The 65,026-nt window shown below is 42.4% G+C and overlaps 1 protein-coding gene across 4 annotated transcripts; it reads right to left on the bottom strand.

The window, feature by feature from the left end:
* Positions 1-6,394: 6,394 nt before the first annotated feature.
* Positions 6,395-44,873, bottom strand: LOC135514891 (paired box protein Pax-3-like). Of its 4 annotated transcripts, none has more exons than XM_064938578.1 (9): positions 44,495-44,873; positions 43,608-43,843; positions 43,058-43,187; positions 42,487-42,633; positions 24,859-25,058; positions 20,967-21,132; positions 20,593-20,816; positions 9,119-9,391; positions 6,395-7,908 (listed from the first exon to the last, which is right to left on the bottom strand). In XM_064938578.1, exons 1-9 carry the CDS (start codon positions 44,577-44,579, stop codon positions 7,891-7,893), a joined length of 1,479 nt encoding a protein of 492 aa, XP_064794650.1. In that variant the 5' UTR covers positions 44,580-44,873; the 3' UTR covers positions 6,395-7,890. The 4 variants fall into 4 exon arrangements, with proteins under 4 accessions (XP_064794650.1, XP_064794658.1, XP_064794668.1 ...); XM_064938586.1 differs by having other exon boundaries at positions 20,593-20,813; XM_064938596.1 differs by having other exon boundaries at positions 43,058-43,184.
* Between the last annotated feature and the right edge of the window lie 20,153 nt (positions 44,874-65,026).

Here is a 65,026-nt window from a genome sequence, read left to right as displayed (position 1 = left end):
ACTAGAACTAAGGGGCCTAGCCTGAACCATGAAGAACAACTCCAGACCATTATTCCTCCTCCACCAAACATTACAGTTGGGACTATGCTGTCGTGGCAGGTAGCTTCCTCCTAGGAAGCGGGATTCAGGAAGCGTGATTCATCACTCCAGATGACTCGTTTCCATGGCGGCAAGTTTTACACCACTCCAGCCGATGCTTGGCATTGCGCATGGTGATCTTAGGCTGATGTGCAGCTGCTCGGCCATGGAAACACTTTTTATGAAGCTCCTTTCGAACAGTTATTCTGCGCACGTTGCTTCCAGAGGCATTGGAACTCAGTAGTGAGTGTTGCAACAGAGCAGACCACTTTTACATGCTTCAGCACTCATCGGTACCATTCTGTGAGCTTGTGTGGCCTACCACTTCGCAGCTGAGCCGTTGTTGCTCCTAGACATTTCCTCTTCACAATAGCAGTACTTACAGTTGACGGGGCAGCTCTAGCAGGGCACAAATCTGACTAAGTGACTTGTTGGAAAGGTGGCATCCTATGACGGTGCCACGTTGAAAGTCACTGAGCTCTTCAGCAAGGCCCTTCTACTGCCAATGTTTGTCTATGGAGATTGCATGGCTGTGTGCTCATTCATTCATATTTCTATATACAGTACTGTTGAATTAGATCTTTAGAAAAAGGAAAGGCACTGTGATACAATATATTTTTGTATCTGTGCTTAAAATATTAACTTTCTTTAAAACCTCTAGGGCTCTATTTTAGCAAACGTAACACTAAGCGCAGTCGGTAACATAAATCTAAGCGCAGTCGGTAGCGCTATAGGTTCAGCAGTGTGTCAGAAATATCTTTGCTATTTTCACGATCACAATTATTGGCACACTTGCTGGTGTTGGCACGAAAAGGCTACGTTTTGATGAATTAACAAGTTGTGGGTGTGTGGAGGCTTGGCCCCACATTAGTCAATCAGAACGTGCTCCATGGTGAAATATGTGGTTGCTTCAACTTGTGTATTTACGGTCTTATATGTACTGCCTTGGAATCAATTCCAATGCCAATGTTAGTCCGTTTTAGTTTGTGAAATGGCTTACAGAAATGAAATTCCAAAATGTAGACCTATCTTTGCTAAACACGTTAACGTGAACCCATTTGCTCTCCACATTGGTCCAAATAGTTGCATGACTTCAATAGCATTCACACTGATATAGGGGCTAGACATACTGTAAATTGCATTATGGCTGAGCATGTACATGCAAAACATTGTCAATAAGCAAGATTCAATTAGTTATTGATAAGGCCTAAAATGAGAACAAATAATTTGTTACGATTGGTTGTAATACAATTAAACGGAAAACAAGCAATTTTTACAGGTTACAGATAACTTCTAAATACGAGATTCACTTGTATTCGCCAACGTAGCCAACATCATGGAGGGGGGTTAGCGGGGGGGGGTTACGCAGGTCCAAATCTGAATTTGCATGGCTAAAATAATGTGGGCCTGCCTACAATGCAAAGATTAAAAGGGAATGTCGGCTCACTGTTTTACTCCTCTCAAACGTAATATTTTAATATAGCTTTCGTGATTAAGATTCATTTCCAAGCAGTCTCAGGAGCCAAACCCTTTATCGGCTGTATTGACTACTTCACGGTTGCATTGGGCAGACAAAAAAAGCCTTTTTTTGAGAGGATCAAATAAAAGAAAATGGGGAAGAAAACATGTTTTTATGTTTCTAAATACGAAATTTATAGGCACATTAGGCTACCCTTGTTCCACGCGCATATGGGCGGTCTGCGTCACAGCTGGATAGGCTGCGTCTCCGCTGTCAAAATTCATGCCATAATCAACTGTGACACTGCTAAAACTAGCTTTTAGTTGGTCTTAAATATCCCTATCAGCGCTGCCTGAAATTAGCACTTTCGATCATGTTTTTAATGGCACACCTCAAATATTTCCAACCCGCCCTTCTGACCAAAATCAAGCTGATATAAGACAGGTAAATTGTTAGGTCTGGAAATGCTAGTGCGCCAGTTTTGGCAAGAGGAAATGGCAAACTAACGTGGGTTTGACACTGACGCTGCCTTAACGCCAGCCGAAAATAGAACCCTTAGAGGCAGAGCATTCTACAATGACATGGCTCTATACATAACTGAGCAACGCATTGAATCTGTTTTTGGTTTGGGTACCGTTAAGAAACCCGGGGTGGCGTGTCTGGTGGGGTATGTATGTTCGTTTGGAGTGTAATTCAAATAGATTACACAAGTGCTTAGGCATTTTCTACACACAACTGTTTCTTAAAAAGGCTAGAAGAGAAGTAGTCAATTTCTCCATAAACGTGAACCATGAAAGACTATCATGCATGTTTATGATGTTAGTTCTGTGTGTATAGTTCAGGGCAAGGTGTGCTGCTTTGTTTTTAGCCAGCTGCAGCTTTGCTAGCTCTTCTTTGTGGCACCTGACCATGTTACCGGACATTAATCAAGATGGGATGATATCAGAGCCTGAACAACTAGTACAGTTGATCTTTGTGTCAAAAACTCAGAACATCTTTTTATAACTTTATTGCTCATTATTGTGCAATAACACAAACAAACCTCTTGTTGACTAAAACACCCCACTCAGAACAGGTTCTCTGCCCATGCATGTTTTCATAATTGTTAAGTTTATATGTCAAATGTAATGATTTGTCTCTTTACATACACACATGTTATCAAAGACACAAACACACACACTATCCATTCCACTGGGCCATGTAAGTGTCTCTTACGTTCTGTGGCATGTGGCGTGTGCCATGTATAAGGCCCTTCTGGAATTGATCCTGATTGGACCTCACACGAGGAGATTCCGGCCTTCCGATGACCCACACTTTGAGATGTCCCCCCCCCCATCACAGGCAGCCCTCTTCTGCATCCCCCACCCCTGATCCCCTCCTGCTTCCAGTGTCTCATTTTAAAATGTTGAGGAGGGGGAACAAAATTAAAGAAATTGTAGCTGAAGGTTTCACAAAATCACTAGCAGGTCCGCGAAAGGTCCATATTGAAGTTTTCCTGGATTTTCCGACTGTCAAAACATCTCTCTGCAGCACTGCCTCACGGCCAGCCAGCCCGCCAGACAACCCAACCCCAGGGCTCAGAGTTTCCTCTCCTTTACTCTACTCTTCAAAGTTAAATCTACTCTTTGTCGTTCAAATTCAAGTCCAAATCGTCTGTGTTCAATTTCTCCTTCCCTCCTCCTCCTTCGCCCATGAACTCTATGTAAGGGTCCTCCTTTTGTGCACTGTTGACAAAGCTCTTGAACAGGGGCATAGCCAGGAAGGAGTAGAAACCAATGACAAAGTGGATATAGAAGTATGCGTTGTTGCAGGACGTCCTGGGGTCCTCAGCCATCGGGGTTGGGGTTGGGGTTGTGATGGGCATGGGCATGGGCATGGGCATGGGCATGGAGGATGATGGGGTGGTGGTGGTGTTGAGATTGTGGTGGACACGGTTGCAACCATTGGATTCCAGTTCTTCTAGGATGATCTTCCTGCATTGGGAGAGTGGTGCAAGAAGCAGGGTTTGGTTCATGGCGAAAGAGATGAGAGGGAAATAGAGATGTAGGGAAATAGAGATGTAGGGAAATAGAGATGTAGGGAAATAGAGATGAGAGGGAAATAGAGATGTAGGGAAATAGAGATGTAGGGAAATAGAGATGAGAGGGAAATAGAGATGAGAGGGAAATAGAGATGTAGGGAAATAGAGATGTAGGGAAATAGAGATGAGAGGGAAATAGAGATGTAGGGAAATAGAAATGAGAGGGAAATAGAGATGTAGAGAAATAGAGATGAGAGGGAAATAGAAATGAGAGGGAAATAGAGATGTAGGGAAATAGAGATGAGAGGGAAATAGAGATGTAGGGAAATAGAGATGAGAGGGAAATAGAGATGTAGGGAAATAGAGATGAGAGGGAAATAGAGATGTAGGGAGAGGATAAAATAAAAATGGTATCAAAAGTATCCAATGGTGGAATGAGAGACGATGAAGAAAGAGACCTAGAGAGAGGAAGACTTTGGAGGAGGACGTGCAGAGGGAAACTAAGAGAAGGGGTAAATGGAGAGATAGAGGGTGAAGTGACGACACTGAACTGCATTGGGAAAGGAATGTTGGTCCTAACCTGGCAGCTCTCTGACACTGGATTTAGAGGCATTGCTGAGATTAATTTCACTTACCAGCCTTACCAGTAAAAGACCATGGCAGCTACAGGGCAAAGTTCCTCCAGGCAAAATATCAGAGAGAGTTCAGTCTATCAGTTATGATATAAATATGGTTGAAATGTCATACTGATAAATGTCACTAGGCTAAAATAGCATATACACACCATGCAGAAAAGTCATGCCAGATCAATGTATCCTTTTTAACTTTTTGCCTTCAATCATAGCTTTGCTTTACCCAAAACATTGATCAAAGCTTATTTTTCTCTTTCTCCCTCTTCCCGCTCTATCTTTCTCTAAAATCAACGATTATTCTCTCCTCCCTCCCTTTCTATCTCCCTCCCTCTCTTCTGAAACACCTCCTCCACTTCCTTCACTTTCTATTGGAGGGCCGGGAGGCTGCAGGAGACTGGCGTTGTTGTCAGCTCCGGTCAAGTACTCTACACATTTCAAAGAGTGTTGGGGTCAGGGGTTAAGTTGTCTCCAGTGTGTGGCTGCTTGAGTGACACTCTGCTTCAGAGGAGGCCTTTGGCTCCTACTTCCATTGTGTTCAACAAGTTAAGCACTTGTAAAAAGAGTTTGCAGAAGGACTAAGAAAACATTGAAATGGTATCTCGCCTTGATCTCTCAACGTTAACGCTCGAGCTTGGACACACAAGTAAACATTAACACGCAACCATACACACTATTGAAAATAAACACACAATGTAGGAAAACATGCACACACACAGGAAGATGTATGAACTTATACATGGACACACACACACACCATATAAAATGATTGACACTGCCAGCTGCATACACCTGATCCCTGGATCCCCCCTTCAGAGAGAGAGAAAGAAAGAACGAAAGAAGATGAGAAGAATGAGAGTGATAAAAACACCGATATCCATAACTTGTGAAGTGTCAGACAACTGGCTGAGTGTTTTTCTTTCTGCCAGGGCGCTGGGATCGGAACGTTTTGCCCTCTGAACCCCATGTGTGCCCCAAATGGTGCCCTATGTCCTAGATAGTGCACTACTTTTGACCAGAGACCCTTTTAGTGCACAATCTAGGGAATAGGGTGCCATTTGGGACGTGACGCAGTCTGAACCCCAGTCTGAATCCTAGAGAGACAGTGGCAGTGACTGATGTCCCAGTGTGTCTGTGGTGTTGTGTTTAGATCGTTTACAGGGTGCTCTGTTTTACTCATTACGGGTGTGAAGGGTCCCCCGGGGAGGAGGAATTTGTCCGAAAGCTGTGTTTATGAAAGGGAATATATTTATGAATGAGTCAATGTGCCTTTAAAGTGTTAGGGAGCCACTGTGCTGCAGGGAGAGAGAACATGAGTGGATGAGAGGCACCGACCGACTCTCCGTCATCAGTCATGGAGAATGCTTGTTCTTAGACCACAATAAAAGCATGTTCTAGGCTCAATTCGCTTTTGTGTGTGTGTGTGTGTGTGTGTGTGTGTGTGTGTGTGTGTGTGTGTGTGTGTGTGTGTGTGTGTGTGTGTGTGTGTGTGTGTGTGTGTGTGTGTGTGTGTGTGTGTGTGTGTGTGTGTGTGTGTATAGGAATGGGGTGAGTGGGTGGCAGATTGTTCCACTTATTTTTCTTGGAAAACAAAACATATCTTATTGCAGGAAAAACTGTAGTTTCCAATATGGATACTTGAAATATGAATGAAAGAGTGGAAGTCCTGAATGAAAAACTCAATTCTGAATTTCGGTAAAGAAAGGCAGTGGATGGTCACTTGGGACATTGCCATCTTGTCTTGTCTGAGTCAATGCTCTGTTGGCTTGAGTTCCCTTTGTTTAATACAGTTACAGTATCTCCGTGTTTCTTAACCTTGGTCCTGGGGACCTAAAGGGCTGATTGAAATGATCAACTCATCATCAAGCTTTGATGATTTGAATCAGGTGTGTAGTGCGAGGGCAAAAACAGAAATGTGAACCACTTTGGGTCCCTGGGACCAGGATTAAAGAACGACGCAGAGTATCTAAATCAGATGTACCTAATGTAGAGGTCCTGAATGGGCAAGTAATCTGTTCTCAGTAATCTCATCAATGATATTTACCCAAATTCAGAACTAGTTCATATCTTATCATAACTCGTAGTTAGCTAATATCTGTACTAACATTTTTCAGTACATAATCAAAATTGTAAAGCCCATAGACCGTATGGTAAAGACAGACACATATTGGTTTGAAATAAATGAAAACACTTCAGCCTGTACACATTTTTATATATTTTATTATAAATAGTAAATAGTGCTGCATTTGACACGAGACATATTAAAACACAAATCATCTTATGCAGTCATAAATGAAAATGATATATGTATACAAAAGAAACAAGGCAGAAAAATAAAGGTTTGAATTCCACACAACTGAATGCTATGATCAGGGATACTAACAGAGAAGAGTTGGACTGAATAAATACTAAATGAATGAGAGTGGTATGTTTTACCAGGTCCAATTTACACTTGATTGGACTGTGACTGGTAGCCTTGGCCTGTATTCACAAAGTGTATCGGAGTAGGAATGCTGTTTTGCCATTTTGATCATAACTAATATGATTATATGGACAGGAGGGACCTGATCCTAGATCAGTACTCCTACTCTGAGATACTTTCTGAATATAGGCCCTTGTCCTACTCTGATTTCTTCTCAAATCTCCCATTGAAATCAATGCAAGGTTTATGCAAAAGTCCAAGCTACCTGTACGTGCACAGATCTTGTGTTAGGATAATTCTCGCTTCAAAGTGATCCGTGCAACCCAGCTACCATTGTTTTTGCTCAAAACAATATGGATTACAAAAAGGATGTAGTCAGTTAATTGAGGAGATTGTTATACAGGGATGTGTCAATTCATTTCATCTGAGGTTTGAATGTATTGCACTTCTTTGGGTTGCAGCAGCTTCCATCTACTACAGTATATTTCTCTCGCTATCATCCTAGTTGGGTGAAAGACTGTCCAGACCTTCACTGTCCAGACCTACAGTACATATGCTTAGAGTCCTTTTTACAAATCAAATTGATGGCAGTTTTTCTTCTCCTGATAGAACACATTTAATTTCCCCAAATCATATCAAATAATACAAAGTCTCAGCACGCAGTATTTCCCACAGACATTGTGAGTGCCTTTACATAGAGCATTGTGGCTGAGTGAGCGGTGTGCCTATTGCAGGTCCATACATCATCCTTATGCCTCGGGATTGTGCCCTAAAACCTTATTTTCCTCCCTTCATCACAATATACCCTGAAAGCACATCCATGGAAGGAAAACTGTTTACCCAGTCCTCTCCCACTCTCTGCCACTTATTACAAATCAAAGGCAGAGTGTTGAATGAGTGAATGTGTTTTTTTGTTGGGGTTTAATTCACTCCTTTTTTTATCCTCTTCTTCTCCTTCTCTCCATTTATTTTTCTCGTCAAGCATGGAGAGCGAGGCGTGCTTGGTTTTCGGAGCATGAAGTGAAGCGCGAGCGGGGCGAGTGCCAGGTAACTAGAGAGGGCTTCCCCTTTGGTCCTGATTATCCCATTGAGTCAACCCTCCCCCTCACATCCCCGAATCCCCAAAACAACCCCCTTCCCTCCATCTCTCTGGGTTGTCCCTTCTCCTCGGGGGCTGGGTGGGGAGAAGGCAGAGGGGGGAAGAAGAGAAGAAAGGGGAGTGCTCCAGAGTTGACTGTCGGGTTGACCAGAGATCTCATCCACTCCTGGCCATGGTGGGGCTTCAGATAATGAAAGGCACCTGAGAGAAAAGGAGAGAGAGAGGGGAAGGGTTGGAGCTGTTCTCCATTGGGTTTCATGTCACTCTCTACCTCCTGTGTCAGGGAAACATCATGCCTGATGAGTAAGGAGGTAAATAGTGGGTGAGAGGGATGAGAGCAGTGAGAGGTGGAGAGAAGGGAGGGGTTGAGGGAGTTAAAGAGAGGCAAGGAGTGTGAGGCAGATCTGGGGCTTTTCCCTGTGGCTGGGCTGTACTGTACTGTACTGTACTGTACTGCCCTTGCTGCGTTGGTCCTGGCTATGGCTCTGCTCCAGTGATCAACAACAACTCAGACTGCATCTGACCTGCACAGAAACACATGGTTCTAATCCCCGCCTGCCAGAGGCCATTTCGCTCCCCGTTAAAATGGCCCCCCCTCAAACCCACCACCCCTCTCTTACCAACCCCCTACCCCTACCCCTGCGAGCTGCCTGCACACAGGTCCCGAGCCAAATTAATGACATCAAGATGCCGCCACTGATGGGCCAGTATACACTACTCAACATGTGGCAGTGTACCTCACCCCCACCCCACTAACTCTACTACTCCCCCCCCCCCCCGCCTGTCAAACAAGTTTTGGGGAAGCCGCCCACTTGATTTGGGGAGGTATCTTTGTTACCCAGGGGTCATTACATGGCTAGGTGAGTGAGCGGAGGGTTTGGTGGTCCAGCTCATCACACGGGTCGTGGAAGGTCACAGGCTGATGGTTATGGGGGAGGCCCCATCGACATACCTCTATATCGGGCCACGTGGATATACGGCGTGGGTAAGTGCTTGAAGGTAATAGTAATGTAAACCGAAGTGCCCTCTGGACTACTAGCCGTGCTTCTGACATACATGTAATGTCACAGCCTGATTTGAGAGCGTGATTCAAGAGGCTCACTCATCATGTTGCCCTTTGCAATTAACGTGGGTTATGATTCTGAAAATCTAAACCTTGAGTATGGTCTTTAATCATAGGAGACTATATACCGGTATATAGAAATGAATGGAGTTAGTATACCTCTAATGCTAATCTAATGTGTCTTTTATACAGGCATTTAAGCAGAATTTTCTTTTCAGAATAACTTACAATCAATTGCATTCAAATACAAAAGGGATAAAAATAACTAATACACAAATACCTTTAAAAAAACATTACCAACAACCACATGACTAGAATATCATTGCACATAAAACTCCCATGACCCACCTTGCTCTGTCCATACTGTCCGTACTGGTATGAGGGGTGGTGGTCCATAGCGTAGGCTGGGGAACTGTAGGTGGGCGGGCAGTACGACTGGGAGTTGGGCAGGGTGGGCATGCTGGTCAGGCCTGGCAGACCCTCCAGGCCCCGCTGGGAGCCGTGGCAGCTGGCCGCCATACCACCCCCGGGCTCCATCCCACCAGTCAGGGGAGAGAGGGCAAAGTCACTCTGGTGACTAGGCTGGTGGGGCACTCCTCCCGGATTCAACAGCCCCATCACCTGGAGAGACAGAGGAGAGAGGTGGATTGTGGTGGGATACAGTGGAATAGAGTAGAGTATCGTAGAATGTGGTAGACATGAAGAATAGAGAAGGATAACATTTAACAGAATACTTTTTCTCATACAGGTTATGCAAGTTTCATTTGTTCACAAAACAAATGAATAGATACAGTTGAAGTTGGAAGTTTACATACACCTTAGCCAAATACATTTAAACTCAGTTCTTCACAATTGCTGACATTTAATCTTAGTAAAAATTCCCTGTCTTAGGTCAGTTAGGATCACCAGTTTATTTTAAGAATGTGAAATGTCAGAATAATTGTAGAGAGAATTATTTATTTCAGCTTTTATTTCTTTCATCACATTCCCAGTGGGTCAGAAGTTTACAAACACTCAATTAGTATTTGGTAGCATTGTCTTTAAATTGCTTAACTTGGGTCAAACGTTTTGGGTAGCCTTGCACAAGCTTCCCACAATAAGTTGGGTGAATTTTGGCCCATTCCTCCTGACAGAGCTGGTGTAACGGAGTCAGGTTTGTAGGCCTCCTAGCTCGCACACGCATTTTCAGTTCTGCCCACACATTTTCTATAGGACTGAGGTCAGGGCTTTGTGTTGGCTACTCCAATACCTTGACTTTGTTGTTCTTAAGCCATTTTGCCACAATTTTGGAAGTATACTTGGGGTCTTTGTCCATTTGGAAGACCACTTGCGACCAAGCTTTAACTTCCTGACTGATGTCTTGAGATGTTGCTTCAATGTATCCACATAATTTTCCATCCTCCTGATGACATCTATTTTGTGAAGTGCACCAGTCCCTCCTGCAGCAAAGCACCCCCACAACATGATGCTGATGCTACCACCCCCGTGCTTCACGGTTGGGATGGTGTTCTTCGGCTTGCAAGCCTCCCCCTTTTTCCTCCAAACATAACGATGGTCATTATGGCCAAACAGTTCTATTTTTGTTTAATCAGAACAGAGGACATTTCTCCAAAAAGTACAATCTTTGTCCCCATGTTCAGTTACAAACCGTAGTCTGTCTTTTTTTAATGGCGGTTTTGGAGCAGTGGCTTCTTCCTTGCTGAGCGGCCTTTCAGGTTATGTCGACATAGGACTCGTTTTACTGTGGATATAGATACTTTTGTACCTGTTTCCTCCAACATCTTCACAAGGTCCTTTGCTGTTGTTCTGGAATTGATTTGCACTTTTCACGCCAAAGGACGTGCATCTCTAGGAGACAGAACACGTCTCCTTCCTGAGCGGTATGACGGCTGCGTGGTCCCATGGTGTTTATACTTGCATACTATTGTTTGTACAGATGAACGTGGTACCTTCAGGCATTTGGAAATGGCTCCGAAGGATGAATCAGACTTGTGGAGGTCTACAAATGTTTTTCTGAGGTCTTGGCTGATTTCTTTTGATTTCCCCATGATGTCAAGCAAAGAGGCACTGAGTTTGAAGGTAGGCCTTGAAATACATCCACAGGTACATCTCCAATTCACTCAAATAATGTCAATTAGCCTATCAGAAGCATCTGAAGCCATGACATCATTTTCTGGAATTTTCCAAGCTGCTTAAAGGCACAGTCAACTTAGTGTATGTAAACTTCTGACCCACTGGAATTGTGATACAGTGAATTATAAGCAAAATAATCTGTCTGTAAACAATTGTTGGAAAAATGACTTGTGTTATGCACAAAGTAGATTTGCCAAAACTATAGTTTGTTAACAAGAAATTTGTGGAGTGGTTGAAAAACGAGTTTCAATGACTCCAACCTAAGTGTATGTAAACTTCCGACTTCAACTGTAAGTACAGCCCTTACATGGCTTAATCCATGAAGACAAACGTACAAATAGCACGTACTGTATCTTTTGCACATGTAACACATGCTTTTGCTCATGCAACATTATTTTTCACACATAACATACTTTTGCATAGCTCATGCATTGATGTCAAAAGGACATATGCATGAAAGTTCAATTTGAGCGATCATATCACGAGTTGGGGTATGTACAGAGTCACACAGTACATATTAGGAATGCTGACTGTGTCAAAGAGGACGAGAGGAGGGTTCAAGATGGAGGAAGAACAACAGGGTTTGACTGGTGAATCTATTACAGCAGTAAAGTTGTGTTACTAATCCTCACCGGGCCTAAAAAAAAGATGTCAGTTCGCATCAGAGAAAATGTCTTTCAACTCAGTCTCGGGAAACATTAGATGGATTTTCCAGGAATATATTTGTGAGGACACATTGAATTTCTGACATTCTTTGAAGGCTGTTAGAAAATACCTTAGGGTCCTGTAACAAACGGTACATCCGACTACCCATAAAAAATTAAATAATCTATACAAAAATCACGCAACGTCTTTATGAGTCTTCAACTTGACATGTATGCCTCCTCTTCATTGACAGACAACTGTAACCCTGTTGATTCTTACTGACCATGACTATGTAACTTGGTTCTGTTATATTATACAAAGTTTCTAGAATAACCTCTCATCTCCTTCTTTCCTTTCCTCTCCTCTCCTTCTTTCCTTTCCTCTCCTCTCCTTCTTTACTCCTCTCCTCTCCTTCTTTACTCCTCTCCTCTCCTTCTTTACTCCTCTCCTCTCCTTCTTTACTCCTCTCCTCTCCTTCTTTCCTTTCCTCTCCTCTCCTCTCCATCTTTCCTTTCCTCTCTTCTCCTTCTTTACTCCTCTCCTCTCCTTCTTTCCTTTCCTCTCTTCTCCTTCTTTACTCCTCTCCTCTCCTTCTTTCCTTTCCTCTCTTCTCCTTCTTTACTCCTCTCCTCTCCTTCTTTCCTCTCCTCTCCTTCTTTACTCCTCTCCTTCTTTCCTTTCCTCTCCTCTCCTTCTTTACTCCTCTCCTCTCCTCCTTTCCTTTCCTCTCCTCTCCTTCTTTACTCCTCTCCTCTCCCCCTTTCCTTTCCTCTCCTCTCCTGGTTGTGACCATATGAGACACATTAAACTGTGTTCACCCAGACACATGGTTCCTGTTACATCATTTCCTAAGTGACCGACGGACGGGGGAGCCCGCATCGGTTCGGGACCGCACAGTTCTGGTCCACTACACCACTAAATAGCATTTTCAGAATTACTCTGTGGAGTTTTTACTGTATCCTATGGAATGGAATCGAAAAGGTTGTTCATGGAGGTTATTTACTATGCTAAATTTACATTTTTCATGAAACATGTTATATTTTATAAACATTGTAAAAAGACATTCACAATTCAAAACCTATAAATAACTTGTTAATTAATTTTGTCGTCAGTCTACTAGATAAAGCAGATGGTGTGTTTAACATGATAAAGTTTATGAATGACCGTTTATGTGTTTGGACAGTATACTAAAAGAGAAAAACAGACGTGAATCCTTCCTTTTCTCCCTCTCCCTCTCTCCCTTCCACCCCCACCCACTCCGTCTTCTCCCTCCTTCCCTTTCTCTCCCTCTCCCTCTCTCCCTTCCACCCCCACCCACTCCGTCTTCTCCCTCCTTCCCTTTCTCTCCCTCTCCCTCTCTCCCTTCCACCCCCACCCACTCCGTCTTCTCCCTCCTTCCCTTTCTCTCCCTCTCCCTCTCTCCCTTCCACCCCCACCCACTCCGTCTTCTCCCTCCTTCCCTTTCTCTCCCTCTCCCTCTCTCCCTTCCACCCCCACCCACTCCGTCTTCTCCCTCCTTCCCTTTCTCTCCCTCTCCCTCTCTCCCTTCCACCCCCACCCACTCCGTCTTCTCCCTCCTTCCCTTTCTCTCCCTCTCCCTCTCTCCCTTCCACCCCCACCCACTCCGTCTTCTCCCTCCTTCCCTTTCTCTCCCTCTCCCTCTCTCCCTTCCACCCCCACCCACTCCGTCTTCTCCCTCCTTCCCTTTCTCTCCCTCTCCCTCTCTCCCTTCCACCCCCACCCACTCCGTCTTCTCCCTCCTTCCCTTTCTCTCTCTCCAGCTTTCTCATTTGATGCCCAAATTCACTGTGTCCTTATGGGGCCTACATGGAAAGGCCACAGGGTACGTGGGAACAAGGAGTATGATTCTTCAACACATTTCCAATAAGTAAGTGTGTGTGTGTGTGTGTGTGTGTGTGTGTGTGTGTGTGTGTGTGTGTGTGTGTGTGTGTGTGTGTGTGTGTGTGTGTGTGTGTGTGTGTGTGTGTGTGTGTGTGTGTGTGTGTGTGTGTGTGAAGCACTTTCTATTAGGGGTTAAGAGGTCTCCTTGGTGATACATTGTGAACAGCTGCATGAGAGTTTGTGTGTGACGAGATATCGCCAAAACCAAGGGGAAAATAGGTGGAGTTAGTGACCGTTAGAAACATACAGCAAGAGAGAGAGGGAGAAAGAGTGAGAGATAGACAGAGAGAAAGTAGATATAAACAGGCACGAGAGTGACAAGGGTAGACAAGATCATGAAAGAGTGACATATATAGAGAGAGAGAGCGAAAGTGAGACAATACTGTGTGAAATAAAACGAAAGAGACACTTTAAAAAGAGGCAGAGAAAATGGCAGAATGCTGAACTAATGGTGAATAATTGAAGGATAATCGTGTTGCTTCCCCACCTGGCAGCCACACGCACACACACACACGCACACACACACACACACACACACACACACACACACACACACACACACACACACACACACACACACACACACACACATATGCCCGGACAGCCACACACACACACACACACGCACACACACACACGCACACACACACACATATGCCCGGACAGCCACACACACACACACAATATCTGTCTGAGAGTATGTAATTTACAGGAGCTCTGTCAGAGGAATCTAACCTTACGCGTCTCAGGAACATGCTGATGTGTGACTGACTACAAATGGGAAACACATGGAGGTCAACACATCCCATTCATCTTACAGTGTGTGTGTGTGTGTGTGTGTGTGTGTGTGCGTGCGTGCGTGCTTGCGTGTGTGTTTGCCTGTGCATGCCCATGCATCTGTGTATGTTTGAGTATATGTGTGGGTTGAAGGTGGGGAAATATATGGAAATTATTTTTTTCTGAATGGAAAACCCAAATGTTGGCATGTTCACAGGGAAAAGTGTAGATAATACGTATAGATCCTTATTACATGTGGACGTTGTACTGCCGTCATGGCGAGAGCATTTAACCCATATTTCCTCCGATTTGAGGTCAGATATGGGATTAGAGGAGAGATAACTGTATACAATCCAATTGATATGGTTATCTGATTTTAAAAAAACCTGTGTGCATGTGTGTGTTTACATGCATGCCTGTGTGTTTCTGAGACTGTTTGCGCCATGCGCACTAGGGCCGACCCCATTTCGTCGACTGGTCGATTGTTTGGTCAATAGGCTGTTTTTCGACCAAGATTTTTTTTAGTCAAGCAGTGACAAATGATATATTAAAACAATTACGGCACACAAGACACCTGTTTGATTCACTCCTGTCTGAGGGGACTAACCCATTGGGGAGGCCGCGGGGATGGCACTCCAGTAACACCAGTAGTACATTTACCAATAATTACCATCATTTCTCATCTACAATGTTTGTTTGTTACGGTCCTTTCTGTTAATGCATTCAATATATTATTATTACAGTCTTACCGATGTCATTGTAGAAGTGGACACGTTGTTTGCCGAGCGCACAACTTGGGCTACAAGTTTGGGTTCATTTCATTTCATTCCATTCCAGTTGTCAATTTAGTCATTGTCTTTTGTTTGGAGCACTCCTGTCAATGTTGAGTAAGGACACGCACCTGATTACGCACAGAAGTAGGCCTAGGCTACCTGGCCTGCATGACAAATGTAGGCCTATAAATGTGCCCATTTGGGGATCTGATACTATTTCTGATTGGCTTAACTCACCATCACTGTGGAGCTTCTCAAAGTAGGAGACAAAGAGAGGGAGAGAGACAGAGGTAGAGAAAAGAGAGTGGAGAGATAGACAGATCGAGAGAGGGGGAGAGAGAGAAAGTAGAGATAAACAAGCATGAGAGTGACAAAGGGAGACAGAAGAGAATGAAAGAATTACATATTGACAGAGAGAGAAAGAGAGAGAGAGAAAGAAAGAGAGAGAGAGAGAGAGAGAGAGAGAGAGAGAGATATATAGTAGTTGATACGTTCCTTGCAGACAGGCCATGTACAGCCAATGTGATTCATAGGATATTTATTTTTATCAATGTTTTTATTTGTATATTTACATATTGGCAGCGGCAATTTAAATATACATAACCAGTCAAAAGTTTGGACACACCTACTCCTTCCTTTTTTTTTTACTATTTTCTACATTGTAGAATAATAGTGAAGACATCGTCAAAACTATGAAATAACACATACAGAATCATGTAGTAGCCGAAAAAGTGTTAAACAAATCAAAATATATTTTACAATTGAGATTCTTCAAAGTAGTCGCCCTTTGCCTTGATGACAGTTTTGCACACTCTTGGTATTGCGAAGGTCAACTTCAGGATGGGGGTCAGGAGCAGGTTTTTCTTTCCGGTTAGGCTATATTTATCTCTTGCTCCCTCTTTAGTAATTTGTGTGTCTTCATTTTTAATTGCAGTGCTTAAAGCATCAGACCAGGTCAGTAGCCCGCATATAGTTGATTTTACTCAAACATATATGGAAAAATACACATACATTTTTTTTGTCAAATCGGGTGGCTAAGATATTTTTTGTTAGGGAAAGTCCTAATGTGTCTCAGACTATGTTTGCCCGTACGTTCACGTTCACGAGGTCCATAAGTATTTGGACAGTGAAACATTTTGTTGTTTTGGTTCTGTACTCCAGCACTTTAAAAATTATTCAATGACTTTGAGGTTAATTTGCAGACTGTCAACTTTAATTTGAGGGTATCTTCATCCATATTGGGTTAACCATTTAGAAATTGTAGCACTTTTTTACATACAGTGGGGCAAAAAAGTATTTAGTCAGCCACCAATTGTGCAAGTTCTCCCATTTAAAAAGATGAGAGAGGCCTGTAATTTTCATCCTAGGTACACTTCAACTATGACAGACAAAATGAGAAAAAAAATCCAGAAAATCACATTGTAGGATTTTTAATAAATTTATTTGCAAATTATGGTAGAAAATAAGTATTTGGTCACCTAGAAACAAGCAAGATTTCTGGCTCTCACAGACCTGTAACTTCTTCTTTAAGAGGCTCCTCTGTCCTCCACTTGTTACCTGTATTAATGGCACCTGTTTGAACTTGTTATCAGTATAAAAGACACCTGTCCACAACCTCAAACAGTCACACTCCAAACGCAATTATGGCCAAGGCCAAAGAGATGTCAAAGGACACCAGAAACAAAATTGTAGACCAGCACCAGGCTGGGAAGACTGAATCTGCAATAGGTAAGCAGCTTGGTTTGAAGAAATCAACTGTGGGAACCACTATTAGGAAATGGAAGACATACAAGACCACTGATAATCTCCCTCGATCTGGGGCTCCACGCAAGATCTCACCCCGTGGGGTCAAAATGATCACAAGAACAGTGAGCAAAAATCCCAGAACCACACGGGGCGAACCTAGTGAATGACCTGCAGAGAGCTGGGACCAAAGTAACAAAGCCTACCATCAGTAACACACTACGCCGCCAGGGACTCAAATCCTGCAGTGCCAGACGTGTCCCCCTGCTTAAGCCAGTACATGTCCAGGCCCGTCTGAAGTTTGCTAGAGAGCATTTGGATGATCCAGAAGAAGATTGGGAGACTGTCATATGGTCAGATGAAACCAAAATATAACTTTTTGGTAAAAACTCAACTCTTCGTGTTTGGAGGACAAAGAATGCTGAGTTGCATCCAAAGAACACCATACCTACTGTGAAGCATGGGGGTGGAAACATCATGCTTTGGGGCTGTTTTTCTGCAAAGGGACCAGGACGACTGATCCGTGTAAAGGAAAGAATGAATGGGGCCATGTATCGTGAGATTTTGAGTGAAAACCTCCTTCCATCAGCAAGGGCATTGAAGGTGAAATGAGGCTGGGTCTTTCAGCATGACAATGATCCCAAACACACCGCCCGGGCAACGATGGAGTGGCTTCTTAAGAAGCATTTCAAGGTCCTGGAGTGCTCGAGCCAGTCTCCAGATCTCAACCCCATAGAAAATCTTTGGAGGGAGTTGAAAGTCCATGTTGCCCAGCAACAGCCCCAAAACATCACTGCTCTAGAGGAGATCTGCATGGAGGAATGGGCCAAAATACCAGCAACAGTGTGTGAAAACCTTGTGAAGACTTACAGAAAACGTTTGACCTCTGTCTTTGCCAACAAAGTTTATATAACAAAGTATTGAGATAAACTTTTGTGATTGACCAAATACTTATTTTCCACCATAATTTGCAAATAAATTCATAAAAAATCCTACAATGTGATTTTCTATATTTTTTTTCTTATTTTGTCTGTCATAGTTGAAGTGTACCTACAGGCCTCTCTCATCTTTTCAAGTGGGAGAACTTGCACAATTGGTTGCTGACTAAATACTTTTTTGCCCCATTGTAGCCCCCCATTTTAGGGGACCAAAAGCAAAAGGATAAATTCACTTATATGTGTATTATAGTAGTAAAAAGTTAAGTATTTGGTCCCATATTCATAGCCGCAATGAGCTACATCAAGCTTGTGGCTCTACACATTTGTTGGATGCATTTGCTGTTTGTTTTGGTTGTGTTTCAGATTATTTTGTGCCCAATATAGATGAATGGTAAATCATGTACTGTGTCATTTTGGAGTCACTTTTATAGTAAATAAGAATAGAATATGTTTCTAAACACGTCTACATTCATGTGGATGCTACCATGATAACAGGTAATCCTGAATGAATCGGGAATAAAGGTGAGTGAGAAAGTTAGTGGCATAAACATCATGATATTTATATATTTATATTTGTGCATCGGTAACTTTCTCGCCCGTCATTATTCACGATTCATTCATGGTCCATTCATCATCCTTAATCATGGTAGCATCCACATTCATGTAGAAGTGTTCACCCGATATGGATGAAAATACCTTCAAATTAAAGCCGACAGTCTACCTTTTCACCTCACAGTCATTGTATCTTTTCAAATCCAAAGTGCTGGAGGACAGAGGCAAAACAACAACACGTGTCATTGTCCCATTACATTTGGAGCTCACTGTATGTGTGTCTAAGCCAGCGTGTGTATTCCTCCAGCCTTTCTCCTCTGTGATTGAAGCCCATGGCGGTTCCTGGGGGTGTCTCTGTTTCTCGGTGGTTCTGGAGATTAAGCCTCATCGGGGTGCAAAGCCTGGCCGCCTGCTGCACTGGTGAGAACAGATTCCTCTGGTATGCCCCGGATCAGCTAGCCAGAAGTCTGAGACCCCACACCCCAGGGAGATATCCCACAGTACACTGAGGCAGGCTAGACTGGTCACCGGAACCTTCATGTTTTACTACCAACCGAAGCACTACCACTCAGAGCATAGGCCGAACTACTCATAAAATAGGGCTAACTCGGAGTGATGATGTATTCCTACACCATATAACCAAAGGGTAACCATTCACAGAACTACAAAAAAAAACATTCATTGTTTTTTCATGGACTAAAACCTCAAATAACTTCCAAACGCACCAAGAAGTGTCATTCAGCACTGTTTAACGATCAGACAGCCCAAAAGAACGATATACTGTAACAACCCACTGGGCAAAAACTGGTTGAATCAACTAGGTTTCCACGTCATTTCAAACCAAAAATTCTGTCATTATGTTGAATCAACATGGAAACCTGATTTGATTTGAAAAATATAATCAACGTAAAGGAAACGTAATGTTTGTTTTTTTACCCAACCAATTATTTGGTTGATTTCCCGTTGAATTGACATTAGTTGACAACCCAACCAAATGTAAATCCAAAACTTAGACGTTGAACTGACGTCTGTGCTCAGTGGTAATCCACAGTATTGAGGATTTTCTGTGTAGACATTGCAGAGTTTAAATAGCTTTGTGTGTGCGTTTATTTGGTATGTCTAATTGTAAAGTTTTAAAGGTTTTTATCCACTCACTACAAATGTCATAAAATGTATTAATTCGTATTTCATCTCTTTTATTATTTCAAAGTTCCATCCAGTCTGAAATGCAAATGAGCATATTCCAATACGCATTAAAAAAAACTGCAGATGAATACATGAATTAAAACAAATTAGTCAACAAAGTGAGTCATTTGCATAAATTACACACCGCATTACTAAGGGATAGATTCCTTCATTCCAATCAATTAGCACACTGGAACGTTTCATAATTGCAATTCAGGACGGACGCATGCATTCCAGACGTGTGCGTTTGATCGTGCATGTGCACGTGTGCATGTACGCTTCCATATGCAAGCTAAGATAGCCACTCTCTAAAGGGAAAGACCCTCTCAGGGTGGCTGATGGTGGAAAAACAGCTATGAGAGAGAAGCACCTTTGGCCTCCAAGCAGAGTAAAAGCAATCGAATGGATTTGTCCTCTTAGGAGAGAAGAAGGCAAGTACTGGCCGTTTGCGTGCGTTAAGTCGACTCTACTCAAGTGGTGGCTTGTGGCTCGTCAGCACCAGCTTGTGAAGGAACCAATGTGTTTTACTGTTCTCAGTTTAAGTAGTCAATTATTGTCCATTTCCCAAATGGTTTCACGGATCACCAGGTTGTGTTGTCCTGCTGTCATTTGCTGATGAAAATGACAAGCAGACACACACACACACGCCCTCAGGGTTCCCCTTGTCACAGAAATAGTAAGAAGTGCTCCCTCTCATGGGGGTGAGGACCCAGCGTGCATTGCGTGGGGCCTGGCCACCATTTGTGGCGGTTAAAAGCTCGTTTTCCGCCTGTTAGGACGGCCCCCTCACGGCGTACGGAACCCGCTATGGCCTCTAATGACTGTGTAATCGGCCATAATTGTATTTTCCGTTTTCATTTGTGTCATCTTCCATCTGCCACTCTTCCTCTTACTATCGTCCACTCTCACACTCCCTCCATCTTCTACTGTCTCCTCTCTCTTCATGAAACATTTGCATAGCACAAGTCATCCCTATTGAATGCATCTGACAAATGGATGTCAAATCCACTCAGTCACCGAGCTAATACATCTACCGAAAGTTATCAAGAACAAACCCCCTAAACAGGGTTTACAATTCCGATGGTATAACATTGAAACTATGGAATCGACATGTTGCATAGCAAAACACTTATGTTTGTGCTGCTAGCTACAGTCATGACATTGAATGACTAACCTGCGGTGAGAGGCCGTTGCTAATGCTGGGGTTGACTGGGTTGGAGTGGCCAGGGGGGGGCACAAAGCTATCTGAGTAGCCTGAGAAGCCGTGGCGTCCGGAGGACAGGCAGTAGGCCGAACTCCCGTCCTGGGTCCCCACTGAGGAGCCAAGCCCACCCTGGTGAACCGAGGTGGGGGGGAGAGGCTGAGGCCTGTGGACCGTACTGTGCTGCTCTGACACTGCTGAGAGAGAGAGAGAGAGAGAGAGAGAGAGAGAGAGAATGGATTAGGACTAGGCTATTGATCTTGAGTCAAATACATCACATCTGTAGATGACCTCTGTTGATGTAGAATGAGATCACAGAGAGAAGTGGAAGGTGAAGGTGTGCTCACTTTGTGAGATGGAGGTGGGAGGGTAGGGGGTGTCTGACAGCTGATATGGCTGCAAGCTCGACATGGCCGAAGGTGGGAAACCGCCGGGGATCAGGTGATTAAATGCCATTAGCTGATTGGCTCCTGCCTGTTTCCTCCACCTGGCTCTCCTGTTGCTGAACCACACCTAATAAAATAAAATAGAAGACGTGAGAATCTATTCTTGTGAAAAATAGTACATACAGTGTGTGTGTGTGTGTGTGTGTGTGTGTGTGTGTGTGTGTGTGTGTGTGTGTGTGTGTGTGTGTGTGTGTGTGTGTGTGTGTGTGTGTGTGTGTGTGTGTGTGTGTGTGTGTGTGTGTGTGTGTGTGTGTGTGTGTGTGTGTGTGTGTGTGCAATAGACATGCCTAAAGTGTGTGAGAGTATTCAATGTGTGTGTGCCCGCTAGCAGTATGTGTGTGTGTATGTGTGTATCTGTGCTGTAGCCTCAAGCAGAACAGACAGATAGAGATCTGAACATCTGGTGCACTTTGAAACCACAGTGACATTACGTCTTTGTCTAACTCAGTCACAGGGTTTACATTGACAGAGGTCCCCAATTTACATTCAGCCGTGGGACGATTTGTCCTTGAGTGGATGGTCGGGGGGTGGGGGGAGGGGGGAATATACAGTTGAAGTCGGAAGTTTACATACACCTTAGCCAAATACATTTAAACTTAGTTTTTCACAATTCCTGACATTTAATCTTTAAAAAGTTCCATGTCTTTAATAAATCTTCTTAGGACTAAGCCGCTTTTTTTCTCAAATTCCGCCTGAATTACGTGCCCAAAGTAAACTGCCTGTTGCTCAGGCCCTGAAGCCAGGATATGCATATAATTGGTACCATTGGAAATAAAACACTTTGAAGTTTGTAGAAATGTTAAAATCATGTAGGGGAATATAACACAATAGATATGGTAGGAGAAAATCCAAAGAAAAACAAACCAGCATTTTTCTTTTAAGAGAGACCATGCGCTTACAATGGCAAGTATAAGGACATACTCAATTTTAGCTCCCAGGATGCAATTGATATGGCTTCCACATGGTGTCTGCAGTGTATGTTCAAAGTTTCAGACTTGTAAATTACAAAACTAATAAGAATTATCAGTTTTTGTACAGGGATACAGTCTTGTTTGCCCGCGCCATGAAGACAAGACACACGTGCTAAAATCGGTTTCCTATTGAACATACATATTTCTGTAAGAAATATTATAGTTTGATTACATTTTAGGGTATCTGAGGAGTACATAGAAACATATTTTGACTTGTTGAAACAAGTTTAGGTGTAGATTTTCGTATTCCTTTCTCTGCATACTGAACGAGTGGATTACTCAATTCGATGGCGCCAAACTAAACAGACTTTTTGGGATATAAAGAAGGATTTATCTAACAAAACGACACGAAGTGTTATAGCTGGGACCCTTTAGATGACAAATCAGAGGACGATTTTCAAAAAGTAAGTGAATATTGAATCGCTACTTGTGAATTTATGAAACCTGTGCCGGTGGAAAAAAAAAATTTTGGGGCGCCGTCCTCAAACTATCACATGGAATGCTTTCGCTGTAAAGCCTACTGTAAATCGGACAGTGTAGTTAGAGACACTTGTATGTAGCTAAATGTTTAATATCCATAATTTGTATGATTATTTTTTTGAATTCCGCATACTACAGTTTCACCGGAAGTTGTCCCACTGGCGGGGACGCCTAGCCCCCTAAGCCATTTTGCCACAACTTTGGAAGTATGCTTCGGGTCATTGTCCATTTGGAAGACCCATTTGCGACCAAGCTTTAACTGATGTCTTGAGATGTTGCTTCAATATATCCACATAATTTTCCCTCCTCATGATGCCATCTATTTTGTGAAGTGCAACAGTCCCTCCTACAGCAAAGCACCCCCACAACATGATCTTGCCACCCCCGTGCTTCACGGTTGGGATGTTGTTCTTCGGCTTGCAAGCAAGCCCCTTTTACCTCCAAACATAGCGATGGTCATTATGGCCAAACAGTTCTATTTTTGTTTCATCAGACCAGAGGACATTTCTCCAAAAAGTACAATCTTTGTCCCCATGTGCAGTTGCAAACCGTAGTCTGGCTTTTTAATGGCAGTTTTGGAGCACGGGCTTCTTCCTTGCTGAGCGGCCTTTCAGGCTATGTCGATATAGGACTCGTTTTACTGTGGATATAGATACTTTTGTACCTGTTTCCTGCAGCATCTTCACAAGGTCCTTTGCTGTTGTTCTGGGATTGATTCACACCTTTCGCACCAAAGTAAGTTAATTTCTAGGAGACAGAAGGCGTCTCCTTCCTGAGGGGTATGACGGCTGCGTCGTCCCAAGGTATTTATACATGCGTACTATTGTTTGTACAGATGAACGTGGTTCCTTCAGGCGTTTGGAAATGGCTCCGAAGGATGAATCAGACTTGTGGAGGTCTGCATTTTTTCTGAGGTCTTGGCTGATTTATTTTTAATTTCCCATGGTGTCAAGCAAAGAGGCACTGAGTGTGAAGGTAAGCCTTGAAATACATCCACAGGTACACCTCCTATTGACTCAAATGTTGTTAATCAGCCTATCAGAAGCTTCTTATGCCATGACATCATTTTCAGGAATTTTCTAAACTGTTTAAAGGCACAGTCAACTTAGTGTATGTAAACTTCTGACCCACTGGAATTGTGATACAGTGAATTGTAAGTGAAATAATATATCTGTAAACAATTGTTGGAAAAATGACTTGTGTCATGCACAAAGTAGATGTCCTAACCGACTTGCCAAAACTATAGTTTGTTCACAATACATTTGTGGAGTGGTTGAAAAACAAGTTTTAAACTTCAACTGCACTTAGAAATCATTTGAACACTGCAAATTGACGTCAAGAATCCCAAACAGTTTTTGACAAAAACAAAATCATTTCAAATCTGGATCCCACTTGGATACGATGACATACAGTATGCCTCTCTATTTATGCGTGGGGATATTGGGGAACAGACTCAATTAAAATAACTTTGAGCTGATTTCCTGGGGATTTTTATGTCCAACACTGAAAATAATATACAAATGTAAATATATTCTTTGTATTTTTTTGTTTTGAACACTTGGGGGCCTAATTAAAATCTCCAGCCCATGGGTCGCCTGTTGGGGAATCCTGACAAACCCATAAACCCATCAAATCACTTTAATGGCTTAATAAAGAATCTCTAATTCTGCCATCTTTTTTAGTTGCTTTTAATAGATATCTTTTTACAAAAGATGTCAAAAAAAGAAACTTTTATATCTGAGAATACAGTGAGGCCTGTGTGTGTGTGTGTGTGTGTGTGTGTGTGTGTGTGTGTGTGTGTGTGTGTGTGTGTGTGTGTGTGTGTGTGTGTGTGTGTGTGTGTGTGTGTGTGTGTGTGTGTGTGTGTGTGTGTGTGTGTGTGTGTGTGTGTGTGTGTGTGTGTGTGCGTGTACAGCTGACATGTGACTGATGTCTGGAGGGGGTGAATGGCACCATGCCAGGCCAGTTTAACACCCATATTGCACATATCCCCAGGAATACCCAGCCCAGCAGATCACAGAGCAGTCGCAAACCAGATTGGGCCCCTGGGACTGTGGACAAAGACCTCCAGAATGTGTGTGTGTATGGGGCGGCAGGGGTTAGACATCCCAGTACAACTGGTGTGTGTGTGTGTGTGTGTGTGTGTGTGTGTGTGTGTGTGTGTGTGTGTGTGTGTGTGTGTGTGTGTGTGTGTGTGTGTGTGTGTGTGTGTGTGTGTGTGTGTGTGTGTGTGTGTGTGTGTGTGTGTGCATCTGAGCGTGCATGTATGTGCTTGCCCATGTTTGTGTACTTCTGTGTGTATGTCGGCATTCTTGCCTGTGTGTGTATTGGTCTTCACTAACCTGAACTCTGGCTTCCGTGAGTTTGGCCCTCTGAGCTAGCTCTTCTCTGGTGTATATATCAGGGTAGTGTGTTCGTTCAAAGGCTCTCTCCAGCTCCTCCAGCTGCTCTGCTGAGAAGGTGGTTCTACTGCGACGCTGTTTCCTCTTTAGTGGCAGGCCCGGCTCGGAGTCCACGTCCGAACCCTCGTCTGAGTGGCTGGCTGCAAACACATAACAGATAATGTTTATTCTGATTGGCCGGTTAGAAAAACGAAACAGGAAAGCTGTTATTTTGAATGGAGGAGGGGGGCAACAAAATGTATTTCTAAGACTTGGAATGTAAAGTAAACCCTTGACCTTTATTAGAGAGACACACAGAAGCAACAGGTGTCAAAGACTTGGGATAAATCCTGCAATGTAATGTAATGACTAGGGCCCATAGTTTGACCTGGGTAGCTCCTGCGGTCAGGGAATAATATATCTAGTTCTCGCCCACTATGATGTGACCTTAGGGCTTTCACATGGTGGGATCACTTTAAATTGATCCTCAACACCCCCTTCTAAACTCCACACAGGCCCCAGTGGATCCTAAGGTGATCAAGATCAAAAGAGAGTCCAGAGAGACCAGTAGTCCGTTTAAACATGGATTAATGGAGTCGTATACCTGTTGGGCAAAGTAGGATATCACCATTTTGTATGAAAATGTAATCCCAGATTGTGTCTTTCATCTGTTTGCTCAGTTGAGGGCTGCTGGACAGGGGGACAGAGAGACAGAAGGGACAGAAGGACAGAGGGACAGAAGAATATAGAGAAAGACAGATGGACAGAGACAGAGGGACAGAAGAATATAGAGAAAGACAGATGGACAGAGAGACAGAAGAGAAAGAAGGACAGAAGAATATAGAGAAAGACAGATGGACAGAGAGACAAAGGGACAGGAGAATATAGAGACAGACGGACGGACAGAGGGACAGAGGGACAGATGGACAGACAGACAGACAGACAGACAGACAGACAGACAGACAGACAGACAGACAAACGGATGGAGGGATATAGAAACAGACAGACAGAGGGACAGACAAACAGATGGAGGGATATAGAAACAGACGGACAGACAGAGGGACAGACAGACAGACAGAGGGACAGACAGAGGGACAGACAGAGGGACAGACAGACAGACAGACAGACAGACAGACAGACAGACAGACAGACAGACAGACAGACAGACAGACAGACAGACAGACAGACAGACAGACAGACAGACAGAGGGACAGACAGACGGACAGACAGAGGTACAGACAAACAGATGGAGGGATATAGAAACAGACAGACAGATAGAGGGATACAGAAACAGACAGACAGATAGAGGGATATAGAAACAGACAGACAGAGGGATATAGAGGCAGACAGACAGAGGGACAGAGGGATATAGAGGCAGACAGACAGAGACGGAGAGGGCTTTTAAGGCCTAATTCAGCAGAAGAGTGGTGAATGAAGGCTTGAGGCTGGGAGACTGAAGGACTAAAGCAGCGTATGGGGGGAGGCTAGCTGTCTATTAAATAATGATTAGGGTCCTCAAACTAGCGTGACAGCCACCCATTGTCCACCATTACGTGTCTGCAATGCACTCGTCACACACACACACACACACACATAAACGTATACACACACATGCATCTGTCTGCTGTGTCTAGAACCTCTGATTTCACGCGTTGCTTTTTCTCTATAACAATGTTTCCAACGCAGATGGCTACAGACAGAAAGGGTTAAATTCCATTCCCTTGAGCTCTTTGCCTGAGGGACCTTCTAATCATGAAGTCTGACAGAAGGTGGGACAGAGCTTTAAATAGGGGTCTGTCTGAGTCTGTGCTCGTATGTCTCATAGACCCAAACATCCACCTAAAAGCAGAGGCAAATCCAGTTCTATTGTAATAATAGTATTACCCATGTCTCTCAGTGAGGCATCAGAGAGGAGGAAAGAGCTGGAGAGAAAGAGAGAGAATATGGTGTGGATGGTTAATGGAGATAACCTCTCCTCTACGCTTCTCCTCTCTTCAGCTCTCTCTTTCTCCTCCCTCTCTCCTCCCTCTCTTCAGCTCTCCCTCTCTCCTCGCTCTCTCCTCTCCTCTCCAGATTTAGGTTTAATTAAAAGTAGAGAGCCAGGCAGGCAGGGGAGCGGGGCTCCCTTCTCTCCCGTCTCCTCAGTGCCATTCTCTGGAGCCGAACAGGAAATGCTTGTGCTGGTTGCCAGTGAGAGCCCATCCAGGCATTACACAGGGATTTGAGCTCTGGGAATTCTGCTATGGCTCTGGAGCGCCGAAACAAGATTCCAACGCAAGGAAGAGCTCTTTATTAGATTCAGACCAGGGGCACCGGACAGAGCATTGAGAGCAGAGAGACTCATGGGAGATTTGTTGGACATGAAGAGTAAATATCCATCAGGGCAGAAAGTTTTGAGCCATGATTTGGAATACTGGTCTGGCTGGGATGTTTGTGTTACTTTGACAGCAATGTTGAGGAGAGGTATGTACACAGCATCAAACCTAACTGAAAAACTCATCAAGTATAGTAAATCATTTTTTTCTGCAGTGAATTTTACATGAATTCTATTGGGATGCTAATTATGTCCTAAACTATCAAATAGTCTCAAATTCTGCCCCCAAATTATTCTGCCCCAAAAGCAACTATACTTGTTACTCAAAACATTCACAAAACAAGAAACGGATTCATTAAGCGATAAACAAGATAAAAACCAAACAAACCAATAAACAAATACACACATCATGGTCATTGCCATTTAAAGGATAGAAGAAAGAGAAAAAATGTGACAGAAAGAGATCTGAAAACAAGCTGAGAAGAGCTAAGTAAAAGAAGGAGACCAAAAGAAAGCTGAAAATGAGCTGAGAAGAGAGAAAAGCTCCCCAGCAGCACTGTATCATGTTAACTGCAGGGTGGGGGTGCACTCTTCTCTCTCTCTCTCTCTCTCTCTGTCTCTCTCTCTCTCTCTCTCTCTCTCTCTCTCCCTCTCTCTCTCTCTCTCTTATTAGTAACTACTGCGAAAACACTCCATCACGGCCTCTACTTTAATGAAAAATGACAGTGTTACTTTTGTCATCCTTTTGGCCCTCTTTCTCTCTCGTTCTCTCCATCTCTTTCTCTCCGTCTCTTTCTCTCCATCTCTTTCTCTCCATCTCTCTCTTTGGGAGCGTTATGGCCCGGGTTCCTTTGTATGGCGGAGGGGAAAGGCCTGTGGCAGGGCTCTATTGGGCTGATTTCCACGCTCCATCTGTAGAATCCATCAGGGCTGCCCCGGCCTGCATTCAGGGCCCTGTCACCTGCCCAGCAGGGGAGTGAGGGAATGGGGGTCTGGATGGGTGAGCGAGGCAAGGGGGGTTGTGGGGGCACAAAGAGGGCCAGAGAGGGGCCACTGGGGCTGTAGAGGGGCACAGCAGGGGAGCACCCCCCCAATCCCTCCCACCTTCCATCTATAGCCAGAGGGGCACGGGGTTGGTGGGGGCATGGGGGTTGTGGAGTTGAGAAGATGAGGGGGGTGGGGGTAACTGATGGGAGCTGAATGCACCTGGACAAGATAGACAGAGGTGAAGGGGTGCTAAGGAGGGAACGAGAGAGAGAGAGAGCGAGAGAGAGACAGAGATAGAGACAGAGAGAGAGACAGAGAGAGAGAGAGACAGAGACAGAGACAGAGAGAGAGACAGAGAGACAGAGAGACAGAGAGACAGAGAGAGAGACAGAGAGAGAGACAGAGAGACAGAGAGACAGAGAGACAGAGAGAGAGAGCATAGCCTTGCTATTGAGAAAGGCCGCCGTAGGCAGACATGGCTCTCAAGGGAAGACAGGCTATGTGCTCACTGCCCACAAAATGAGGTGGAAACTGAGCTGCACTTCTTAACCTCCTGCCCAATGTATGACCATATTAGAGAGACATATTTCCCTCAGATTACACAGATCCACAAAGAATTCGAAAACAAATCCAATTTTGAAAAACTCCCATATCTACTGGGTGAAATTCCACAGTGTGCCATCAGAGCAGCAAGATTTGTGACCTGTTGCCACGAGAAAAGGGCAACCAGTGAAGAACACGCACCATTGTAAATACAACACATATCTATGCTTATTTATTTTATCTTGTGTCCTTTACCATTTGCACATTGTAAAAACACTGTATATATATATATACTATGACATTTGTAATGTCTTTATTGTTTTGAAACTTCTGTATGTGTGATGTCTACTGTTAATTTTTATTGTTTATTTCACTTTATATATTATATACCTTACTTGCTTTGGCAATGTTAACACATGTTTCCCATGCCAATAAAGCCCCTTGAATTGAATTGAATTGACAGAGAGACAGAGAGAGAGACAGAGAGAGAGACAGAGAGAGAGAGAGAGAGAGAGACAGAGAGAGAGACAGAGAGAGAGACAGAGAGAAGAAGAAGAAGAAGTACAAGTGGGGTTGCTCTCTCTTCTGCTCCACTCATTGCTAAAACTGTCCCTTCCACCACGTCCCTTTCCATTACTCCACTTCCCTCTTCCTCCCTCCACAACCGCCCACGTTTGAGTTTGAGAATACCAACCACGTTCCGATGCTCGTGGCGGATCACAACGAGAGGGCAACATTGACGCAAACGCAGGAACCTAGAGCAACAGGGTTCCCACACATTCCCATCAACAAACAGGAGAAGAGGATACTGAACACACAAGGGGACCTCCTCACTTCAACACTCAAATCAAATGTTACCCTGGAGCTAGGGTGCTGAAAATACAAAATACTGCACAGTTTGGCTGTGCCTCTGACAATGATCTAAATTAACGTAAAAATTGATTATTTTCCCTGAGGAGGAAATTGGTTTTGCTGCTGAATTAGCCACTAAAATAGACATTTAAACAAAGCAGGACCAGGACGTGTAAGGCCAGTAGATAAAGGATACATTGAATAAGGTTGACAGAGTGACACAGTAGGGATAGATGGATATGTAGATTTCAACAGGTACGTAGTTTGTGTTAGACAGTGCTTCCCTCTCGAGCATGAAACACACCGAGAATCTCACTGCCAATGGATACTTATCACAGTGGGAGGCCATTCCCTCTTTTGCTAGAACAAAAGCGGTAAATGCTGGGTGCCAAACCAGTAGCGACGAACCTGACATTTCTACTTTTAGAATCGCAATGCAAGTCAGTAGCCAACAACTTGACTTTGAGCCAATCAGAGAGCATGAATCCCCATGTGGGGGAGTCAACAGGAGTAACAACAAAAAATTAAAAATAGGGGGGGGCATGAGCCAGTCACAATTAATATGCAATTTAGGCTATGGGATGGGAGCTAGCTAAGTGCACAGATGCAATGCACACAACACTAAATACTTCCTCCAAACTATCTAACCACTGTAGCTAATATTTACATTATCATTAAATCACAATGGATTCTTTTCCATGAAAAACTGCCTGTGTTAGCTGCCAAGTTAGCGCAGTGTCCTTAGCTAACTAGCTAGGTTGTGCCAGCTAGCGAATATGCTAACATTAGCTAGATATTTCAACAAGTGTCTATGGTCTGGCACTGGCAGTATAGGATTATGTATTAAATTGTTTCTTCATCATCTTGCTAGGTAGTTATCTACCTGTGGCTGTCAAGTGCTTTCTACAAAATAGCAACATTAGTGAAGCTATCTAGCTTGTTAACATTGGAATCTAGACCATGAACTAAGCAACACATACGGACATGCATTGCCAAACAACGCTACTGCCACATTCTGGATTGGAGTATTTTAACAAGGCTGAGTGGCTGACGACTTCTAGGTCTTTGCTTTGTGAACACAAAAGGGATTGACTGCCGACAGTGTTCAGAGGTGCTGAGTACTGTCGGCAAGCAAACGTTTGACAATCCTAACGGTGTGTCTGAGATTTTAAATAATTACAGTGTCTTAGATTGATGCATTGAGCTCTTTTTGGTTATAAAGCCCTCTTGCATAATCTTCCGCCGTACCTCACTAAATTGGTAACCTTCAGACATATAAGTTACCAGACCTGGACTCAGGGATCCATTCAATCTCCAATGAGTCTGCATTGTTTTTCATTTGCACCTCTCATGAGGAATCCTCTCCAAAAATCCTTCAAGTTGGTGGAGTTGGTGCCTTTAGGCGGGCAATTCAGGTGGATGTCAGAGGGCCTTTTTACTGAAGAATATGTTTGTTTCATATCATGGTGTTTTGCTTTTCGAGTTTTGTGTTTGCTTTTCATGTATTGTGTAATGAATGTGTATGTAGATACAGTTGAAGTCTGAAGTTTGCATACACTTATGTTGGAGTCATTAAAACTTGTTTTTCAACCACTCCACAAATGTATTGTTAGCAAACTATAGTTTTAGAAAGTTGGTTAGGACATTACTTTGTGCGTGACACCAGTAATTGTTCCAACAGTTGTTTACAGACAGATTATTTCACTTATAATTCACTGTATCAGAAGTTTACATACACTAAGTTGACTGTGCCTTTAAACAGCTTGGAAAATTCCAGAAAATGATGTCATGGCTTCTGAAACTTCTGATAGGTTAATTGACATAATTTGAGTCAATTGGAGGTGTACCTGTGGATGTATTTCAAGGCCTACCTTCAAACTCAGTGCCTCTTTGCTTGACATCATGGGAAAATCAAAAGAAATCAGCCAAGACCTCAGAAAAACAATTGTAGACCTCCACAAGTCTGGTTTATCCTTGGGAGCTATTTCGAAACACCTGAATGTACAACGTTCATCTGTACAAACAATAGTACGCAAGTATAAATACCATGGGCCATCATACCGCTCAGGAAAGAGACGTGGTCTGTCTCCTAGAGATGAATGTACTTTGGTGCTAAAAGTGCAAATCAATCCCAAAACAACAGCAAAGGACCTTGTGAAGATGCTGGAGGAAACAGGTACAAAAATGTCTATATCCTGTACATAGTCTATCGGTAAATAGCCCACTCAATTTACCTACCTCATCCCCATACTGTTTATATTTATTTACATTTCTGCTCTTTTGCACACCACTATCTCTACCTGTACATGACCATCTGATCATTTATCACTCCAGTGTTAATCTGCTAAATTGTAATTATTCGCCTACCTCTTCATGCCTTTTGCACACAATGTATATAGACTCTCTTTTCTTTATTTTTTTTCTACTGTGTTATTGACTTGTTAATTGTTTACTCCATGTGTAACTCTGTGTTGTCTGTTCACTTCTATGCTTTATCTTGGCCAGGTCGCAGTTGTAAATGAGAACTTGTTCTCAACTTGCCTACCTGGTTAAATAAAGGTGAAATAAAAAAAATAAAAAAAATAAAAATCCACAGTAAAACGAGTCCTATATCAACATAACCTTAAAGGCCGCTCAGCAAGGAAGGAGCCACTGCTCCAAAACCGCCATATAAAAGCCAGACTACGGTTTGCAACTGCACATGGGGACAAAGATTGTACTTTTTGGAGAAATGTCCTCTGTTCTGATGAAACAAAAATAGAACTGTTTGGCCATAATGACCATCGTTATGTTTGGAGGAAAAAGGGGGAGGCTTGCAAGCCAAAGAACACCATCCCAACCGTGAAGCACGGGGGTGGCAGCATCATGTTGTGGGGGTGCTTTGCTGCAGGAGGGACTGGTGCACTTCACAAAATAGATAGTATCATAAAGAAGGGAAATTATGTGGATATATTGAAGCAACATCTCGACATCAGTCAAAGTTAAAGCTTGGTCGCAAATGGGTCTTCCAAATGGACAATGACCACAAACATACTTCCAAAGTTGTGGCAAAATGGCTTAAGGGCAACAAAGTCAAGGTATTGGAGTGGCCATCACAATGCCTGACCTCAGCTCTGTCAGGAGGAATGGTCCAAAATTCACCCAACTTATTGTGGGAAGCTGGTGGAAGGCTACCCGAAACGTTTGATCCAAGTTAAACAATTTAAAGGCAATGCTACCAAATACTAATTGAGTGTATGTAAACTTCTGAAAGCTGAAATAAATCATTCTGTCTACTATTATCCTGACATTTCACATTCTTAAAATAAAGTGGTGATCCAAACTAATTTTTTTTACTAGGATTAAATGTCAGAAATTGTGAAAAACAGAGTTTAAATCTATTTGGCTAAGGTGTATATAAACTTCAGACTTCAACTGTATGTATAGTGTAATTGTTGTGTATTGATGTGTATACAGGGCTCATCTGTGAAAGATACCGTGGTCTCAGCATGACTCTCTTCTTAAATAAAGGTCTTAAAAAAGTCGTATAAAAATGTATATGCCGTTTACACAGAAACCCGCGCTAACACATGCAGACACGCACACAACAATTTACAGAGGATTGACATTGCCAAAAGCACACACACAAACCTTAACTAAACTAAATGGTTTATGGATCCAGGAAGCAGACAGGCATGGCACACACACAGAGATGCGAACCGTCAGACTGTCGCTGTCCATTACAATCACCTCTAGCAGAACTGTATTTAACAGTAGAGAATAACCTCCACACAGACCAGACCTCAAATAGGGACTGACTGGGCTTGTTGACTGTGTCGAGTCCAGTGGCCAAGACACACCCTGGCAAGCATTCCCTCTTCACCCTACTCTGAGATGTTAACACGAGGAGACACATATTACACACACATAGTGGCTGACACACACATACACACACACAGAGTCACGACTCGCCAATACACACACACACACACAAACACCCCCGTACACAGAGTTGCCAATACACACACACAAACACACACACACACACAGTCACCAATGCACACGCTCTGATTTTGCAATCTCAGCATAAAGATGTAGAAAGAGAGGGAGAGAGGAAGAAAAAGAGGCAGATTGAAGGAGACTGATGGAGAAAGAGATTAGAGAAAGAGCCAGAAGGACTGAGCCGGATAGAAGGAGAGAGAGAATCCAGAAAGAGACAGAAAGCAACAGAAAAAGAGAGATACAGTAGATATAAATAGAGAGAAAGGGTTTAGAGAGAGGGCCATATGGGGCTGTTTATGACGGGGCTGGTCGTAGGGCCGGGCGGCCCTTCCTCTAGGGGCTCTTAATAGGGAGCGTAATTGAGATGCTGACATGTGTTCCCCTGCACCCAAAACAAAAGGCAGAAGAGACAAATTAACTAGTTATTTGCACAGGGAAGTAGATCTGGCCCTTTCAGAGAGCAGGACTGGATGGCCGACTCACTGAATAAAACAGTACATCATCGCCATGGAGGCGTGACAAGGAAAAGCTAGGGCTAGACCCAGCAGATGCACACAGGGTATAATGGTTAACTGACAGCTTATGGCCCCAGCTGGAGTTAACAGTGTGGTGAGAAAAGGAGGAGAAAGAGGGGAGGATGGGGAGGAAGAGGGGAGTGGGGCCTGGCTCTCACTTGACTTGCTAAGGAGCCCCCAGGAGTCTGCTGCAGCTGCCTGTGAATGAGGGAGGAAGGGACGGAGGAGGAGGGATGGAGCTGGGATGGAGGGCGAGAGAGCAAGAGAGAGAGAGAGAGCGATTGGAGAGCGGGCTGCGGAGATCACACACAAAGAGAGTCAGCTATATGACGTTAAAAAGATGTATCACTCTCTGATATAGCTGAAGTGGCAAAAGGCCCCAAACGGCCCTGTGCAGGGCATTATGTGGACCCAGTGTGGGGCATCTTATTATTTAGTTCCAGTGGGGTGGAGTGAGGTGACAGTTTCACGGTGGCATTGCCACCCCCAAAGAAGGGACAAAGCAGTACCCATGCAGGGCCACATGAACAGGCCAGTCTGCCACACGCTTCCCCCCAGCACCGACCCACCCTGGCCCAGCCGCCCAAGCCACCCGCTCCCCAGGTGCATAATGGGCCTAGTGGGCCTACTCTCATAGTCTCACACCAAGCAACCACCAGCATCATTCCAATTCACTTTAGCTTTACACATCCAATAATATCAGAAAAAACCACAAGATTCCTATAATATTGGATGACTTTGTAATATGTTCTATAGCCCAGAGAAATAGAACGGGAGTCCATTAGCTGTCATGGTGAACTAAACATTATTTTAACCTTCTCTTCCTGACGAGGAGATAGTTTTAACAGGCAGTGACCCTAAGTCGCCCTCTGACCCTGCCAAACTACACCCCCATGTACTGTCATAAAGGGGAGGGGGCAGGAGAGGAGCGGAGGTGGGCTGCTGACCCTTTTACAGGCCAACATCACCCCTCCACAAAAACTTCATAGGCAGTGAACGGCCAGAGTTCAACCACCGTGGCATTCCTCAGTTTCTCTTCTTTTCCATAACACATTCTCTAGGCTGTGACGTGTCTTTCTTTCTGTTTCTCCTTTTACTGGTTAGTCTGATTTTTTTTTAGGCATATCTCATCGTGCTTGGATAATTTTCGCGTCTAATCGAGATGCACCAAGACGCGAAAACAAAAGCAGACTTTTTTGTTGTTGTTGCTCTTTCCGTGAGAAAACACGACTAAAAAGAGCTACGAAATGACTCTACCGTGTCCATTCCATTCTGCGCCGAACTAAACCGCTCTTAAAAAATAATAAAGAAGCCAGGCTAAACCAAGTTAAGTGATTGACAACGCTGTCTGGCGTTACTCAATTAACTATCTCATTGTATCGAAACCTTTTTTTGCCAGAACTCCCCTCGCCCCTCACCCCCCTCCCCCCCGACCTCATTCTCTCCAAACTCCTTTATCCTCCACCATCACAGAGTTTTGCTTAGCTAATACTTCCAAGGAAATAGAGCGTTCTCCTTGACCTTCTATTGGTCACTCTTCTCTTTCTCTCTTCTTCTCTCTTTCTCTTTCAGCCACTTCAAACTGTCTCTCTGGGCAGTGGGGAGAATGTGACGGGAGTCCATCAGCGACGAGAGGCAGGCCCAGGGCAGGACCCCGCTCCCTCACTTCAAAGTTGGCCTGCATTCATTAATTGTCCTTTGAATTAATATCACAGTCCTCACAATGCGGGTGCCAACACAGAAAGAGGATTTAATGAAGCATAGAGCCTGTATTCACTTGCAGATAAACCAGTGTGGATTTTCTTGAGAGAGAGTCTTGAGAGTGATGCTTTGACATAGGATGAAGTAAATGTGGTGTGTATAGCCAGGGTGAGAGGAGATAAATAAGGGAGTGGATAGGGAGGGGGATGCTTTTCAATGCACCGCTAACATACACTACATGAGCAAAAGTATGTGGACACCTGCTCGTTGAACATCTCAATCCAAAATCATGGGCATTAACATGGAGTTGGTCCCTCCTTTGCTGCCATCACAGCCTCCACTCTTCTGGGAAGGCTTTCCACTAGATGTTGGAGCATTGCTATGGGGACTTGATTCCATTCTGCTACAAGAGCATTAATGAGGTCGGGCACTGATGTTGGGCGATAAGGCCTGACTCACTGTCGGTGTTCCAATTCATCCCAAAGATGTTCGGTGGGGTTGAGGTCAGGGTTCTTAACAGCACTTACAGTTGACCGGGGCAGCAGGGCAGAAATTTGACAAACTAACTTGTTGGAAAGGTGGCATTCTATGACAGTGCCACAATGAAAGTCACTGAGCTCTTCAGTAAAGCCATTCTACTGCCAATGTTTCTCTATAGAAATTGCATGGCTGTGTGCTACTTGTATACACCTGTCAGCAACGGGTGTGCCTGAAATTACTGAATCCACTCATTTTAAGAGGTGTCCACATACTTTTGTATTTATACACTACCATTCAAACGTTTGGGGCCACTTAGAAATGTCATTGTTTTTGAAAGAAAAGCAAATATTTTGTCCTTTAAAATAACATAAAATTGATCAGAAATACAGTGTAGACATTGTTAATGTTGTAAATTACTTTTGTAGCTGGAATATCTACATTGGCGTAGAGAGGCCCATTATCAGCAACCATCACTCCTGTGTTCCAACGGCACATTGTGTTAGCTAATCCAAGTATATCATTTTAAAAGGCTAATTGATCATTAGAAAACTATTTAGCAATTATGTTAGCACAGCTGAAAACTGTTGTACTGATTAAAGAAGCAATAAAACTGGCCTTTAGACTTGTTGAGTATCTGGAACATCAGCATTTTTGGGTTCAAAAGTGCTCAAAATGGCCAGGAATAAATAACTTTCTTCTGAAACTCGTCATTCTATTCTTGTTCTGAGAAATGAAGGTTATTCATTGCAAGAAATTGCCAAGAAACTGAAGATCTTGTACAATGCTGTGTACTTCTCCCTTCACAGAACAGCGCAAACTGGCTCTAGCCAGAATAGAAAGGGGAGTGGGATGCCCCGGTGCAAAACTGAGAAAGAGGACAAGTACATTAGAGTGTCTAGTTTGAGAAACAGATGCCTCACAAGTCCTCAACTGGCAGCTTCATGAAATAGTACCCACAAAACACCAGTCTCAACGTCAACAGTGAAGAGATGACTCCGGGATGCTGGCCTTCTAGGCAGAGTTGCAAAGAAAAGGTCATATGATGCTCCAGATACTCAACAAGTCTAAAGAAGGCCAGTTTTATTGCTTCTTTAATCAGTACAACAGTTTTCAGTTGTGCTAACACAATTGCAAATGAGTTTTCTAATGACCAATTCGCTTTTAAAACGATAAACTTGGATTAGCTAACACAACGTGTCATTGAAACACAGGAGTGATGGTTGCTGATAATGGGCCTCTGTACATCAATGTAGATATTCCATTACAAATCAGCCGTTTCCAGCTACAATAGTCATTTACAACATTAACAATGTCTACACTGTATTTCTGATCAATTTGATGTTATTTTAATGGGAAAAATTGTTGCTTTTCTTTCAAAAACAAGGTCATTTCTAAGTGACCCCAAACTTAACTTAACTTACTCTAAGTATGCAAGCCAGGAGAATCTGGACGTCTCTTACTTAATAGCTGAGCTTACGATTTTATGAAATCGTTCGCAGGAAACGACAACACACTATAGAAGTCAAAAATAAGCTACAACTTCGAAAAAGTGAACTTTCATTGGAACTTGATCCAAAAAAAAAACCACCAGGAAAAATCCAAGTGGAAAAGGTTAAGACCAAACACATAAGTTAATCAAAAATGTGTATGACACTAAACTGCCTCTTTGTTTGACTACTTGTGATGACACCACACACCAAATAATCTGGTATACATCATTTATTCATCTATTGGTGTTAATAAAAACTCTCAGCCCTGAATGAATTCTGATCCCTCCATCCAACATCAATCTCCAAGAAAGAGTTGCTCTACTCCAGGTATTGTGAATTTGGATTTCTGGTGCGGCATACTGTCACAGTACAGTTACATTGGGTTTATATAAGTAGTAATAACCCAGGCAGGGAGACAGCCAGTGATCGCACACAGAGTCAAGACCCAGCTATTTCTCTTCTCTATCCCAGTGCCTGGATTTCTCCACTGCTCTGCCTGGAGGCAGAGATGGAAAGTAGTCGGTCGAAAACATTCCACTGGTCGCAATGAGGCACTGTTGTTTGTTATGACTGGAGATAGTCTCTCTCTCTCTCTCCATCTCTCAATCCCTCTGCTTCACTAAGACAGCGTAGAAACGCACGGACTGCTGAGAAATATACAACGTTATAGAAAATCAATGCCTAACTTCCCTAAAGGTTTCTGCTGTTGTGTCTGAGTTTTTTTGTTGTTTTTTTTTTGGTATGTTCCTGACATGGTCGGCTATTACTGAGGGAGTGAGAGACATGCGTTTATTGAAATTTCTGAATGCCCTGGGAGAAAAGACATTATGAAACATTCTAATTGGTTTATAGGGTTTGTGGAAATACACAAATCATAGCTGCCATTGATATGATTCCCTATAGATCTAGCTTCAACCGGATGATTGCAGTTTGCATATTACGGTCCATGCATGCCACGTTTAAAAATGGCTCTCACTTTTTTCTGTTTCTCTGTTCTCTCTCTTTCCCTCTACTCTTTCTCTCCCCCCCTCTCCGAACTCTCTCAGTCCATGCCAAAGTAGTGGGGAGCCAGTTTTCCCACTTTATTTACACAAACAAAGTCCTACTCAGTTTCTTTGACAAAAGCAGCTAAATCTTTCATGTTTTGTCAGCACTTGATTCCTCCTGTCCCCCTGGCTATTTGCCTGCCCCAGGACAATGGAGCCAGGAGAATGGGAGCAGATTTTGTGAATGTGCCTCAATGAAACCAATTATTACATGTTGACTGCGTTCACCATGGCAGATTTGAAAGAACTGGGCTTATTCAATTTGGCACCGCGGGATTCCCTTTCAAGATAAGTTATCCCTTTGACTGTTTGTATTTCTGAGCTTTTCTTCCCCCCCCCCAAAAAAAAAACCCCCCATTGTCATAAATGGAATCTGCAAGAGTAGGCTACTCCTCTTTCATGACTTTGGTTATTTTAATTAGCTAAATGAGGCTAAAGGGGTGTCCGTTGGTGTTATAGTCATAAACAGAGGAAGGTGGTGTCATTCATTAGGAGGCAGTTAATGTGCCAGTATTTATTGATTAATTAACATGAAACCATTCATTCAGTTTAGGAGACCACTTCCATGCCGGTATCGTTTATGTAATTTGCTCATGCAAGATTGACAAGGTTGAGCACTTTCTGCAGACAATTTTTGCACCAAATGAATGTGTTCATACTAATAGAAAGTATTTACTATGTCCCCAATTTCTGTTTTTTTATATTTTTTAACTACTGTTAAATAATTGGTCAATCACCATAACATCCTTAATTATATAAATAATCGAATTTATACATTTAACATTTTGTTTCCCCTGAACTCAACAATACCTCTTAAACAGGAACTGCAATCGTTTAACATCAGATTCATTTCCTGATTAAAAGCGCGACATTTACCATTTACTTGGGGGCATCCTTTTCCCAGAATGCTCTAGGTGCCCTGTAATGTCATACAGATCTAGTAGTAGCTACCTGGTCCCAGTATAGCTACTTTATCCCACTGAACTCAACAGTGGCCTTTTCCCAGACAAATAAATCAAAATAGAGCAGCTTTGATCTCTGCACTTAAGGGTAGCCAACAATGGAGGCCGAGGCGAAAGAGGCAGAGAGGAACAGTCCTCTCTCTCCTGCAACAATAGCCTCTACAAACACCTACTTAATCAATATTTGGCCAGAAGACACCCTCTCCATACCCAAGACAGCCTTTTCACATTCTAATGAAGAGCTTTAAAGGAAAACGAAAACAACAAGATCAACTACTTCCACAGGCACACACAAGAGGATAAGAGAATTACATATGGCCATTGCAGACTGAGGGAAAAGGGAAAGTAATCATTGGACTGTGTTTGAATTGGAATATAATTTGAGTAGACAACATTTCAGATATGCCATTATCAACACTTGAGTTTGCTCTGAGCTAATGAGTTAATGTTGTCATTGTGGATAAGATTAAGATGATTAGTCTGGCAATGTAACAAGGGGTCGAGGTACAGAAATAAAGGAAAAGACGTTGACGAATTCTTCCCAAAACACTCAACTATATTTCTTGAATCTAAATAACACATAAAAACAACAACTTTTAGTCCATTCAGACGTTTGGCATATTTTAAACTAAATAGGCAGTAAATCATACTGTGATACATCTATAGGTCGTAATAACAATTTAATGTCACTTGTTGTGCACACTTGTTGCAACGCTTTATCATGCCTGGCTGTTCCTAACTTACAATATCTATATCCTATTCATACACCTCTCTCACAATATCTGCAAGCCTGTATAATATATCTAAACAAGGCATCATCAGCACGAATAGATAACAGAGAAAATGGAGGGGAATAATATCAGATATCGAAACATAACCATAATAATCAAAAGAGCACTATCACATATCCATAAATGGGCTATAGATTGTGGTGGACAAATTTGTCACAACCCCGCAGGAAAAATATTAACCAAACTGAGAGAATACATTTTAAAAGGTTAACAAAGTCAATTGCCTATCCTGATCTGTATTCGCGATGCCTCGCCTGGAAAAGGGCAGGAAAGCGGCTATACATATGGCATGAATGCGCGCGCCGCGGGCGAAGAGGACCGGGCGGGCTTTGTCCCTAGATGAAAGTGGGAAGAAATAAAAGGTTTGAGTTTAATCTACTAGAAAGGGTTTACACTGCGATGACTGATGTAAGGAGTAGTAAGCAGACCATGCCTCCTGCGCAACGAGTCTAAACACATGAGTAAAAGAGCGATAAGAAAGGCCTAATCATTTGAGGATGTTTGGAAAATGTGTAAAAAAGAAATGGTTGAGTTCTTCAGATATGTATTTGCTATAAGTGAAGAGAATGTAACCCCCCCCAAAAAAAATAAATCATAATAATAATAATAATAATATGTAAAACAGGCAATGTGTCCCTTCTGAAACCTTGTTATGAACTTGGAATAGGCTTTGCTCACATTTCTAAAACGGTATGTTTAAAAAAGTAAGTTTCTGAAAGTATAGCATACATTCCTGAAAAACCAACAGGTCACCAAGCAACAGGTGTTCGGGAAAAATCCAGGTCATAGGGAGAGATAGGATGCTGTCTCGTTCTCTCTGAGTCTGAATAGCAAACCCATCTCTTTACGCTGAAAAAGTCTCCAAATGAACATTTTGTCGTTGAAAACGGCCATTTTCTCTCGGCGCGCAGTCTATAAAACCGGCCGGAGATGCCCATTGGTGTTATCTGAATTATTCATCGCTCATTGCGGGTCCATAATGTCTTCTCCCAGCCTTTTGTCAGCGCATTTTTTCTCCCTTTCTCTACACATTTTGAAAAGCTTTGGCGTCTTTTTGTACACCACTGAGCCGCTTGCTATAGCAGGCCTTTGTGCGCCTGAAACCGAAGTGTGAGTCTCAATAGACTCTCTCGCCTTTGTCCGGCAAGTTCATCCTCAAGTGTCCGATTGTGTGCGGAGAAACCGTCTTTTTTATGGGGGACGGAACAGTTGGGTAAATGTTTGATCAACTTCATATGGAAACGTTTGCCTTTAGCAAAAATTTCGTTTAGTATAAACACAGGCAAGCAACTCAAAAGTGCATATTCATAAAGTTAGGCTAGGCCTGTATTGCAGAAAACCACCAAAATAGTTGTTATTTTCAAATGCTTAAATATTCGTTTTTTTTAAATTCAATATCTATCTCATATCTGCACAACAATCATTCCGCTTGACAAACCAAACACAAAAAAGTTAAACGCAGAGTCACGCGTCCCCCAAAATTATTTAGTAAACGATTTAGGTATTTAATTAAATAGTAATGGTCCATGATTATATTTCCATTTATCGCATTATATGGGTATTCTAATTCAATTCTGCATTTTTTTCCTCTGCACATTATGTAGGCCGTACCCATCTGAATTTAGTGTAATATGCAGGTTATTTGCTAATTCAGCATCTTCAAGAGACAACAACACATTTTTAATATTCCCCACTGTCTCAAGTGGCCAACGAATTAACCGACTTTTTAACAACTTCTAAACAACATCTCAGCACATATTGTATCACAACCAAATATAGAAAATTGAGAGGAAAAGAAGCATTCCATACTTCTGAAATACAAATAATTTTCGAAACCAAAATTGCACCCTTGTCCAATAAGGAAACCGTGGCCTACAGTCAACATCGCCAAAGCTTTGCACTGCTTTTGATTAAAACCATTACTCACATCTATCCCCGAGGATGCCGTCGATGCTGTGTTTCGCTCGTCTTTCGTTCTCTTCCAATTCCCTTTTCTGGATTTCATCATCGTCTTCCTCATCTTCTCCTCCAACTCCTCCGAATTTACAACGCATGATACGGCTGATTGAACTCACTTTCAAAGTAAATGCATAAGTGATAAATTGTTAGTAAAAAAAATCATGCTTGAATTGATGAAAGTGCCAACATCCAATGCATATTGTCTTAGCACCTGTTGATTGGTTTTCACCTCGCAATAATGTTTCACAAAATTCTATTTATATCTGTTTATATTTTCAAACTTTCAGAATGTTTACAGTTGTTGCAATAGGGGTGTCATTATTGCATGCTTTTATGACTTTAGTAGACCTGTAGGCTATCTTCTCCTGCACTTTTTACTAGGCGTATGCAAACGCATAATATTATTGTAGGCTTATACGATTTTAGTAAAGTAGTGTACATTTACATAATGGACACTATGCTCTGGTTAAGGTAATTATAATATATGTTTGGTTTGTAGATCTTTAAGGTATAAATTATTAGTTAAAAAATGTAAATACCTGAGGGGATGTTGTTTCTGTCGCAGATCCCGTCTTTGAGTAATTTATCCCTGATTTCCCAGCTGAACATGCCCGGGTTGTCTTTCTTGTATTCCTCGATCTTCTTGTCCACATCTGGGGTTGTTGTCTGCTTCAAGTGGCAAGGATGCAGGAAACGTTTCATTAGGCCTATGATTGCTATTGCACATTTATTTATTTTAATTTTAAAATAAATTAGGCTACATTGTGCCTAATAGGCTATACAGTTCTGTTGAGTTTTATATTTTACCTGATCGTTTTCAAAACCCATGTTTTGACAGTCTGTATTAATATGGTGCTAAATGTGTGCATAAAATAAGGTCTTATAAATTAAATATGTATTCGGAATAATGAATAGCATATGACAATAAATTATACCACACAAAACTGTTAATTATTATATATCCTTTTAGTTTAACGGCCTGTCATCCCCAATTACATGTATCCGGTTAGTGGCATGTTGAGGTGCAGCCCATTAAGTTGGGCTTGACAGAGACATCGCTGCTATACAGTCCGGTTCTAGGGCCCTCACCTTGGGTTTGCTGCCTCCGATGGACCCGGGCCTGATGGAGCCTGTCTCCTGGTACCGGCACAAGATCTTGGACACGCATCCATGGGAGACTCGGAGCTGGCGGGAGATGACACAGGGTCGGATGCCGTGGTGGGCCATCTCCACGATCTTGTGGCGGATGTGGTTGGGCAGGGGTCTGCCGTTGATAAACATCCCACCGAGCTGGTTCACCCGGCCCTGGCCTAACGGGGTAGAGACTGGACGGAGGGAACGCATTTCATTCAATAACAACAACAAAAGTAAACTTCAGCAGCAAAAAAAAAGCCTAAACAATCAGGCCTATATTTATTTATTCAACGTTTATTTATCCTATCTCAGTGAAAGGGGCTATATTTTTCAAGAGAGACCTGTTGCAAGAAAACATGTTAAATAACATACCATTTGATCTCGGTCTTTTGCTAAATGTTGAATTGTTATTGCTATTACATAGGTTAGACTTAATTGATGGTGCACAATGTAAATCAATATAACATTTATAACAAGAGCATTGTTGATGTTTTGATATCAACTGCTACTATGTTAATTCAATTGAACCAGGGATTGCTACAAACTGTTTATGGCTTAGTAGGCTAGTGTAGGCTACTTATAGTTTCCAATAGGCAGCCTACACATTTAGGGAATATATCAACTTTGATTCACTTGTCAAAATGTCAGTTCATGTGTAGGCCTACTGTTAATTGTCTGTCAAAAGGCCACACTAAGACAATTATTTATATATGAACAACAGTTTTGCAGCTGTTCAAAGTTGACACAATATCAACACTTGCTTTCTGATTGAATCATAAACAAACAAACAAATCTTCCAATACGCAAGAAACATGCACTTGGTTCCATTTGCAATAGCCTACCTTCCAGAGAGTAGCCTCCCCGCGGGTAGTTTTGGTGTGGGTTCGGGCGCATCATCCTCGGTATGCCCCCCGCTAGTGCTGTCATGTCTCCTAAAACTCCGCCAACGATGCCTTGCTCTCGACCAAATCAACACCGACCCCTAAACTTCTGAAATATTCTGGGATCCACAAAAACGTATAGCTTAAAGGCCTACACGTTGGCTTCGATGGAGCAACAGGACTGCCTCCCCGGGTTGCTTCGTCAAAATATCAACATGCAAAAAAACCACACAAGTTAAATCCTTGGAGAATGGTGCATTTGTCGATATTCAACGTGGAGTGTGAAAATATTGACAAAGCAATGTTTGACTCTGTTGAAAGTAAAGGCCGCTTAGTTGGAGTTGTTGTTGACACTTTATCTGAATTGAGAAGATGGGTGGAAGTGAAACATTTTATAAGTTGTTGCTCTCCTTTCTCCTCAGTCCTTCCAGGCCTCTGATTGGCTTAGAAAGGCGAATCCCAGGGGCGCTGCGGGTGCATTTTGATTGGCCGACTGTTTTCTGTCGTGACCTCACGGGTTCAAGGCGTTGAGTCTTGTGGTGCTCCCGAGCTTTTGCTTTCACAAAATCTGATCCACGATCAGCCCTCCAGTCATCAACGGTAAAGGCTATATGGTCCAACCATGTTGACGGATGAAGATGCGCCTGTTAGTGAAGGCTACGCTACCCCCTGTAAGTCACCAGTCACCAATGTATTGCTTCATTATGATGTGACTATTTCATAACAGAATTGCACATACACCATTTTCTGCCTGTGAAAGAACACACACACACGAACATACACACACACTCACACTGTTTGCTATGCACAGTGATTTTACAAACAGGGATTTATTGTAGTATTTAGACAGTAGTGCACTAATTAGAATAGAAGGAGCTATGCGACCCAGCAGGGTGTGACGCCTGGAGTGCAGTAAAGTTGTCTGTGGCGAAAGAAAGTACAATTGTGTGAAGACATTATTTATAACTTCATGAGTGTTAAATGCCCCCCCCCCCCCCCCAAATGCCCCCCTCTCCTTCTTTTATCACTCTCTCTCTCTCTCTATCGCACACGCGCGCAGACGCACTTCCACATGCACGCACACACATACACACAGTCACCCCAGCTAACATATATGTTTGTTTTTCTTAAGTTGTGCGAACTTATGTTTTGATTTCACATTGGTTGTGGGAACGAATCCACGTTTCCTTACTGGTAAAACTGAACGTTTTTTTAAACATTCTGAGAACAGAAGTGAAAATGTTGCCTGTTCTGCGTAAGTTAATTTTTAGGTTGCAGGGAGGTTATGAGAACGTTTTACTCTGGTTCTGAGAACGTTTTCCAGGGAGGTTTTATTAACGCTCTGAGAACGGTTTTTGAATAACTTCCTTAATACTTTTACTGAATGTTTCAATACGACTTTTAATAACACTGCTAGCTTATTTTGGATTAACTTTTTTTAAACTCCAAGCACAGATAGGACACATGGAAATTAATTTCCATAGGCATCAATCATGCAAGCACATTTCTTTTTTATTGTGACACGGAATCACTGAGATTCAAACCTATTATCTTATGTTCACTATCCATGGAATTAGTCCACTGCACAATGAAGATGGAGCTAGCATGCAATGTTCTTTTAAGCATACAATGCTGTTAATTTTTGTCTATTCAAACAGAACCAATTTCAAAGGAAACAAGCACTCATTATTAAGATCAGGTGTGGCCAATTCGTGGGCGCAACCGACACACCTGAACACGCTTAACAAGATAGAGGATAGAGAGAGTTTCATTGATGCTGAGGACTGAATATACATGTTTTTAAATAACATTCGTAGAACGTTCTTTGAAAACTTTTCTTGTGGTTTTTATGGAACGTTGTCTTCAAGTTCTGAGATCGGAATGTATGTTTTTAAGTAACATTCTTAGAATGTTCTCCGAACATTACTAAAGTTTTCTTGTGTTTTTTTTTTTAAGTTTGCTTAACGTTCCAGAAATAATTTGAGAACATTACTTTAAATAGAACCATGAGAAAACTGATAGTAAACATTATGCTGAAGTAGCCTACTGAAATTCCCAGAAAAGAACATTGTTTCTAAACTTTCTTGGAACAATTTGAGAACATGACTTTAAATAGAACCATGAGAAAAACTGTAGGAAATGGTATGGTGAAGTACTGATATTACCACAGAAGAATGTTGTTGAGAAGAAAGCTCTCTGAACCCTTCGAGAACATTCCCAATGTTAAACCAGTTGGTGAACGTTCCTGGAACATTACCAAAATTTTAATTAAATGTAACCATATTTGAACTTTTAGGAAACGTTCTGTAAAAATCCATAGGACTCTATCGACACACCTGTGAGTCAATCTAATTAACATGATAAACAAATCCCCTTCAATATCTGCCAGTTTAAGCTAGAGATACGTTTTTTTTTTTTGTTACATGGTCTTGTGTCCCAATCCACCACATCTGCCTATGTTGGCCTTCAGCATCTGTGGTGGAAAGTGGCAGGGCTACAGCATTGTTTGTCAGACCAGGAGACATCCCTAACATCTGACATTTGTAGCGTCCCCCACAAGCCCCACGGGACTCATCTGAAGTCGGTACCGGTTGATGTGTCAACTTCCGTTCGTAGCGTCCGAACCGTTTGGGCTACAAACTAATATGACCCCCAATATGGAAAGGGGGGACTCCATTTTGCTCTACGACCCTACAAGTGTCACCGGACTCATCTGAAGGTAACCCGGGTACCGTTTTAAAATATGAATGGAAGTATGAAGGTAGTTTTGTAGCAACAAAAGAAATTGGTTAAATATGTGTCCAAAAAAACTAAATCCCCCTCTCCGGCTTAGACTTTTAGTGGTTAAGGTAATGAAATACCCATTTTTTTTTTGTCAAGTTCCTTAATTCCTTAAATGTGCTGAGAATGCCAGCAACTATCCTGCACCATTCCCAGAAAGTTGTGGGAAGGCAAAATAACCATAGGATGACCACGTTCTCACCAAGCTCTAAGAAACATGGTTCTCAGAACGTTATGTGTGCTAGCTGGGACCATTCAGAAGTTTCTGTGGAGGCTCATTGAACAAGTCATGTCAGTCAAAAAGCTTCTCCCATTCACCACTCCAATCAATCAAAGGTATGGAGATCATTCCAAGCGAAGCCATTGAGTTCTAACAAAACAACGATTTCTTTCCCTCCAAATTCCACATTGATACTTACCCTAATATTAGCCTACCCACCGACTGTTAAGGTCACATTTCCAATCAGTGAACTGAAGGAAAATACAGTTTTGTATTATGATACTTATAAGAGAGGTATAAACTACTTACTTGTGAGAGGTCGTGGCTGTTTTAGGGCCTGGAATATAGTAACCGATCAACAATTCATAATCACATGGCGAAGTGCATGAAAGGGCAACATGTCAAGGTATATCAGTAGATAGAAACTAGGAATATAGACTATTCTGTGTGCTCTTACAGGCTATAGGAATTTAGTCAATCCCAACAGATTGAGCCCTACAACATTACTGTGGTTGACATTAACCACAGTTTAATGTTGTTGCCAAAAATACTTCTATGTATAAACAACAGAAAAGTTCGAGAGTGGTTTTCCTTTGGAATATTGTATGGCATCATTGCCATCTTCACGTCTATGTGTGCGCACCCGGGCGCGCCGCGACCCTTAATAACCGGTGATTATGGAGCGTTTCGGTCCCAGGTGCTCTGTAACCAGATTAGGGCCGTCACCGTGGCGCGAGGAGCCGCCACACCACCGGGCAAACTGGAAGCTCTACAAGGGAGAGCGTCATTAGTTATGATTTTAATTGACATTGCTGGAATAGCTGAACAATAATACATGCTTCTGATGAGAAGGCTCTATGCCTAAAGCCAATCAGAGCCTATTTGCATAATGGTGTCACCTTTTTATTAATGGAAATAATTTAGGCCTGCGTCGTTTTTAGCAATGTCCTTGAGTTGTTCAAAAAGAGCAACTTATTGTTTCTTATTCATATTTCTATGTATTTATAAATAAAGTGGCTATTATCGTTATTATACTTCTAATTAATATTATTATTGTAGTCCTTATTATTATTTAATAATAACCATTTGTATTATTAACTTTATTCTCACAATGATAACAATGGAGATAAACTAGTAGTCTTAATAATAATCGTTAATATTCGTATTGAATAGCCATTACCTCTACTACGTTAAAATCATTAGGTAAATATTTGGACCATAAGAAAGTTCGTTTTTCACTTATCTTTTAACCATGTGGCTGTCGTGTTTCTCACCTGAAATCTAATACATCTAACAGACGAAGAATTATGGTAAGCCAAACGACATTTTAGAGATGGAAATGTGGTATCCCACAGTTAATGAAGGCCTGCATTGACATTCCGCTTTTTGGTAACCGAAAAGTCTCTTCCAAATGTTTTCTTTCTACAGGAACGCACAGACAACGGGACGCAGGAGGGAAATATGGTTTGGAGACGGGAGTCCTTTCACATGCAAAAGGAGGAATTGCTCTCTTTCTCTCAGTTCCAACACAGAAGTCTACATGCGGAACTTCTTCCATGGTCGCCTAATGTTCGCCTAATTCAACATTAGGACCATGCGTGACCCGCGGTTCAACCACACGTTGGTGTAACACATGCGTGCAAATGGTCGATTATTGACACAGAGACACGAGAGTTCATTTGACTGTAGCCTTGTTGAACTGTGACAATTAGCTATGTTTGATGGTCAGAGACACATGCTGCTCAGGCATAGGGCCTATTACAAATAGGTTAATGGAGAGCGTTAGGCTATTTGTGATCATGAGGATTGTTAGAGCATTTGTTGGTAGGCTACAATGTACTAATATGGTAGAAGTTATATAGAATTGTCATAATATCTGATAATACATTATTGATATTTTGGCGTAAGCCTTCAATTAGAAGTTGTAAAAAGTAACCTTCTGATATTGCATTACCTAAACAATTTGGACTGTTAATTAAGTAGGATGATACAATGATAATGATATACCTAATAATATGCCTAATAATACTAATAATAAGAATAAGAATACATTGTAAATAAAAACAAATGTTAAAGAAAATAACAACCTATCTAGAATTATAATCGTAAACATCCAGCGAGATAACTAAAACTGTATCTCTGCAGTTTTAAGAAATGGTGTGGCTACTTTTTACAGCAACAACCCCATCATGCAGCCTGATAATGTTTTTCTTCACAGGGTTTGAGGTGGGATACATTCCCCTTTCCTCCTACAAAAATACGTCCACGGGACATAAATGACTTGCTGAAACTCTATATCGTCATAAAAGAGGGAATGGGGCAAAAACAAAGTTATGATACGAATTTTGATTATCATGAAAGGGATACTGGATATCCGTGTCAAATCAATTAGTGAAGGGGAAAATCCAAGTCAGAAACTCGCTCGATCAGTGAGCAAAATGCATCGAAAAATAAAGACCAAAATGCCTGTGTAGAAAAGAAAACGCAGTCGCGTTCAGTGTGCTCAGAACCAAAATAACCTTAGGATGTATCAGAGAGCAAAATAAGGACGAGCAGGCCTTATCTCTGTCGCTTATAGGCCGGGAGTAAAGAAGATCATTAGAATACGGGATTTGGTCTGGTTCTGGTTGAAACATTCTGTAATTTTCGATAGGTCCACATCTCATGGTATTTTGATTAATTTATTTCTTGACGAGTTGTTCTTTTAATTATGAATGCTGACTCGTTTGTGGACATCATGGCCAATTGTAGCCTAATATAAATATTATATTGTTCAAAGGTCGAATGCAATTTGACCCTTTTATAGCAACATTAAATCAGTATAAATCAGAAAGATGTCGCTATTGGAGGTTTGGAGTTTTTCTTTTTGATGACCCCTCTAAGTCAGTATTTACAATGTGGGAACCTTGTCATTCCCACATTACGATGACAGATGACAACTGAATGCCCTGCGTTTACAGTGGGCACTTGTTGCTGTGATTGCTTTACAAACTGTTTTCAGGTCATTCAAATAACTAGGGAATGGTTGTAAAGCCATTTCCCATTTACTTTGAGTGTAAAACCGATTAATTAGCCCACAGAGATATGTTTGCCACTGTGACAGGGGACGTAATTCCCACAGGAAATAATAACATTATCTTATCTACACCAACTCGCAGCCTATTGTTGTGTATACTGTCCTCGAGATATGAGAATATATTAAAACGATAGCATATAGACCTACCAGCATAGTCCAGTCAGAACGTTAGCTATATATGCAGACGTGGGATCTTTTCAAAAAGATTGTAAACAAAGAATAGTTTCTAAGGATTAAATAGTATTATGGTTACACTGTATTTGAACCATTCGGTCATTTGTCATTTCGTTGCTCATATAACCTGTAAGCTTATTCAACAATGGCTAATTTATCTCTGGTGTTTGAAATGGTCAATTACATGCAATCTGAGGCCCTACAACCGAAGCTCAAACTGGGGATATTTTGCATCAGTGAGCCTACAGTGCCTTTAGAAAGTATTCATTCCCCTTGACTTATTCCACATTTGATTAAATGTATGCTTTTCTCACCTGTCAACACACAATACCACATAATGACAAAGCGACAACATGTTTTTAGACGTTTTAACACATTTTATAAAATACATATCTATTCACACCCCTAAGTCAATACATGTTAGAATCACCTTAGGCAGCGGGTCTTTCTGGGTGTCTCGAGGTACCTTGAACACCAGGATTGTACAATATTTGCACACATTCTTTTTTAAATTCTTCAAGCTCTGTCAAGTTGGTTGTTGATCATTGCTAGACAGCCATTTTCATGTCTTGCCATATACTTTAAAGACAATTTAAGCCCCAACTTTAACTAGGCCACTCAGGAACATTCAATGTCATCTTGGTAAGCAACTCCAGTGTAGATTTGGCCTTGTCTTTTATATTATTGTGGTGCTGAAAGGGGAATTAATCTCCCAGTGTCTAGTGGAAAGCAGACTGAACCAGGTTTTCCTCTAGGATTTTTACTGTGCTTAGCTCAATTCCATTCATTTTTTATCCTGAAAAACTCCCCAGTTCTTAACGATTACAAGCATACCCATAACATGATAAAGCCACTACTATGCTTGAATATTTGGAGAGTGGTACTCAGTAATGTGTTGTATTGGATTCGACCGAAACATAACACTTTGTATTCAGGACAAAAAGTTAATTGATTTGCCACATTTTTTGCAGTATTACTTTAGAACAATATGCATGTTTTTTAATAGTTTTAGTCTATACAGGCTTCCTTCTTTTCACTCTGTCAATTAGGTTAGTATTGTGGAGTACCTACTTTCTGAAGGCACTGTATGTGGGACTAAGTGAGTGGGAGAAAGATAAGAAGAGAGGGAGATGGGTAGAGGGGCATTTGTTAACCCAGAGCCCTCAGGCCATGCAGCAGGATGACTAAGGATGATGACTGGGGACAGTGGTGAGTTTGTAGTTTATTGTCCCTATGGTGAACTCATATGGCTACCTACATCCCCCATTCTTAGCCCTCCATCCCTACCCCCAGGCTACTGTGTGAGCCCCTTGGTCCTCCTCCTGTACCCTAAACTAAACCATAAGCCCTCAGGTGACCTTTAGCCCAGTAGGAGCCTGAGTCATTCTCTCTCTGATGTTGGCACCTTGATGTCAAATGTCATTGTTAACTGGTTAACTTTGGATTAGTGACACTACTGTAATACTGAATCACATTCTGTAGGCCAATCACGTGCTGTATGTCAATTTTATTCAGCAAATGGGCTAGTGTGTGTGCGCGCGTGTGTGTGTGTGTGTGTGTGTGTGTGTGTGTGTGTGTGTGTGTGTGTGTGTGTGTGTGTGTGTGTGTGTGTGTGTGTGTGTGTGTGTGTGTGTGTGTGTGTGTGTTTGTGTGTGCGTTTGTGTGTGTGTTTGTGTGTGTATAAGGTCAGCTCCAGCCTTTTGGGGACCCTAAGCGAGATTTGGTTGGGGGGCCCACCAAGCTGGTAAAACAGTACTGTGGCCCCTCTCTTGATTGTGGAAGGAAAAATCAAAGTTATAAGTTATAACAAGTTTTATGCAATTCTACTCATGTTGTCATGGGACAAAGATACATTTTTTGTAGTTTTAAAGCTAACTTCATGCAATTATATTGCAGCCTCATTATTTTGGGCTCCTGAGTGGCACAGTGTTCTAAGGCACTGCATCTCAGTACAAAGAGGTGTCACAACAGTCCCTGTTTCAAATCCAGGCTGTATGACATCCGGCTGTGATTGGGTGGCGCACAATTGGCCCAGCATTGGCCAGGTTAGGCCGTCATTATAAATATGAATTTATTTTTAACTGACTTGCCTAGTTAAATAAAGATTTTTTTTAAATACAAATATCAATTTCGCCATGGGGTGGAGAGATTTTTTGGCAGTTTTAAAGCAAATTTTGTGAAATTCTACACATTTTGCCATGACTTATGCCCTGTTAATGATATCTGAGTGAGAGTGACTAACAAAATCAATGGGGCCCCCCTGGTGGTCAGGGCCCCCGGGCACGTGCCCTGCATGTCCGGTCAGTATTCGGCCAATGTTACTACAAGTTTAGATAATGGGCTAGACTAAATTACTAATCTAAAAATTGTTAGCTGGGTGACTATCAGTGACTGACAAAACAAGAGGAAAACTGCTGAAACACAACCAAAATCTACTATTCTCACTCTCAACAGTAAGTTGAGTCTCCGACTGAGTTCCTTTGGGTCTGGAGCCACTGGTCACTAAGCGACCATTTATTCCTGAAGCCGGGCCTGTGTGTGCCTGTGTTTTCTTCATTTGTGGGTGCACATGTGTGTACAAAAAATACTTATGTGTTGTAGTGCAAATGGAAATGCTCCACCATTTAACAAGTTCTGCCTCTCATTGACCTGTAACTTAATACCTTTCACCATTGTGGGAGTAGATTTCCTCCCATCAACACTGAACCCCATATCTCTCCCTGATCTGATTGAGAATAATGTCATTATTACACCTCTCCATCTAGGGATCTCCATGGAAAACGTGTTATAATGTTGACAATATTGACTTTGACAGGGAATGTATTTCCCACCATGAGAATGATAAATGGGATATCAAGTAAACAATGTGGGTAGCCTACAATATGTGCTTGATGATGTGGAAAACCCTGCATTCACAGGAGGTTGGTGGCACCTTAATTGGGGAGAACGGACTCGTGGTAATAGCTGGAACGGAATGGGTGGAATGGCATCAAATACATCTCAAACATGCCATTCCATTAACTCCGTTCCAGCCATTATTATGAGCCGTCCTCCCCTTAGCAGCTGCACTGCCTGCATTGGTCTCTTTAGAAGACCAGAACATGGGGCCAGAACATGGGGCCTCCTGAGTGGTGCAGTGGTCTAAGGCACTCCATCGCAGTGCTTGCTGTGCCACTAGAGATTCGGGGTTCGAGTCCAGGTTCTGTCACAGCCGAACGGGAGACCCATGAGGCGGTGCACAACTGGCCCAACGTCGTCCAGGTTAGGGGAGGGTTTTCCTGGCAGTGATGACCTTGTCCCATCGTGCACCATTGACTCCTGTGATGGGCTGCTGACACAGTTGCCAGGTGTTTCCTCTGACACATTGGTGTAGCCAGGTTAAGTGGGCATTGTGTCAAGAAGCAGTGCAGCTTGGTTGACCTTTGCCGCTCCTGAGTCTGTGCGGGAGTTGCAGCGCTGAGACAAGACTGTAACTACAGTACCAATTGGATACCAGGAAAAAAAGGGGATTTTTTTATTACATTAAAAAAAGAAGACCAGAACATAAAACAATGCATTCTGTCAGTGTGAAGGCTATAGCCTTCCCTTTGACCCAAGACTGTGATAAGCACATTGGGATTCATGCAGCATCACTGAGCTGGACAGGATTCAGTAGTTTTATTTTCGAATGTTGTAAATGTATGAGCCACCGGAGGGTGCCAGTGGTAAGCCTAATTCTTATGTGAGCCTGAGATTGAGGGCGACAATGTAGACATACCAATCAATATGAACTACAATACACATTCCCTTATTCAATAATGCCAGATCAGAAAGGAGAGAACGGACTTGCAAGCCATGACTCAAGGATCACTTTTATTAAAATGATAACACTTGATCTCTGACGGAATCAGTGTCATCTGAATGGCTAAATGTCCTCTTAAATCTCCAGCCGGTACAGCCAGGGACTGGCTACCCCCCTGGAGCCTGGTTCCTATCTAGATTACTTCCTAGGTTCCTACCATCTAGGGAGTTTTTCATAGCCACTGTGCATCTGCATTGCTTGCTCTTTGGGGTTTTAGGATGGATTTCTGTAAAGTACTTTGTGACTACTGATGATGTAAAAAAAGGAAAAAAAGGGCATTATAAAATACATGATTGATTGATTGATTGAAGGGCTACATTCCAGGGTTCGGCTGACTGAGAAACTGCTCTAAAACCGTTCTGTCATCAAGTAGTACATAACAGTCAGGACAGAGGAAACATTATTCTTTGGTTAATGTAAATATGGGTGACACATTTGCGTTTAGACAGGCAACCCAATTCTGATATTTGTTTCACTAATTGGTCATTTGACCACTCAGCTCAGCTCTGAAAAAGAGCTGATGTGAAAAATCTGATGTGATTGATCAAAAGACCAATTAGCAGAAAACATATCAGAATTGGGCTGCCTGTGAAAACACAGCCAGAACACACAATCTGAATATGAGTCATGATGACCCAGCCTACATTCATAGTGATATGAAAGGCCCACCAGAGGAGGAACACAATACCTGCATTTACACATGCAGCCCAGTTCTGATCTTATGCCCAATTATTGGCAACATATCTGATATGATTGGTCAAAAAGCCAATAATTGGGAAAAAGATCAGAATTTGGCTGCCTGTGTAAACGTAGCTAATGTGATGCAATACTGAATAGGGCAGACATACAACATATTATTTAATTGGTGCAATTATGAAGTGGAATCACTAGCCTGTGAATCAGGCTACCCAAAGGAGTGTATAACACACCTAAGCATATATAATAGGCTATTGCCTACACTTAAACTGACCCGTCAATACATTAATACATTGAAGTGAATACATTTGAAAGGTAATCTCATAAAACATTTAAATGTCTCCGGTTGGCATTGGACGAGGAAGAATGTCCGGGTTCCGGGTCAGGTCTGTATCTCAGCCAGCACAACAACCACGTGATAACAACAGAGAACATGGTCATGGTGCTGGCAACACTGGTGCTTTCCACCCAACATGGTGCTGAAATATGTAACACAGTGGTGCGCAGCCTGATCACAATAAAGAAACGGAGACTCTTGTCTATTTCTAAAACGAAGAATAGGACCATTGTTTTGGTTTGTGCAAATAAACTAGGCCATGCAAATATGCACCTGGCGGGAGGATAGATTAAGTGTTATGCAAAGGTTCGTTCGTTTAAGCATGCAACAGATCTAAACGGGTTTATTAAACCTACATAATCTGAGATAGCCTAATCTGGCACTATTTCAAGGTTGTGCCAGTGCTCCAGTTGAGCCCCAGATCCAAACAGCCCTACCGGGGAAACGACTCCAGTCTAGATTCTGGTTCATGCCAAATTGAAGCAGCGGGAGAACCGTGAATGAATGCTGTTCTGTCCTATCCGCTGTGTGGGAGAGAGAGTTCCAGGGACCGCTTCCTCTTTACCGCGACGGAATTACCACATCAAATTACCCTCACGTCGTAGACCTATTATCGTATTCTGGTATTAGATGCTGTCAAAACCACGCAGAATGGCGGGAATGGAGCTCCCTGCGTCTGTGTAAACCCGATGGAGAGGCGTTGGAAATCATCTGGTCACATCATAAATTATTTTGAGCAGCCTCGGTTTTAAAGCATGTAGGCGAAACATGCCCTCTCTGTCGCCACCGGAGTAGCGGAATCACAACCTCCCCAACAACATTACAGCCACCGACTCTTATCCGTTCTACATCCAGGATGACAGTCTCCCGCAAGACAGCCTGCCACCGTATCCTCCTCCTCTGCACCCAGCGCTCACGGCGGCGTACCACCGGGAGGAGGCGAACGAACGAACCACACGGAATAGCCGGTTTGTAGCTGTGTCTAGAGGTAAAGCCGCTTCCGCGGAGTCGTATGACAGTGCGGGATACGAGAGCTGTCAGAACTGTAGGCGCATCGCACTGACCACAGGCTGTGTGAGCGCCATTTCCGCCTTCATCTCGACGCTTGTGCTGCTGTTTCTGGGACTCATATTCTTACATAACTTCAGCAACCCCACATCTCCACTCTGCCCTGTCTGTGTTGCTAATCAGCACAATGCGATAACACCTGTGATGTGTAATGAGGAGCAACCAGATGCTGCACTTGACACCTTTATGGAATTGCTTATTCCGTTTACTAATAATGCACCCATTAAGAAATGTACTGTAAAAACTGTTAAATCTGCGTGGATTGATGATGAATTGAAACATTTGATGATTGAGAGGGATGAGGCAAAAGGAATGGCAAATAAGTCTGGCTGCAAGGCCAAGTGGTAAACATACAGTAAATTGAGAAATCATGTGACTTAACTGAACCAAAATAAGAAACTATGAAACAAAGATGAATTATATAAAGAATGATAGTGAAAAGCCTTGGAGCACATTAAATGAACATTTTCATTGAATCAGATTCATCTCAAAACCCATTAATATTGCCAAATACATAAATCGTTTTTTCATTGGCAAAATTAGCAAACATAGGCATGACATGCCAACAACAAATTCTGAACGTACAAATCCCTGTATAACTGATCAAATTATGATAGACCAACATTAGAATTTTGAATTCTGTAAAGTGAGTGTGGAAGAGGTGAAAAAAATATTGTTGTCTATCAACAATGACAAGCCACCTTGTCATGGAAACTTGCAGAGGATGATAGCGGACGATATTGCCATCTCTTCCATATATGCCTACAGGAATGTGTGTGCCCTCATGCCCGAAACGATGCAAAAGTTATTCTGCTACCCAAGAATAGCAAAACACCCTTTACTGGCTTAACCTCTTGATGCTCTGGGGGCGCTATTTCATTTTTGGATGAAAAACGTTCCCGTTTTAAACAAGATATTTTGTCACAAAAAGATGCTCGACTATGCATATAATTGGTAGCTTTCGAAAGAAAACACTCTGACGTGTCCAGAACTACCAAGATATTTTCTGTGCGTGCCCTAGAACGTGAGCTTCAGGCAAAACCAAGATGAGACGGCATCCAGGAAATGAGCAGGATTTTTGAGGCTCTGTTTTCCATTGTCTCCTTATATGGCTGTGAATGCGAGAGGAGTAAGTCTGCCCTTTCTGTCGTTTCCCCAAGGTGTCTGCAGCATTGTGACGTATTTGTAGGCAGATCATTGGAAGATTGACCATAAGAGACCACATTTACCAGGTGTCCGCCCGGTGTCCTGCGCCGAAATTGGTGCGCAAAAGTCAGCTGCCAGTATTTTTCCATGGGATTCAGAGAGGAAAGCAAGCTTCCACGAACGATATATCAATGAAGAGATATGTGAAAAAACACCTTGAGGATTGATTCCAAACAACGTTTGCCATGTTTCGGTCGATATTATGTAGTTAATTCGGAAGAAGTTTGACGTTGTAGGTGACTGAATTTTCGGTTCGTTTCGGTAGCCAGATGCGATGTAGAAAACGGAACGATTTCTCCTACACACAGACGCTTTCAGGAAAAACTGCGCATTTGGTATGTAACTGAGAGTCTCCTCATTGAAAACATCAGAAGCTCTTCAAAGGTAAATGATTTTATTTATTTGGTTATCTGGTTTTTGTGAAAATGTTGCGTGCTAAATGCTACTCAAAATGCTAAGCTAGCTTTGCATACTCTTACACAAATTAGTCAATTTCTATGGTTCAAAAGCATATTTTGAAAATCTGAGATGACAGTGTTGTTAAGAAAAGGCTAAGCTTGAGAGCAGACGCATTATTTTCATTTTATTTGCGATTTTCAGAAATCGTTAACGTTGCGTTATGCTAATGAGCCTGAGGCTTTAGTCACGATCCCGGATCCGGGATGGGGAGTTTCAACAGGTTAAACGGCCTACCAATTAACCTGTTACCAAAAAAAATGGTGCTTGACCAGATACAATGCTATTTCACAATAAACAGATTTTCAGCATGTTTATAGGGAAGGGCATTCAACATATACGGCATTGACACAAATTACTGATGATTGGCTGAGAGAAATTGATAATGCAAAGATTGTGAGCTGTTTTGTTAGACTTCAGTGCATCTCTTGTCATTATTGATCATAATCTGCTGCTGGAAAAACATGTGTGTGATGGCTTTATATCTACTGCTATATTGTGGATTGACAGAACATAGACTGTGTTCTTAACGGAACCCTCTCCAAACATAATCCAGGAAGAGTCAGGCATTCCCCAGGGAAGCTGTCTAGGCCCCTTACTTTTAAAAATATTTACTAATGACCTGCCATTGGCTCTGAGTAAAGCCTATGTGTCTATGTATGCTGATGACTCAACACTATACAGGTCAGCTAGACCAGCAAGTGAAATCACTGCAACACTTAACCTCTCTAGGGTACGTGGGACTGTAGTGTCCCACCTGTCAACAGCCAGTGAAACTGCAGGGCTTCAAATTCAAAACAACAGAAATCCCATAATTAAAATTCCTCAAACATACATGTATTTTACACCATTTTAAAGATACACTTGTTGTAAATCCAGCCACAGTATCTGATTTCAAAAAGGCTTTACGACGAAAGCAAACCAAATGATTATGTTAGGTCAGAGCCAAGTCACAGAAAAACACAGCCATTTTTCCAGCCAAAGAGAGGAGTCACAAAAAGCTGAAATATAGATCAAATTAATCACTAACCTTTGATGATCTTCATCAGATGACACTCATAGGACTTCATGTTACACAATACATGTATGTTTTGTTCGGTAAAGTTCATATTTATATCCAAAAATCAGAGTTTACATTGACGCGTTACGTTCAGTAGTTCCAAAACATCCAGTGATTTTGCAAAAATTTATTTACAGAAATACTCATAATAAACATTGATAAAAGATACAACTATTATACATGGAATTTTAGACCCACTTCTCCTTAATGCAACCGCTGTGTCAGATTTCAATTTTTTTTTACGGAAAAAGCACACCATGCAATAATCTGAGTAGGGCGCTCAGACGACAAAGTCAAGCCATACAGATATCCGCCATGTTGGAGTCAACAGAAGTCAGAAATAGCATTATAAATATTCACTTACCTTTGATGATCTTCATCAGAATCCACTCCCAGGAATCCCAGTTCCACAATAAATGTTTGTTTTGTTTGATAATGTCCATCATTTATGTTCAAATTCCTCCTTGTTGTTAGCACATTCAGCCCAGTAATCCAACTTCATGACGCACGAGCAGACGAAAAGTCCAAAAGTTCCGTTACAGTGGGCATGCTTTTCATCCAAAATCCCCAATGCTGCCCCCTACCCTAGAGAAGTTAAGAGCTGCAGTCAGTTTCAGAATGGGTGGCAAGAAATAAGTTAGTGCTAAATATTTCAAAAACGAAATGCATTGTATTTGGGACAAATCATTCACTAAGCCATAAACCCAAATGTAATCTTTTTATGAATAAATTGGAATTTGACCAAGTTAAGGACACTAAACTGCTTGCAGTGACCCTGGAGTGTAAACTGTCATGGTGAAAACATATTAATGCAACAGTAGCTAAGATTGGGAGAGGTCTGTCCATAATAAAGCACTGCTTTCTCTTCTTAACAACACTATCAATAAGGCAGGTGCTACAGGCCCTAGTTTTGTCACACCTGGACGACTGTCCAATCCTGTGGTCAGATGCCACAAAGAGGTACTTAGGCAAATTACAATTGGCCCAGAACAGGGCAGCTCACCTGGTTCTCAAATGTACATGGAGAGCTACCATTAATAATATGCATGTCAATCTCTCCTGGCTCAAAGTAGAGGAGAGATTGACTTCAACACTACTTGTATTTGTGAGAAGCATGTTGAATTTACCAAGCTATATGTTTAAACTACTGGCACACAGCTCAGACACCCATGCATACCCCACAAGACATGCCACCAGAGGTTGCTTTACAGTTCCCAAGTCCAGAACATAATATGGGAGGTGCACAGTACTACATAGAGCCATGACTACATAATCCAGTGTTTCTTTGGAGAGGGAATCCCAGGCAAGGCCGTTGACAGACGGCGCGGTGACGTCAGAGACTACCCAGAACAGGTTACCCTAACTCCACACTCGAGTGCATCTTCTCTTGATGCAGATTTGGATTAGTTGTGATTCCCATGGGAGTGGATTTTTTTAGGACGCAAGCGAGGGAGAAGAGGATACCCTCAATGGCCTAACAGGGATCAGCAGCACGCCGACATGGAAGAAGTGTCAGAGGGGAAAGAAGAACAGAGGAGCAAGGCCCCTATTGGACACGCAGTCAGAATGCCTGAGTGTGATCAACCGTTCTTCACATCCCATCACCACTTCATGTGAGTTGGCCTTGAGTAAGGGTTTATCTTTTGTCCCCTCTTTATCATGTAATGACTTTGACAACACAACAGAGTTTCAGATATTATTTTGTACATTGAGACTTAGGGAGACTTAAGTGTCCAAATGTGGATGTGTCAACTATGTCACACCTGATTTGTTTCACCTGTCCTTGTGCTTGTCTCCACACCCTCCAGGTGTTAACCATCTCCCCCATTATCCCCCGGGTATTTAAACCTGTGTTTTCTGTCTGTCTTCGCCAGTTCGTCTTGTATGTTCCAAGTCAACCAGCGTGATTTTTCCCGTGCTCCTGCCTTTTCCTATTCTCTTTTGTTAGTCCTCACGGTTTTGACCCTTGCCTGTTTTCTGGACTCTGTACTCGCCTGCCTGACCATTCTGCCTGCCCTGACCTCAAGCCTGCCTGCCACTCTGTACCTCCTGGACTCTGAACTGGTTTTGACCTTTTGCCTCTCCACGACCGTTCTCTTGCCTATCTCTTTTGGATTATTAATAAATATCAAAGACTCAAACCATCTGCCTCCCGTGTCTGCATCTGGGTCTCGCCTTGTGCCCTTATAAACTATGGGTGAGACAAGTGTTCAGACTATGGGTGACACAATAGAGAATGACATTTCCCACAGAACAAATACCCCTTTTCAAGCCAAATCCAACTTTTGTCCACCCAGATACAGAAATCCCTCCCTATAAACATACTGCAGATTGGTATAAAAATATGTATTTTGAATGAGAAACAAGAATACAGACTCCACAATAATCTCCCTAAAGAACAGAGGCAAGCACTGGATGTTTTAAAAAACTGATTCCACTTTGATAGTGCGTAATGCTGACAAGGGCGGAGCTGTGGTGTTGTTAAACCATGATGACTACGTGAATGAGATCTGGGGACAATTGAACGACACCAATTTCTATCAAACACTGTCACGTGAACCCACACCACTGTTCAAAAATGAGATTCACTGCAAGCTAAAGTCTCTTGGGGAAAGTGGATACATTATTCAAAAATAATATGAGTTCATGAAAGTATCTATCCAATCAGGAGCGTTATTCATGCCTTACTAAGAATCCACAAATGACTGGATAAGGCACCAGGGAGTCCTATTGTGGCCTCCATTGGCTGAAAATATTTCTGCTTTTGTATATTTATTTCTAAAACCCCGTGTGGTGTCCCTCCCTGCATATGTTCGCGATTCTATGGACATGATTAACACCCTCAAGACAATGCACAATATCAATGGAGAGATGCGTATGGCTTGCTTTGATGTTGAATCCCTGTATACTAATATCCTCCATCGGGGAGGCCTAGAAGCCATGGTACACCGTCTTAGTCAACGACCCACTTGCACACTGTCTTAGTCAACGACCCACTGGCACACTGTCTTAGTCAACGACCCACTGGCACACTGTCTTAGTCAACGACCCACTGGCACACTGTCTTAGTCAACGACCCACTTGCACACTCCCTTGCACTAAGTGTATTGAACTTGCTGAGATTGTTCTGACTAAGAACTGTTTCACGTTTGAAAATGACATGTTCATTCAACAGAAGGGAACTACTATGGGTAGTAAAATGGCACCGATCCTTAACGATCCATTATTGTGCCATATCAGACTCTGGAAATGCGTCATTGATGACATTCATTCTATTCCAGGGCACAGCAGAGGAACTTAATCAATTCCACTCCTTCATTAATACAAGAAGTGAACATTTGAAATTCACCCTCACCTTTGATGCAGATGACATTTTAATTAAGAGGGAGGGGGGTTGATTTTAGCATGGATCTATACAGGAAGCCGATGGACAGGAACTCTCTGTTACGAGGCGACAGCTTCCACCCTACACCCCTAAAAAAGAGCCCCTCCGTTAGCCAATACAGTCGCATACGCAGGATTTGTAGTACACAGTGTGACTGACAAGCAATCCGACTACAGTGCCTTGCGAAAGTATTCGGCCCCCTTGAACTTTGCGACCTTTTGCCACATTTCAGGCTTCAAACATAAAGATATAAAACTGTATTTTTTTGTGAAGAATCAACAACAAGTGGGACACAATCATGAAGTGGAACGACATTTATTGGATATTTCAAACCTTTTTAACAAATCAAAAACTGAAAAATTGGGCGTGCAAAATTATTCAGCCCCTTTACTTTCAGTGCAGCAAACTCTCTCCAGAAGTTCAGCGAGGATCTCTGAATGATCCAATGTTGACCTAAATGACTAATGATGATAAATACAATCCACCTGTGTGTAATCAAGTCTCCGTATAAATGCACCTTCACTGTGATAGACTCAGAGGTCCGTTAAAAGCGCAGAGAGCATCATGAAGAACAAGGAACACACCAGGCAGGTCCGAGATACTGTTGTGAAGAAGTTTAAAGCCGGATTTGGATACAAAAAGATTTCCCAAGCTTTAAACATCCCAAGGAGCACTGTGCAAGCGATAATATTGAAATGGAAGGAGTATCAGACCACTGCAAATCTACCAAGACCTGGCCGTCCCTCTAAACTTTCAGCTCATACAAGGAGAAGACTGATCAGAGATGCAGCCAAGAGGCCCATGATCACTCTGGATGAACTGCAGAGATCTACAGCTGAGGTGGGAGACTATGTCCATAGGACAACAATCAGTCGTATATTGCACAAATCTGGCCTTTATGGAAGAGTGGCAAGAAGAAAGCCATTTCTTAAAGATATCCATAAAAAGTGTTGTTTAAAGTTTGCCACAAGCCACCTGGGAGACACACCAAACATGTGGAAGAAGGTGCTCTGGTCAGATGAAACCAAAATTGAACTTTTTGGCAACAATGCAAAACGTTATGTTTGGCGTAAAAGCAACACAGCTCATCACCCTGAACACACCATCCCCACTGTCAAACATGGTGGTGGCAGCATCATGGTTTGGGCCTGCTTTTCTTCAGCAGGGACAGGGAAGATGGTTAAAATTGATGGGAAGATGGATGGAGACAAATACAGGAACATTCTGGAAGAAAACCTGATGGAGTCTGCAAAAGACCTGAGACTGGGACGGAGATTTGTCTTCCAACAAGACAATGATCCAAAACATAAAGCAAAATCTACAATGGAATGGTTCAAAAATAAACATATCCAGGTGTTAGAATGGCCAAGTCAAAGTCCAGACCTGAATCCAATCGAGAATCTGTGGAAAGAACTGAAAACTGCTGTTCACAAATGCTCTCCATCCAACCTCACTGAGCTCGAGCTGTTTTGCAAGGAGGAATGGGAAAAAATTTCAGTCTCTCGCTGTGCAAAACTGATAGAGACATACCCCAAGCGACTTACAGCTGTAATGGCAGCAAAAGGTGGCGCTACAAAGTATTAACTTAAGGCGGCTGAATAATTGTGCACGCCCAATTTTTCAGTTTTTGATTTGTTAAAAAAGTTTGAAATATCCAATAAATGTCGTTCCACTTCATGATTGTGTCCCACTTGTTATTGATTCTTCAAAAAAAAATACAGTTTTATATCTTTATGTTTGAAGCCTGAAATGTGGCAAAAGGTCGCAAAGTTCAAGGGGGCCGAATACTTTCGCAAGGCACTGTATATGGATGAGCGTTTCAGACAGCGGGGTTACCTAGAGGAATGGCTGCATTCATATATGCATAGTCACTTTAACCATATCTACATGTACATACTACCTCAATCAGCCTGACTAACCTGTGTCTGTATGTAGCCTCGCTACATTAGCCTTGCTACTGTATATAGTCTGTCTTTTTACTGTTTTATTTCTTTACTTACCTTTTGTTCACCTAATACCTTTTTTTGCACTATTGTTTCGAGTCTGTAAGTAAGCATTTCACTCAAAGTTCTACACCTTATGTATTTGGCACACGTGACAAATAAACTTTGATTTGATGAAAAACCCAGGATGGCATCTATCACATCCAAACCTCCCCACCCTCCTGACCATCACGTTCAATGCCTCCTTAAT

The sequence above is a fragment of the Oncorhynchus masou genome, chromosome 3 (genome assembly GCF_036934945.1).
Source record: "Oncorhynchus masou masou isolate Uvic2021 chromosome 3, UVic_Omas_1.1, whole genome shotgun sequence".
Lineage (NCBI taxonomy): Eukaryota > Metazoa > Chordata > Actinopteri > Salmoniformes > Salmonidae > Oncorhynchus > Oncorhynchus masou.
The sequence above is the reverse complement of the archived record's forward strand: the minus strand, read 5'-3'. Positions and strand labels throughout refer to the sequence as shown.

Bases quoted from the DNA above. Each gene is read 5' to 3' on its own strand.
- LOC135514891 (XM_064938578.1), bottom strand. From the start codon at position 44,579: ATGACAGCACTAGCGGGGGGCATACCGAGGATGATGCGCCCGAACCCA. The intron at 43,188-43,607 runs GTGAGGGCCCTA...TGCCACTTGAAG, and splicing joins TCGGAGGCAGCAAACCCAAG to CAGACAACAACCCCAGATGT. The intron at 42,634-43,057 runs GTATTTACATTT...TTACTTTGAAAG, and splicing joins CAGAAACAACATCCCCTCAG to TGAGTTCAATCAGCCGTATC.